Source organism: Urocitellus parryii, chromosome 15 (assembly GCF_045843805.1).
Source record: "Urocitellus parryii isolate mUroPar1 chromosome 15, mUroPar1.hap1, whole genome shotgun sequence".
Taxonomy (NCBI): Eukaryota; Metazoa; Chordata; class Mammalia; order Rodentia; family Sciuridae; genus Urocitellus; species Urocitellus parryii.
This window is the reverse complement of record NC_135545.1, coordinates 21,262,714-21,334,187: the sequence shown is the minus strand read 5'-3', so window position 1 is coordinate 21,334,187 and position 71,474 is coordinate 21,262,714. Positions and strand designations below refer to the sequence as shown.

Below are 71,474 nucleotides of genomic sequence, written 5' to 3'. Positions count from 1 at the left end.
TAAAAATGTAGTATCCAACATTAAAATAAAATTAAGAAATTTTGTTCATTAAAACTCTCTTGCCAGACATGGTGGCACATACCTGTAATCTCATCAGCTCCGGAGGCTGAGACAGGAGGATTTCATGTTCAAGAATAGCGTTAGCAATTTAGTAAGGCCCTAAAGCAATTTAGCAAGCCCCTGTCTCAAAATAAAAAAAATCAAAAGGGCTGGGGGTGTGTCTCCGTGGTTAAGCACTCCTGGGTTCAACCCTTGGTGCCAAAAAAAATACAATAAAACAAAAAACCAAAAGGGTTGGTGAGGTGGTTCCGTGGTAACCTGTCCCTGGGTTCAATCCCCACTACAAAAGGAAAAAAAAAAACACTGCCTTATGGGGCACAGTGGCCTGCCTTTAATTCTAGGTGCTCAGAAAGCTGAGGCAAGAGGATCATGTCTCTGAAGTCAGCCTGCTCAACTTAGCAAGACCCTGACTCTTAGGAAAAAGCCACAATCGAACAAACAAAAATCTCACACTGCCTTAAATGAGAAAAAGACAAGCCACAGAGTAGATATTATATATGCATATATGCAACAATAAAATCATACCCATAGTATTTTTTTAAATTCTCACAAATAAATAAGGAAAAGCAGTTAAGACAATAGAAAAAATGGGCAAAATATCCAGATAGCCAATAAGCATATAAAGAAGAGCTCAACTTTATTTGTCTTTGAAGAAACTCTAATTAAAACCATCATACATTATTAGTATAAACCTTCAAAAAATGGCTAAAATGTAAAGAGAAAATAATGTCAAGGTCTAGGAAGAATTTGGAGGAACTGTAACCCTCCTGTGCCCTATTTGGGTATTCAAATTGGACAAACACTTTGGAAAACCATATGGCCATCTCTATAGAGAAGCAGAAAAACACATCTTCTCTGGTCCAGCAATTCCACTCTCGGATAGTTACCCATAAGAAACGTACCCATATGTTCCCCCAAATACAAGTATGAGAACGTTCATAGAGAACTATTACCAATGTCCCAAACTGTAAACCAGAGGTTCAGCCAGGACAAATGGACAAATGAAGGGTAGAATATTCATATGATGGAAATCTACATAGAAATGAGAAGGAATGAACTATTGCTCACTCAACGTAGTTAACTCTCACAAACAACACTGAGAGAAAGAAGACAGGAAAAGACACAGTATCTGGTTCCTTTGATATAAATCAAAATACAGGCAGAGCCAGGCCTGGCTCATTGGTGAGATGGTTGTGGGGACGGTGTGGGGACCCTCTAGGCTTGCTGAGAGGTTCTGCTCCTTAATCTGATGTGTAAATCTATTCACTTTTTAAAAATAAAAAATCAATACACCTGGGCATGGTGGCGCACACCTGTGATCCTAGATACTCAGGAGGCTGAGGCAGGAGGATCTGGAGTTCAGGGCCAGCCTGGGCAACTCAGTAAGTCTCTGTATCAAAAGAAAATCATAAAAAGGGCTGGGGATTAGCTGAGTGGAAGAGTGCTAACCTGGTAAGCCTAGGGGAGCGCACACTGGGAGAACACAGAGGAAAGAGCCCTGATTTTGGATTCAGAACTGGGAACCGCACTGTGGACCACCCCTGATAAACCTTAGGGAAGCATGTGGCTTTCAGTCTTTAAAGACTCACCTCAGGGAAGGCGCCGTGCCTGTGTCCTTTAGTCCTGTCATACTTGAATTTTCCCACCTCCCCTGCCATGGCACTTGGGTTGTTCCACAGTTCAGAGCTCTGCTCATTCTCACCCAGGCCCCCTCCAGGTTCTGTCCTCAACTGTCTCTTACTCCCCATGCAGCTAGTAGCTAGCTGTATGACCTTTACCCAGTGAGAAACTGAAGGGATCTGGATCCTTCCAGAACATTCTCCCTGCTCCTTGCAGAGTCCCGAGGGAAAGAAAAGCCCAACAGATGATAAGAAAAGCTTGTACCTCCTTCTTGTTTGCTGCAATCATGCCCCAGACTCCAGAGCAGAGAAATCTGTCAAACTAGTCCTCGAGAAGACAATGCTGATGCTCATCTGGTGTGCACGAGTGTCTTCTGTGTTCTTTATCAGTTGTTGTTCAGGTTCTAGGGACCTATTGACTGAGAGGTGAGCAGCTCCCAGTCACACCCCCAACATACAAAGTGTCCACCCATACACATCCCATACACAGGCTAAGGCCTGCTCTGTGCACATGCACACACATATATGTACACAAATATCCTTCACAATATGTGCATAAGCTCACAGACACCTATGGAAGCATACACACACACACACACACACACACACACATACACACACAGAGATGTATAATATGTATACAACACATGCCAGGAGCTCTTCTGAGTACTTTCCATGAATTAACTGATTTACTCCTTACAACTGTGTAATGAGGTTGAGTTATGGAGCTATCATTAGATAAGAAAATTGAGGCCCACAGAGGTTACATCACTTGCCCAAGATAGTGTTGGAACCTGAACCCTGTCATCTTGGCCTCTGTGTTCAGAAAACAAAGTGTCTGTTTTTCCTCTGCCCCTTGCACTGCAATCAACACAGAGGACTTCTGGCACCAGATGTGTGGGGATTTCTCTCCACCAGCAAGTAGGTAATCAGTTCATCAGTTTTGCATGGACACCAGCTGGGTATCCTCAATCTAATTTAATTTAATTCTGATACTAACCACCTGGAGATAGGGTCAGATCCCACAGGTTGGAGGCTCAGTCCCAAGGTCAACCTCCCCACTTTAGATCCCAGTCTCAAACCCATGCTAGCTGTGTGTGTGTATGTATGTGTGAGTGCGAGCGCGTGTGTATGTGTGTTGGTGGGATTTTAGAGTTTGTGCACTTCGATGCTACCGTCCATTCACAAACAAAGTCACTTGTCTCCTTGGCACCAGTGCTGTCTTCCTCGTGCCCTGCAACAGAAAGGGAATTCCTGGCTATTATATGACTCTGTTGTCCAGTCTGATCCCCCCATCACCTTGGGAGACAAATAGAACCAAACCTCTTTGTTCAGTTGGGAAAACAAGCTCAGAGACAAAAACAGTGGCCCAGAGTTGACCTGGGCTTATTAGGCAGGGCAGGGCTGTGGGTGCCCAGGCTCCTGGATCCTAGCTGGATTCTCCTAGGAATCAGAATGTACCCTTGCAGGGCACAAAGAGGCACTGGCACAGCCAGGAGAGGCACACAGGACCTTCCATGTGTGGCACTAAGGTTTCTGTAGCAACCCTGGGCAGATAGGGAACTTATCGCCCCATTCTGAAGGGTCTGTCACAGCCCAGAGCAGTCATGCTAAAACTGGGAGTAAGGGCTGAAGGATGACATTGCTTAACAAAAGCCAGGCATCCTGCCCTGCTGCATTCCTCACTCTAGGCGCTCAGAGGGTCTGGCCCTGCAGGATGGCTTTCATTTAATGTCAACCCAACCCAAGTGGCAACCAGAACTGTGATTCTCAGCTTCCTCTCCTGACTCCTGGCTTCTCCCTCACCCTTTGTGTGGATGCAGGTTTTATGGAAAGGCAAAAAATTAAAAAATAAAATTTAAAACAAAAAAATAAATTACTGGGGAATTTGTTTTTAATTAAGCAATAAGGCTCGATGGGGCCTGGCTGCCGCCTCATAAAGCCACTCCCGGGGTGCAGGGAGGCATTTGGTCCAGATGAGTGCCTCAAATCAGCCTGGAATGTGATTAGATGATTACTCCCTGGAGTTAATGCAAGATGAGCCTCCCAGAGTTGTCTTATTGCTGGTATAAAAAGTCTGTGGGCAGGAGGGGAGAGTTGCTGCTTTGCTGCTTGGAGAAGATGAAAATGCTGATTCTGGCTGTCAGAGCCTGAGCCGCCCCTACCTCCCTCCACCACACCTGCTCAGTGGTGGAACCCATGGGTGGCCCACCACGCTGAATAGGGGCTAACGTCTTTAAAAATGAATGGGACCCTGTGCACAGGGAACAGGATGTTTTAGCAAAGATACAAGAGGGACGCATACCAGGAAATCTTGCTTTGAACTATTTCCTCCCTTCCTGCCAGGAGCAAGAGACCACGCTTGCTCCAAGGGAGGCTCAATTCATCTCACTAATGCTACAGAGACTCAAAGTATTCATGTCTAAGAATTTTCAACCCCTCTTCACCCCCTGGTTTCCAGGAAAAAGGATTTTTGCTTTCTGGGTCATATGCTGGCCTGTCCTGGGTTGGGATAATAGATGAAGGACAAAATGAAACTCAAGACACCAGTGGGGTAAAACTGATCTACATAATCAAACTGCTGAGATGGAAAAATATGAGGAAGAAAAGAAATAGGAAATCTGCAAGGGGGAAAGGAGTCCTGCACAGCTTCTGCCAAGAGGACTCGGCAGTGGTGGAGAGAGGGAGTTGGAAAGTTTGCTAAGCCTTATGAATGTTTTGCACTTGTGTCATTTCCTTAAAAGACTGAGTAGAGATTTAACAAGTAAGGCTGTTTAAACTGTTTCAGGATGTATTTCTGTCTTTGACCACAGTACCCATAGACTGAGCTACTGACACCCCAGGCATATTTGGGTTAAATTAACAGAGAGGAAAGCAGAATTAGGGAAGATTTAGGGAATGGAAGAGGGCTGGGCATAAGAGTCCCTACGAAGCAGGGCGTGGCGGCACACGCCTGTCATCCCAGTAGCTTGGGAGGCTGAGGCAAGAGGATTGAGAGTTCAAACCAGCCTCAGCAAAAGCAGGCATTAAGCAACTTGATGAGACCCTGTCTTTAAATAACATACAAAATAGGGCTGGGAATGTGGCTCAGTGATCAAGTGCCCCAAGTTCAATCTCCAGTAGCCCCCCTCCCCCTAAAGAAAGAGACCCTATGAAGGGGCCTTGGATTGGCATCCATGCAAAGACAGAACAGGAATGACAGTACAGGAACTTGCCAGAATGAAGCAGATACAGACCCAGTTAAGACCAAGACTCCTTAGTGCAAGGACTAGCCAAGAGCTGGGTAACTTGGGAAAGTCCTTCAACTCTCTGAGCCTCACTTTTCTCGTATATGAAATGAGATTGATCATGGGATTAATCATAGAACTGAATTAACTGGGATGTTGTGAGGCTTGAGTGACCTATCTGTAAAAGCACTCAGTGCACTGGGGAGTGTATAGTAAATGCCTAATAAGCAATCGCCAGTATTGCTACTCTTAATTTAAAGCCATAGATGCTTTGAGATGATCAGACTCAAATGCCATGTTTAAAGGACCCAAAACTCTGCAGGTACAGAGTCAAGTTTATGTGAAATCAGAGCCCACAGATCTGTTCTAGGAAGAGTTTTCTCTCTTTGGCTCTGTGTTCTGTAAAACCAGAAACTGGGAGTGGTAACGAAGATGTTGGCTTTTAGGTGAGAAACTCACTGTATCTTTTTGTAGTAGGAGAAAAAAATTCAAAACGAAATACTGGGGAAATATTGCACAGGTCATTCTTGTGTGATTAAACATTATTCAGCAGGCTGGGGGTGTGGCTCAGCGGTAGAGCGCTCATCTCACACATGGGACCTTGGGTTCGATCCTCAGCACAACGTAAAAAATAAAATGAGTGAAATAAAGGTCCTGTTTCCAACTATAAAATAAATATTTAAAAAAAAAAAGATTATTCAGCAAGCTGAGTACAGTATGCAGGCTACTTGGGAGGCTGAGGCAAGAGGATCCCAAATTGAAGTTCATTAGGGGGAACTTAGCGAGACTCTTTCTCAAAATAAAATTTTAAAAGGGTTGTGGATATAGCTCAGTGGTGGAGCACCTGCCTAGCATGGGCAAGGCTCCCCTGGGTTCAATTCCAGCACCATATTGCAAAAAAAAAAAAAATAGATAAATAAAATTATTAATTTTTCATCAAGCAGTAACAATTGGGGTGACAAATGTAATGATCTTAACACATGAAAATATAGTTGAAGGTAAATGCATTTAAAAATGTTTCATTTTGATAAAATAAACAACACAATAAAAAATAGACCAGTCAACAGTTGAAGAGATCAACTAGATTAATGACATGATAGGTGTTTCAAAAAAGAATGATTTGAATCTCAATGAGTTAAGAAAATTGATCAAATGATTACATGTTTTTGCAAAACTGACTCATGATCATGGAGCAAGAATCAAATGTGAGGAAGAGAAGAAAATAGGAATCAAATGTAAAGAGAAGGAAGTCATATCAAGCAATCACACCTTTTGTCTGAATTTCTTTGCCCTTCTCCATATTAATATGATTCAATCCTTGTTCATTTGAAGAGTTTTCGGTAATTGCAAATATAATCTAGGTTTTTAAGATAAAACAAATCTTTTCATAACTTCATTTCATTTTGGAGATCAAGCCATTTTTTATTTTCATTCTTGATATGTCTCCATCTCAACCTTAGTTTTGTTTTCTCTGATAGTGGTTATCCTGTTAATGAGGACCCTCTGCATGTGCAGTGAAGGGAGGCACGCATGTATCCTATCGTTCAGTTTCACTCTCCAACAGAAAACTTCAAAGGGAAAGAGACATAATCACAGACAGATGCGAGCCCTTTCTGAGGCATTTGTGATGCCAGCGGTCAAGAGCCATTTCTCTTAAATAGAAAACAGCTTATGAGATTAACAAGTGTGGCTGAAACTTCAGGCAGAATCCAACCCTCTTAGTATCAGAACGTCCTCTCATTTCCCAACTCTTGCCTTTTCTCCTAAAGAGACTCAACTGGAGTCAACAAAACACAATATTGAGTAACTACTGTGGGTGGGCACCATGGGGACTGAGCCCAAGTTCATGTTCTCCAGCCTCATAGTCTCCAGGGAGGCAGAATGAGAGAGAAAAATCATCATGCCCAGCCGTGGAGGAGTAGCAACAGCCTTGGATATTTGGGGAGGGAGTCAAGTACACACAACTGGGGAGTGACAAGCCATAACTTGGAGATAAGGGCTGTCTATCTGCCCCCTCTCACCTAAGCTGAGTGTTCTGTGCGTTGACCTTGAAAAGAAGACTTCCCTCTGGGCTTGAAACTGGGTCATGGCCCCAACCCAAAGAAAATAAGTTCATTCTGGGTTTTAATTTGATGCAATACTGCCCATTGAGAGATATTCCGTTCTGTTCATTGCATGACAAATTCTAGAAAAATGTACGTTGAGTAAGGAGATTTGGACTCCAGGTATTCAAACAGGTTTTGGCAACGTGAACATTGTCTTTGATGGACACTGACTATCGCCACTGTTTTCATGATGGTCAAGAAGGGGTGGGAGGAGGAGAAATTTACGACCATTTTAACACCAAAGAAATGAAAACCGGAAGGATCCTGCTTCTTAAACGGGAAATCAAGATTCCAAAATCACTCCCTGGTCATAGTGCAGGAAGCAGTAATAAGAGTATGTTTTAGTCAGCTTTTTTGCCGCTGTGTTCAAGGGATCCGACCAGAACAACTATAGAGGAGGAGAGGTTTATTTAGGGGCTCACAGTTTCAGAGGTCTCAATTCATAGACAGCAGGCTCCATTCCTCCAAGCTTGGGGTCAGGCAGGACATTATGGCAGAAGAGGGTCGCAGAGGGAATCAGCTCACGTGATGATCAGAAAGCAGAGGTAGAGGTCTCCACTTGCCAGAGAGAAATATATCCCCAAAGCCACGCCCCAAGTCCCACCTCCTCCAGCCACACCCCACCACTTCAGCTACCACTCAGTTAATCCCTCTTGGGGGATCAATTCACTGATTGGGTTAAGACTCTCACAATCCCCAATCATCTCTCCTGTGAACCTTCTTGCATCGTCTCACACGTGAGTATTTTGGGGGACACCTCACATCCAAATCATAACAGAGTAGCTAGAACCTATGCACCGACAGCCCTGTGCTTGCTTTGCCTTTGATCTTCCCATCATCGACACAGTTGGGCCAGCCTCTCCCTTGAAGAAGCTGGGGATTCAGTCCTCAGCCCCCTGGGCCTCAGGGAGCTGAGAAAGCCCCAGTCCTGCCTGACACTGACCACAGGTTTTTAAAACCTTATCCGCTGGGACAAAATAGCTGAGATTTAAATAGCCACTTCAAGAAAGCAGAGGAGAGGTGAGGGCAGGATGTCAAGAGGAGACTTTGAGTACTGTTTTGCTTTTTTTGGCTTTTCTGGGTTTTTTTGTTTTTAAACTGCACTTTCACTTTGATGAAACGTTTTTTTTTTCTTGCTGTTTTGTCTGTCATTTGTTTAGAGTAAATATTTTAAAGTTCATAGAAGTAGAATGAAAAACTATCACCGTAGTGCAACTAGATTTTTTTTTTATTTTTCCTGGAATTGGATTCTGAATCTGGCTTTGAGGGCAGACTGCACCTTCATTTCAGAGACACATGCACTTCAAAGAATGTTTGGGTAATTCCAAGACCAGTCTTGACACTGGCTAGCTGAAGCTTCCTGTGTAATTTCTTCTGTTGACACGAGACTTTGGGGGGTAAGCCCTGAAAGCCATCTGGACTTGCTGCAGTTTGAATAAGTGTTAAGATTAGGTCCCCAGCCCATGGTGATATTGGGTTGGAACATTTGGGAGGTGGGGCCTAGTTGAAGTGAAACTGAGCTCCCTTTAAAATGAAAAAAGCAAACTTCCTGATAACTGCTTTTCTCATCTGGAGTTTCTTCCTGCTGAGAATGGAAACTGAGAAATGGCTTCCAAAACCCAGGCAGTGCCAGCAAAAGCTTTTGTTTCTATAAATCAAATAACTTCTATAGGACCACTAGAGACAGACTAGCTGCTTCTCCTCAGTTTTGGCCAAAACTACAAGTGAATTAATTTTTTTTAAATTTAGTTTATCTGTTACGAGGATAGGAGACTGAATCCAGCAACGAAGACCTAGGCAGCTTTGCTGACTTGGCTGCTGGGAGCAGAAGGTGTGCCCTTTTAAAAGAGATACTGAGACCCCTACCCTTCCTGTCTTGCTCTTTTACTTCCTAGGCACCACAAAGTGAGCAGGCATCCTCTGCCACATGTTCCTACCATGATATCTTATGCCTCCACAGGCCCAAAGCAACAGGGCCAAGCCACCAAAGACTGAAAACTCTGAAATAGTGAGCCAAAAATAAACCTTTATTTCCTTTAAGTTAATTATCTCAGGTATTTCATAGTAACAGAAAACTTACTAACAACAAATCCTGGTGGCAGGAGATGAAAGGAGAGTTGGCATCATCCATTCACTTAGATTTGTTGCCTCTCCTACTACAGGGGTTGGGCAATAGCGTTTAGGTGACACTCCTGGGCACACTGCAGTGCCTACTTCATATCACAATATTTCTGGGAAGATCAGGAGGCCCATCATCAACAGGTGGGCAGGAAGGCCCTTGGTACTCACTTTGAAATGAGAACAGCTTTTGCCTCTGGATCCTAGATCTTCTTCACCACAGTCAATGGGAATCAGTCTTATGCAGCCGAGGTAGAGAGACGTTCTGACTTGTTTTCAGGCCAGACAGCAGTCATCTATCTTCTAAATGCCTGTATATGGCTGGAGAAAATTAGAGCAACTGGCCACATGATTGTGCTCTGTGCCCTCTAGCTGAGCTCTCCAGCCAGAAAACACCAAAACAATGGGTTTTCCTACCTCCAGAGAGAGCCTGGAGATGGTCGGGGTGTGGAAGACATTTCTGTATCTGTTCTCAAAATCACTGATAACCGTCTATTCTCCTATCTTTCCGATAATTAGAAGATATTCCCCGGTGCTGTCTTCTGGATCTTTCTTCTCCTTTACAGTCTAGGGGGTTGAGGGTGAGGGAGGGGACAGGCAGCGTTGAGAACCCAGGCGTATTTCTGCAATCTTGTTTCTTTAACTCCAGTTGCACCTTTTTGAAAGATTTTTGGCAGTATTTTGGCCCTCACATTTAGAAATTACCCCTCTGTTGTGTAATTTTCCTCCTCTAGTTTTATTTCTTTTGTTATGTGAGATTTGGGGGGATTTATAGTTTTGTTAAGGTTTGGGGGAGGGAAGCTGTGGGATTGAGCTTCCTCCCTGGGTCCTCTCAGCCAGGAAATTCCCTTGTGTGGGCTTTGGAAAGAAGGGGAAGTCATGACGCCTGGCATCTTAGAAAATAGCGGAAGAATCCCTAGGAAGATGTAAGGAGGAACTTTACCTAGAGTATGTTAGGGCGGAGTTTCAAACAATGGAAAATTGTGCTTTTTTCCCCCCCTCCCTCCTCTAGAAACAATGAGGTAGTTTGAAAGTTTTCCAAACCTTCTTTAAGACCTATGCAGCCATCAAACTCTGACTCTTGGATTTCAGTATTTCTTTTAAAATTCTAACACAATTACAATTTTCTAACACACACACACACACACAAATCCCAATTTATAGGCAACAATGTAAAAAGGAATATACAAAATATCGTATTGAGAAACTGATGTGACTCCATTTTTGAAAACAGCTTCTACCTCAAGGCCTGTCCAGAGGGAGGGGGCATGCATGACCCTTGTCCTTGGAAAAACCCACAGAGCACTCCTAGACACATTCCCACCCTGCTGAGTTGTTTGTCTGCAAATAACAGGAGAGATCTGTGGCGCCAAGTGTTCCTGACTCAGTTAGGCTAGGTGACCCATAGCAACCCCCCTAGCAACCACCAATCGGCATGAGACAGGGAGGATGCCAGATGACCCCCCAGTAGTCTAAGTGATTGATAATATGTTAGGAAACCATGTAGTTTAGCACGTACACCCCTCACGGATGAAACCAATCCCTTCAAACGAATTCTCTTCTTGTACTAACCAATCACCCCTACCCAACTTGTTCCCGCCAGTGAATGTGCTAATCAATGTTTCGAGTTGTTGTTTGATTTTCCCGCGGTATGAAATGATTTGCTGTGTGATTTGTGACACATAGAGTACCCCCAAAAACCTATAAAATCTCACTGAACAAAGAACTGGGGCTCACTCCTCTGGTCCGCTGAGTTGGGAACGGTTGTGAGTCCAGGCTCGAGCTTGCAATAAAGACTCTAGCGTGATCGCATCGGATTCAGCTCCTGGACGTCTACTGGGGTCCCGTGAATCTGGCATTACAATATAAGCTATGAAATTTTTAATTACAAAAAGTACATTTTAGCCAGGAGCGGTAGCTCATGCCTGTAATCCCAGTGACATGGGAGACTAAGACAAGAGGATCACAAGTTTGAGATGAGCCTCCACAACATAGTGAGACTTGTCTCAAAACAAAAAATAAAAAAAAGCTTGGAAATGTAGTTCAGTGGGTAGAATACCCCTGGCTTCAATCCCCAGTACCAGAAATAAAAATAGACATTTTATTAGTGTTTGTTTTATTTTTTAATTTGAAATAAATCATATTCTTTTAAAGTGTAGTTCTATGTGTTTTGGCAAACACGTGGAGTACTGTAACCGCTACCACAAACAAAATACAAAAGTTTTGTGGAAGAGTAAAATATCCCACTCCAAATATGTTTCTGTGGCACATTTCAAACCGGTTATTCAGAGAAATCACAGACCTCTGCAGATATGAGAATGACTCTGAAAAGCTGTCCTTTGGTAAAAAAGAAATCCAAATCTATTTATATTAATAAATAGCAAATGCAGACGGAGGCTTTTCTCTCTGACATCTGCCCCAGCCCTTTCTGACAAGGAAAGATCTTTCTACAGAAGAAGAGATTGAGGGCCTGAGTGTCTGCCAACTGACACAGATTGCTAAAAGTGGCTCTTATCTGGGAGACTTCATCTGCATAACAAGACAACCCTTACTTGTGGTGCACAAGCCCTCTCCTGTAGACCGGGCCATGTCCCTTGGCCCCAGAAGCCCTTCCAGCTCTCTACATGGGTCAGCTATCTTATCCCTCTTTGCCTTAGGCATGTAATAAATTTTGTGTGTCCTTTTCCCCATCATCTCTCTATCCTCAGTTTACATCACAGACTGAAAGTATCAAACCTTGAAAGAAAAGAATAAATTTTAAATGGCTACAGTTTCCATCATTCTCCAAACTCGCCCTGTGTTGCCCTCTGTAGCTTCCCTTTCCTAACCAGAGGCAACCTCAGGACTGTCCTCCATCTTTGCATGAAGAATGACATTTAAACATAAACATATCGTATGCAGCCCTTGGGGTCTGGTGTCTTTCTTTAAGCATGATGTACGAGATTGATCCTTGTTGCTGGGTCATCCAATAATTTGTTCCTTGCTCTCGCCGAGGTCTTTTTTATTTCATTGTATGGATAGAGTCTATTTTGTCCATCCATTCGCCACGTACAGGACATTTGGATCATTTCCAATTTCTCGATTTTATGAATAAATCCATGCTGAGTTTCACAAAGATTTCCTCCAGTAAATTTCATAGTTCAATGTCTTAGATTTAAGTCAATAATCTTTTTTTGTTTCTTTTTCTTTTAATGTTGGGGATTGAAACGAGTGCCTCATGCACTTGAGGCAAATATTCTACCACTGAGCTATATCACTTTATGATCCATTTAGAGCTAATAATTTTTGTTTTGTTTTGTTTTGTTTTTGGTACTGGGGATTGAACTCATGAGCACTCACCCACTGAGCCACATCCCCAGCCCTGCTTTTTATTTATTTAGAGACAGGGTCTCACTGAGTTGCTCAGTGCCTTGCTTTTGCTGGAACTGACTTGGACTCACAATTCTCCTGCCTCCTTCTCCTGAGCTGCTAGAGTTCCAGGCATGCACTATGCACCCGGCCATTTAGAGTTAATTTTTGTATAAGGTATGACATAATAGGTCAAGGTTCACTTCTTTGCATCTGCACATGCAGTTAATTATTACAAAACCATTTGTTAAAAATACTGTCCTTCCTCCATTAATAGTGTGTGCGCCCTTGTTAAAGTTAATTGATCATATTCATGTGTCTTTGGTCTCTGTCCTGTTCTATTGAAAGATGTGTGTATGTTTTTGGCAATACCACTCTGTTTCTGTGACTACGACTCTACAGCAAAAGTAGTATGAGTGCTCTACCTTTGTTCTTCTTTGACATGTTTTAATGATTCTACTTCCTTTGTCTTTTTGTGTTAATTTTAGAATTAACTGGTTGATAATATTTAGGAAAATATTTTCTGGAACTTTGATTGTTAAATTTTATTGAATATACAGATGAAGTTGGAGAGCATATAAATTTTAGCAATATCGAGTCTTCTAATCCATAAATGTATTATAGCTCTTCATCTATTTAGCTCTTCTTTGATATCTTTTATCAATGTTTTGTAGTTTTCAGCATACAAACCCAGAGTGTGTTTTGTTAGGCATATCAAAGCATTTCATCTTTTGATACTATTGTAAATTGTACTGTTTTAAAATTTTTGATTCCCAGTTTTTCATTGCTGGTATATCGAAATATAACTGATGTTTGCATATGGATCTTAATCCTGTGAGCTCTGGGAGATGTAGATACTTTGAGATTTTTCTATGCAGACTCTCACGTCATAAGAGAACAGAGAAAGATTTGTTTTTCTTTTCAATTTGTATGCCTTTTGTTTATTTTTCTTGCTTCTTATACTAGCTAGGATTTCTAGAAAATGTTTATTCTATCAATACAATGAATTACATTGATTGATTATTTTAATGTTGAATCTGCTTTGAATTCCTGGGATGAGTCCTACTTGGTCTTAATGTGTTGTTATTTTTTAAAAAATATATTGCAGAATATTGGATGCTAATATTCTGTTGAGTGTTTCATATCTATATTGACGAGGGATATTTTTCTGTAGTTCTCTTATACCATCCTTTTTTATTTATGGTATTAGAATATTCTGGTCTTATAAAATTTTCTGAAAGAAATTTTGTGGGATTGGTATTATTTTTCCTTTTTGTATTTTTGCATTTGGTGACTGACATCATTACCGTCGCTATCTGGCATTATGGAATTTTCTCTATTGGAAAGTTATTGACTACAAAGTAAAAAATTTTTTTAACAGTTGTAATAGTTTTCAGGTTATATTTGTGTGTGTGTGTGTGTGTGTGTGTGTGTGTACGCGCAAGTGTGTGTCCTGAGGGTTGAACACAGGGCCTTGTGCATGCTAAGCAAGTGCTCTTCCACTGAGCTTCACCCCTAGCCATTATTTATTTATGTATTTAATTTTAAGACAGGGTCTAAGTTGCTGAAGCCAGCCTTGACCTTGCAATCTTCTTGCCTCAGCCTCCCTGTAGCTAGGACTACAGGCATGTGCCACAGTTCCTGGTCCTTTTCTTAAGTAAATTTTAGTTTGTGTTTTTCAAGAAATTGGTCTTTATCATCTACATTGGCAGTTTTATGAGCATAGATAAGATTCCCTTATTATCTTATTAATGTCTATAGGTCTGTAGTGATATTCCCTCTTGCATTCTGATATTGGTCATTTATGTATCCTCCCCATAGAAGCATATCAAGTTTATTGACCTGTTCAAGAAAACTCACTTTGGATTTGTCCAATTTTTTGAAATTTGTCAATTTTACTCATTTTGTTCTTGTTTTATTATTATTATTATTATTATTATTATTTCCTATCTTTTGATTGATTTGGGCTTCATTTGCTCTTGTTTTTCATTTCTTAAGGTAGAAGATGAGATTTGAGGACTTTCCATTCATTTCTGGTGTTTTTCTTTTACCCTATGAAAAATGGCAAAAAAAAAAAAAAAAAAAAAATATATATATATATATATATATATATATATATATATATATATAGTTGCTGAAAAGTGCTTGGTGATTCCAACATTTGGGTCATCTTGGGGTTGGCATTGGTTGATTGTCTTTTCCTTACGAATTAGTCACATTTTCCTGGGTCCTTATATGTTCAGTAACTTTGGACTGTGACCTGGATATTTTGAATATTGTGTTCCATATTCAATTCTGAGCCTTGTAGTTTTCAAAGTCCTTGGATGGTTACTTTTTAATTTTTTTGGCCAAGAGTTTTAGTTGTAATCATGAAACATATAGGTATATTTCAGGAGGTTTACTTCACTTTAGCCAGCACCCAAAATCTCCTTTTTACCACTCCTATTACAATTTCCCAAAACACAGTAAGCTGTCAAACTTTCAAAGTGAGATTGTGCACCCCCACAAACCCCAACTTCTCTGGCTATAAAGCTGATGTTCTTTTTCTTTTATTTCTTTTTTTTTTTTTTTTTAGTTGTAGGTGGACACAATATCTTTGTTTTATTTATTTATTTATTTTAAAATATTTATTTTTTAGTTGTAGTTGGATGCAATACCTTTATTTTATTTACTTATTTTTATGTGATACTGAAGCTCAAACCCAGTGCCTCACACATGCAAGGCAAATGCTCAACCACTAAGCTACAACCCTGATTCCATGATATTCTTTTTTTTTTTTTAAGGGACAGTCTGACCTCAGATTCTAGTATTCATTTTTAAATAATATTCATTTTCTAAATTTTAAATACAACAAGGAGATGATTGTTTTCCTCTCTGGAAAAATTTCCCTTATATGTGAAGCAATGGTGAATTAAAGCTCTTCCGTCACCTCAGCTGGAGAAAGGGAGAGAAATGAGGGTTTGGGAGACAGGAAGCAAAGGGAGGGAAGAGCAGAGGTAGAGTATATAGAGAGTTGAAGGTGTCTAAAGATTGAGATCTTGAGAGGTGGGAGAAGGTACTTCTGTGTCCTGGGTGGGTCACCCAAGAAGCAGACAGGATCAGACATGCAGAAGATTTATGGAGGGACACTCTTGAGGGGCAAAGTAGCCAGAAAATATATCTGGATATTAAGAGTATACATAGTACACTCATGCCTTGCCAGTCTGAAATCTGGAAAGAGAGGAAGAAAGAAGAATTCTGTAGGAAAAGTCTCAAGCTGCAGTGCAATTCTAAGAATGTATTATCCAGGCCAATGGTTGTTCATAGATGCCAGTGCACCAGAATTAGCTCCCTGCCATGCTCAGACTCTGACTGGGAGCAGCCTGCAAAAAGTAGGGCCTTGGCATGAACTTGGGCATGGATTCAGAAAGGCAGTCATCCATGCTTCCATAGCTGGGCGAGGGGCTGAATTTTCACACCTGCTGCCAGTCAGGGGACTGGGCACAGTGTAGGGGAGAAAATCCCAGTAATGGTATATGCCCTTCTCTGACCCTAGCCCAGACTCCAGGGATTCTTAGGGGAAAACACACAGGCCCCAGTTCAGGGGAAAAGAGGAAACATCATACAGGGTACCTCCTTCAGGAAATGGAAACTACCTTCAGAGACCCCAGGCCAGGCAGTCAAGGGGTGTGACAATTGGGGACAGAGGGAACCATGAGGAGATGGGTGAGTGTGCCCTTTAATAGCACTCAAGCTCAGATTTGGTGGGGGGGTACTTTTATTTTATTGAGGTATAACATACAGTACACAAATCTTAAGTGTACTGTTTTATATACTTTTACTAAGCATACACACATGAAATCATCACCAAAATCAAGAAGTAAAAAAAATAAAAGCATTTTAGCCCCCTATAGCGCTCCTCCTTTCCCAATCAATACACCCCACTTCTGAGGAAACTGCTATTCTGATATCTATCGCCAAGATTAGTTTTGCAGTTTTGTATTTCAATTAGTCCAGCAAGTACTCTACATCTGGCTTCTTTTGTTCAACATTCAGTCAGTGAGATTCATTCATGTTCTTTTGTGTAACAGTACTCTTTTGACTTAGAAAGGGCATGTGCTTTTTGAATACACGGCTATTTAGTTACCCATTATATTACTGGTGAACATTTGAGTTGGGTTTAATTTAGATATTGTAAATAAAGTTTTATGGGCATTCTTGCACATGTATTGTGCTGAACTTGTGACCTTTTTCTCGTGGATTACTACTCTTAGGAGCAGAATTTATGGGCCATAAGATAGTGTGTGTTTAGCTTTAGTGGACACTACCAAATGGGTTTCCAGTACAATTGTCAATTTATATGTTCTCCAGCAATGTATTGGAGTTGCTCTGTGTCAACGCTTGGTATCACCAATATTTACAATTTCAGCAATTCTGATGAGTGTCAAGTTCAGTTTTGAAAATCCACTAGGCTGGCCAAACAAAAAGGGGTCTATGGGCCTGCAAGCAGCTAGTTTAAAATTGTGCCTAAGGCCTTTGGGAGACCTGTACAGGTGCCCTCCAACCCACAGATCTGGAAGTCACTTCCCCATTTCTTTTCCTACTTAGGTGGAATCCCTCCTTAGCTAAACCAGGGATCATTGCTCCTGCAGTGAGTCCCATCTCTTCACCCCACATCTACCCAGATGTAATATTCTCAAATTTCAACCACTCAAAGTCATAATATGTATCAGATTAATATTGTAATTATGAACAATAGCAGCATTATTTAAATATGTACAAATGCAAAAGGGGTGTGACAATGGGGGACAGAGAGACCATGAGGAAATAGAAAGAGATGTATTAGTATCTGTTGATGCCTAACAAATTACCTTAAAATTTAGTGACATGGAATAATAAGCATTTGTAATAGCACATGATTTCTGTGGATCAGAAACTTGGGAGAGGCATAGCTGGATGGCTCTACCACAGGGTATCTCATGAGGTCGTAGTTAAGATGTTGGCTTGGGTGGCAGTCACCAGGCCTTTCTGGGGCTGGATGATCTTCTAAGGCGGTCCACTCACATAGCTGACAACTTGGCACTGGCCGTTGGCAGGAGACCTGAGTTTCTCCCATGTGGGCCTCTCTTTAGGGCTGCTGGTCCATTCTCATGACCAAGCCACAGGCTCCCCTCAGAGCCAGGAGAACAAGGCAGAAGCACAAAGTCTTTCATGACCTAGCCTTAAAAGTTTCACCCCGTCATTTTCATAACAGCCTATTGATTACCCGGATGAATCCTATTTTGTGTGATAAGCTAGGTCACAAAAATCACAGAGGTATACAGTGAAATGTGAATCTCCTACTCATAGCCCAGGTCACTCCTTTTCCGTTTCAGAGAAAGAACTATTACCCACTTCTTGAGAATTCTGCCAGCAATATTTTATTGGCAGAAACACACACACACACACACACACACACACACATACACACACACAATCACATACAGTAATGTAGCTTATAGTTTTATTCAGTATCTTAGAAATTCTTTCACATCAGGAATAAAGACTCCTTTCTTTAGTTAACGATGGTAAACCATTTCCCTGTATAGATGTGCCACAATTTATTTAACCATCTCCCATTAATGGTTATTTGGGTTGTCTCTCTCCTGTAAGCAATGCTCTGTAATAAATGAATGTAGATAGGTTTAAGAGTACATTCCTAGAAGTGGACTAGCTGGACAGAAGGGTCTGTGTATTTATTTATTTATGGTGCTGGGGATCAAACCCAGGGCCTTGTGCATGCAAGGCAAGCAGCCTACCAGCTGAGCTATAGACCCAGCCTTGGGTCTGTGCATATAATGTAATATGTATTGCCATGTTGTCCTCCAAAGAAGAAATAGTTTATGCTCTCAACAGCAAGGGAACAGATTCATGAAATCTTTGGGTTAATATCCCAAATGCTAGGCATTTCCTAAGAAATTCAGCAAGGAACTTAAAATAAAATATCACTCATCCTTGTCCTTTGAAGCCTTTTGACAGCCAACCCAGCACCATTCCTCGACTAGAGAGCTTCCCCTGGCCCTCACGCCCACTGTGTGCTGAGCCTTTTTCTCTCCTGAACTTGCTTGTGCCTGGCCCCTACAATCCTTGTTCTTTCTTTAAAGATAGCAGGTTAGGAGTTCTTTGCCAGTCAGGTACCCCTGATTGTCTCTCCAATGCTGGCGTGATTCTCTAAGATGTATTATCCAACCAGGACAGATCTCTTCTGAGAGGATCCCTGCCCTCTACTCAGAACAAGCTCTTTGTTAGTCACTTTTCCATGGATATCATCAAAGTACCTGACAAAAACAACTTAGTGGAGGAAAAATTTATTTTGAGCTCATGATTTCAGAGGTTCGGTCCATGGTGGGCCAACTCCATTGCTTCTGGACCCAAGATGAGACAGAACAGCATGGTGGACATCATAGCCAGGCATGCTCACCTCGTGGTAGCCAGGAAGCAGACAGACAGCACAGGAACCAGGGACAAAATATATAATCCCCAAGGCATATAAACCCCTAGTGATCCACTTCCTCTAGCCATGCCCACCTGCCTACAGTCACCACCTAGCAATTCACTCAAATCATTAATCCCATCAAATAAACTAATCACTGATTAGAATAGAATTTTCACAAAGTAATCATTTTACCTCCTGCATTAACACGGGAGCATTGGGGGGACACTTAACATCCAAACTGTAATAGTGCTGTCGATTCTTAAGGGTAAATATGTGTTCATGGGTTTGCCCCTATTCAACTGTGAATTTCCTACCCAAGGACAGAGATGGCCTCATTCATCTATTATTTAGGCAGAGGCACCAAAGGCACAGTGACCATTTGTTGAATGAATGAATAAGCCAGGTGGAATTTGGTCAAACCAGTGCTGTCAAAGATCCCTCTATTTAAGAAATTAGATGTGTCTAATACACTCTGAAGGTCATATTTTCCTGCAATGTTTATTTCATCCATCTGGGGCATTTTTCAAAAAGCGTTCTTTTCTGTTTTCTTGTTCCCCCTTTGACCTGGTTAGAGTCTCAAGGGGGAAATTCATGATGGGAAATGGCCACAAACATGAAAAGGATGTGCAGACAGTTGCAATGATAAACACAGGACAAGCACACACACAGAAAGGAATAAATGTTGACATTGCAAGAAGACAGGGTGGGTGGGGGAGGGGAAGTCTGCAGTTTCAAGGTCTTGGGAGAGGGTAGTTGCAATCTGGCTTTCAAATGAATACAGTGTACCCCTCTAGCAATTCCTTGCTCAAGATTTTCTTTTGAAATCCCAGTTTTCCCATCTGTTTTGCAGTTTTCTCAGGATTTCCTCCTTTAAAGCTCATCTTCTTAACCATTTCAACAGAAATTTTCCCAAATCCCACATTTTCATGGCTTTGAGACTCAGGGTCTCAATCTATGATTGATCAAGAAGGCAGCAGAGAGTAGTCTGGGAATCAAACATATTTAGAGTCAACTTCAAGATCTGCTTGTTATAAACAGTGGGACCTCTGTTAACTCCCCCACCCAACCAACTTTTTGTTTTGAAATTTTTCAAGCCAACTGAAAAGTTGCAAGGAATGAACAGCCAGAGATGAGGGTTTGGCAAGCATCAGTCTGAGGCCTGTTTTTTTGTGTAACCCGTGAGTGGTTTTTGCATTTGTAAGTAGATGGAAAAAAATTTTTAAAAAAGGAAAAATGTTTCATAACACATGAACTTTATAGGAAATTCAAGTATCAGGGTCCCTCAATAAAAGTTACCCACTTGTTGATGCACTGCTTTTTCTCTGTAATAAGAATTGAGTAGTTGTCAGAGACCCTGGTTTTCTAAGCCCAAAATACTTTTCTGGCCCTTCGTAAAATACGTTTGCCAACGCCTGACCTAGACTTACCAATTGTTAATATTTTGTCCCATTCGTTTTTTTTTCTCTCTTGCTGAAACATTTGTCTTAGTTTTGAAACTTCACCCCCCAAATACTTTTGTGTTTGTTTCTTAAACTTAAAGCTGGGTGAACAGGTTGAATGTGAGGAGAGACACAATGCTATAAAGTGTTCAGCACACAGTGCTTGGCACATAGACAGAACCTAATAAACAATGCAATAAAAATTCCTGGCATTTCTCACAGATGGGGTTGCCAAAACTCCCAAGCTGAGAATCCTGAGCCTCGTAAAGTGCTTCAGTTGCCACAGCTTGGAGGCCAGCTTTTCCTCTGAAAGAGCTTCTTACTGGAGGAGTAAAAAAAAAAGCTCCAGGAAATCTCATTTTTTCCATAGCTTGTGGCTTGGCTGACTCAACTTCTGCCTTTCCCTGAGTCACAAGTTTTTCCTCTTATTTGAAGGAGCAAGGCTCTCCACCCAGGTCTCCCCACCCATAGCCAGTCCCCGTTGGGAAGAGGGTGGACAGCTGCAGGATCTGTTTATGCTGCCTCCAGGGGATTTCCCAGAACTCCACTCAGATCCACAGAATGTCAGTTGGAAAGGAGGATAGATGAGGAGTCTGAGGCCCCAGTGGGCCCTGAACCACTAATGAGGGGTCTCCTGACTCCAGGACCAACAGGTATGCACCTTCCCTCTAGTTTTCAGAATCATGAAAAGCTTGCCTTTTCTAGACACTCCCTCTGTGGCAGGCACAGTGTTAGATGCCACATACCATTAGAAACAAGGTAGCCCTGTCTTCACAAGGGACCAACTCCCTCTATTCTCATGGCCACCTCCACCCCAGGCACCTTCACCTCTCCCTAAGGACACCCTTCCCTTGCAAGGGAGGTGGGGAATCTGAGCACCGAGGCAGCCCTCAAGCATGGCCTTGAAGGCTAGCCTGAAGTCCCCTCCACACAAGCAGTGTGTACATTTGGGACAGCACATCCTCGTGTTTCAATGTCCCAGCTACCCTCCTGGTTATAACCCAGGCTGAAGGGTTTCAGACATTGTCTCTTTCTCCTCTGCATGATGGACAGGTCCAGCTACATCACTAGGACTCATGAATTCAAATGCTTATTCACAGGGAGTACATGAGTGGGTAGAGCAGGCTGAGGGGGAAACCACAGAGGTTGGTAGGACTGTTGTGGATGGGGGAACACAAACCCCATCTGGGGACAGCTTGCTATGGAGATGACAACCAGCATTTTTAAACCCTCTCATTTTAGAGAAGATGGAAATCCTAATTTTTATGTGAACTCTACCAATATGAAATGGCAATGAATGTTTAAATGTTTAAATATTTTGCAGGACAGAAAGAAAGGTGATTGGATCACGATCATCCCATGGTCTACCTACAACACTATGGCTTCTTTTGGATGCTCAGTACAGGCTGTACTTGCTGATGAAGGTAATGGCAAGGGTGGAGGGCAGGGGATCAATGAGGGAGCTCTCCAAGGCCACAGCTGGTGGCTTTCTCACTTGCTTATCACCTCCTTTCCTCCTCTTTCTCTTGACCTCCTCCCTCTTCCTCCCCTCCCCACTTTCCCTTCTCTGGGCAGCACTGAGCCTCCCTCACAGCCTCACCCAGATCTCCAGGGAGAGCTGGGCACCTTGCTCCTGCCTGCTAGCTGCCCTCAAGGATGGAGGCCCAGCTGAGAAGAGAGTCTGGCCACGGCACCAAGGTCCTGGAGCCAGATCAGCTCTTCCTCCAACTGTCACCTCTTGCTCTTCTTCCAGGTGCCCAGGCTCTGTCTTATTTGACAACACAAACTAGAGGGAAAGAACAGACATTGAGCCTTCCAACTAAGGGCTGAATCTCAGCCCCGGAGAGAGGAGTGAGCAAGGTGTCCCTGGGGCTCATAGCCAGGTAGGGAAGACAGTCCACAAACATGTAAACAAGTGACCCCCAAACATGACTTCAGGTTGGGGAAAACAACAACAACAACAACAAAATAAACAAACACAGACAACTACCTGAGGTAGTGGAGGGTAATGGGTGAAGCAAGGAACTGCGCTAGGAGCCAGGGAAGCTTCTCTGAGGAGGTGCCAGTAAGACCTGATAGAGGCAGAGGAAGCGCAAAGGGCCTTGGAGGTGGGAGAACCCTGAGGCTCTGAGGAACTGGAAGAAGCCAATAGGAGGGGTGAGTTGGGAGGAGGCCACCAGCAGGCTGAGAGACGTGCCTCCTGAGGACTTGTCATTTCATTTTGAGTGTCTGCAGAGGCCAGGAAGCGGGATAAACAAGGAGTGGCCTAACTTGCTAACGTTCAGCTGCGTGTGATGGGTACACGGAGACCACCATTCCTTCCTTCGGTGTTTGAAATTTCCCACTATAAAAAAGTTGAGTTTTTAAAAATGCTGCTGGTTTTTAATATTATGATCATCTCTCAGGGTTACTGGGGAAAGACGACTATATACAAGCTTCGAAGCGCAGAGAACGACCAGCGGCATCATGATATTGCCCAAACGAGCTTCTCACTCATTCGTGCCACCAGTGTCCCATCCCTCATTACCCAGCGATGAGGGCCCCTCTACATCCGGGCGGGGAGCCCTGGACTGAGTCTTCAGCAGGGTGCCATCTGTCCGAGTGTGGAGTGAGGCGACACGAAGAAAGGGAAACTGGTGAAGTGGGGGTGCAAACGGGGAAGCCGGCCCCCAGGACCTGCCTGCCGCGAGCGCTGACCGCAGACCAAGTTGCACACATTTCTCGGAGACTCGCGCTGGCTCCGCCCTCGTCTGTGCTCCGTGGCTCCGATAGGTCGAGCTGCCCGCGGGAGGGCGTGTCAAGGGAGTTGGAACGCCGAGGCATGGGCAGCGAGGCAATTGGCCGGAGCTGGCCAGCCCAACCCAGCGGCAGAGAGGGGACTGGCGGGCCGGGCTGCTGGGCCATCTCGCTGCAGGGCGCGGGGCGTGGGGCGCGCGGAGCCCCGGGCCGAGGAGGTAAGCCTTCACCCAAACCCCGGCCCGGTTATGGCTTGCGGAGTAGGTGGGCTTTCCTCCAGTCGCCTTCATGCTGTTTGATTCCCGGGGCTTAGGCGGGCGGGGCACGGCGCGCATCCAGGGCTCCTCGGACTCTGGCCCGGAGCAGAGGCTCACTGTGGCTTGCAGGGCAGGGCAGGGCAGGGCTTGTGGCCTCTCCACAGTTGAGGGTGAGGGCAGGTAGGGTACGGGTGGGGGGGAGGCGGCGTTGCGGGAGGCATGAGAGTTGGGGCGTCCCAGCGCACCCTGGTACTGCAGGAAATCTCGGTCTGGTCATGTTTTGCCAAGTTATGTCCTCATGCCGCCTTTGCGGCCGCACTTCTTGACCTCGATCTGAGGGTTCAGGAGACGTGGCTGGGACTGCTACAGGGGTGGACTTCGGGGTGGGATGGGAGGAGAGCAGAGTGACAGTGCTTTCCAGCCTGTCCGGGTCCTCGCTGGCCTCATATTTAGGAGACAGCTGGCCCCTGACGGGTTTGGGTTTGTGACTCTTGGTGGGAATTGTCAAAGGAAGTTATTGAGGCAGACCCACAGAGGCAGAAATGGCCTGGGGAGTCTGCTTTCCTTTCTGTAGAACACGTGAAGGATAGGGGAGATGTGTCACCAGCCCTCTTTGCAGGTGGGAAAACTGAAATTTGGAGTCACCCTGAAACTTTTTCTCCACTGCCGGAGGGAAAGGCTTTTGGAATTTGAACAAAGCTGTTATCTCACCAGCCGGAGGGTGGAGGTCAGGATGGTGGAAGGATTAGTACTGGGGTCAGCCTCTGCTTGGCAGGTAATTCCCACTGACGTTTGTGTCAGCTGAGATGGCTGACTTCAGCCTGCATCCGGCCTATCCTACCAGGGCTGCCAAGACAGGGACAAGGCAGCACAGCAGAGCAAAGGGACCTCTGCAAACCGACCTGTCCCAAGGAAGGAAGGGGGTTTTGCCAGTGCGAGCTGGAGGGTAGGACAACCCAACCAAGCTGATGAACCTTTTCAGGTGTGTGTGTGTGTGTGTGTGTGTGTGTGTGTGTGTGTGTGTTGAGAATGGAAAAGTCAGGCATCTGGAGAGGAGCCCCAATCTCTGGACTTCAGGATTTCTGATTCTGTCTTGATTGAAAGCACCCTTCAGCAGTTCAGGGCTGTTTTGGCCAATTTTAATTTGGGCTCCCTGGCCACTCACAAGGACTTTGGGCAGTGATGGTAGTACCAGTGGGTGGTACTTCTCTGACTGGCCTTTTGTGAGGATTAAATAAGATAATACATGTAATGTACTTGTGCTTGGCAAGCTGTAGGCACTGCGTAAACGGCACCTTCAGTTCATTTTCCTTATTACTAGTCTTTTCCTGGAGAACTTTCTAGAAAGCACAGGGCTGGACAAAGCTGAGGGGCAGCCCCTCTGGAAGGAGAGGAAACTTGGATCTTGGGCCTCCCCTCATGCCCTTGGAGAAAAATCAAATCCTCACCTTGATCTGTAGGCCTGCAGGATGACCCCTGCTGGCCCCTGCCACCTTACATTTCACCCTGGCCCCATTGCTTCTTCCTCTGTGGCTCTCTTACTCTCCACCTTGAGCTGTTTCCTATAACTAGAAAACTTCTCAGATCTTTGACTTTGACTGGCTTCTTCCTTATATTCAGGTTGCAGTGAGGTAACTTCCTCACAGATCTTTCCTAATCCCCACCTGCCCCAGTCCCTCTGCAGAACCTTTTCTGCATAGCACTTAGCACTGGCTCTCAGAAAACACCTTGTGGAGTCACTTCTAGTCTGGCTTCCCCACCAGGAAGTACATTATTGAAGGGCCTGGTCTCTAACTCCCTGCTATAAGGGATGCCTAGTATAGTGCATGGCACTTGTAAGATATCAGGACACATCACAAAGTAATGTCAGGTGGGGTGGGCCTGACTGGGGCTGAGGTCCCTGGAGGGAAAGTGGGGCCCCAGTCAGGAAGCCCAGAGAAAGACCAAAAGGCTATTACTTTCCAAGGTTTCGGGCCCTCAGACATCTCTCAGTAATCTCAAAAACTATATCCCAAGTGGGCAATAGGAGAAGATGGGTTCCATCAGGACAGAACCCAGTGTGGTTTATCGGGTAGATCCTTGGAGTAGGTATGTTATGCATTTTATAGTATGTGGTGGTATAAATTAGAGAGAAGCAAACCTTTTCCATAAAGGTCCAGACAGTAAATATTTTTAGGTTTTGCAAGCCATGCAGTGTGTTGCACATGGCCGTGTTCTAAAACAACTGTATTTGGAAAAGCTGCCAGAGGACCAGATTTGGTATGGATTTTCAGTTCCCCATTTTAGATTTCTCATCACTCTTCAACTATCATGCACAGAGCGCTAGCCACACAGAATCCACAGCCATCCTGTGACTCTCAGGATGTGGCTCCCAAGCCTAGCACTCACTGTGAGCACCTTCAGCCCTTGTTAAAGTGGTGGGATCACAGAGCCCAGAGCCCCCACCCTTCTGAACCTCCAGGGACGATGTGGGTCTGCTCATTGCCCTGTCTACCAGACTCCCTGACCCTGCAGCAGTGTCAGTCCCTCTGTCAGTGGCCTGGGTGCCAAGCTGGGGTTGGCACAAGTATTTTCCAAGGCCCAGATGCTGCCAGAAGGGTCCGTTTTCATTGTCTTCCTGAGGCCGACTTGTCCTAAGTGAATGGGACAGGACTCAGCTCTCTCCTCCTCTATCCTGAGGGTGGTTTACTTCTCTGGCAAGAACAATATAAAAGAGGATTTCCCATCTGACTCAGGGCTGCCTATTTACCAAGAAAAGCCTTCAGGTCACATCTAACCAGTGCACGAAGCTACGGTTGCATTAGGAGTGTGGGCAAATGTTGGGGAGCCACCAGGGAGGACATAGTCTGCCTGGTCCCCTGCCCAGCCTCAGACCCTCTGTAGGCTCACAGAGGAGAGGGGCATGAGACCCCTCTGGCTGCTGTGTTCAGTGTGTGGGGACAGGACAACTTGGGCCCAGGCCCCTTTCATCCAGCACCAGATAATCCTGCCCTTCATGGCCCACATTTTGCTGCCAGCAGCTAGACACCTCTGCCCACAGCTCTGCCCTCCCCGAGTACTGCTCTTCACTTCCTCTGTGGGCTGTGTCTGTGGGAGGTGGACCTGGGCAAGCCAGCCTCTGGAGTGCACCAATCCCCACAGGGCTGGGTAAGAGCCTCCTGTCCTCCAAGCTCAGAGCCACTCTGACTCCACGCTGAATGTGCTAGGCTTTGTTCTAGAGCGGTGGCAGGGTTCTGCTGGCACCAGGCTTCTTGACACACCAGGGTACTGGGGGAAAACGTGGTCTTCCTTCTTCAGGGCTCCTGGCATCTCCCACAGATGCCTAGGTCCCCATGCTGTGCCATCTCCTTGCCAGACTCAGCCTAGTGTCCCGTTGAGAGGCCTGCCTGGCTCCACTCACTGTCTCCAGCCTGTAGAGCCCAGAACTTGATCCAGATGTTGTCCTATCATTTTATTCTTTTGAAGGACTTTAAAATTAAAATGAAAAAAAAAAAGAAATGTTTTTACTTTCTGGAATTGATGGGTATTGGATTTCATCACATTTGTTGCTGCCTTTTTCTAACAAAATAAATAAAACACAGATAAAGGTGAAATCCTATGTGAGGACACCCCCACCCCATTCCTGGTCACATCTAGATCCCCTTCCCCAAGGTCACTTTCTCCTGGCCTTGGTTTCATTTTACCATCTTAATCATTTTTAAATGTGTGGTTCTGTACTGTTAAATATTTCCACTGTTGTGAAAAAAATGAACTTTTTCATCTTTTAAAATTGAAACTCTGGCCCATTAGAAACTCCCACAATGCCCATGACCCCTGGCAACCGTTTTCTGTCTATCAATCTGACCACTTTAGATACTTCATCTAAGTGGAATCCTGCAATATTTGCTATCTTATCACTATCTTATTTCACTTCATATCTTCCAGATTCATTCATGCAGTAGCATGCATTAGAATTCCCTTCCTTTTTAAAGCCAAATAATATTCCATTATATGTATGGACCACGTTATGTTTACCCATTCATCTGCTGAGGGCACTTGGGTTGCTTCCACTTCTTGGTTATTGTGAATGATGGTGTTGAGTATGGGAGTGAGATATTTCTTCAAGTCTCTGCTCTCAGTCCTTTTGGATAGAAACCCAGAAGTAGGATTCCTGGATCAGATGGTAATTCTATTTTTAATTTCTAGAGGAACCTCCATATTGTTTTCCACAGACGCCACACCAGTCTGTATTCCCACCACAGTGCACAGGATTTCCAATTTCTCCACATCCTCACCACCACTTGTTATTATTTTTTTTAAATAGTAGCCATCCTAATGAGGCTCCCTACCATCTGTTTTTATTCTCATGCATTTTTTAAAAACTTTTTAGATGTTAAAGAAAACATTCAGCATTTGGTTTTTTGGGATTGGTTAAATAGTGGGATAGGAAGAAGAAGCATGGGAGGAACAGATGAACTCTAGATAGGGCAGAGGGGTTGGAGGGGTAGGGAGGGGGCATGGGGTTATTAATGATGGTGGAATGTGATGATCATTATTATCCAAAGTACAGGTATAAAGACACAAATTGGTGTGGATATACTTTGTATGCAACCAGAGATATGAAAAATCGTGCTCTATATGTGTAATAAGAATTGTAATGCATTCCTCTGTCATATATAAGTAAAAAAATAAATTAAAAAATTTTTAAAAAGTAACTTATGCATGTCTGGCAAAAAAACAGTCAAACAACTTTTTAGATGTTATGCAGCTTCTGCACACCTGGCGTCCCATGACATACACTGTTCTGAGGTTCCCTTTTTTCACTCTTTATGTGTTGCCATTAGCTCATTTTGATCTGCGTATTCATTGTTTGGATAGACCTTGCTCGTAAGGGCCTTCAGTTGTCTCTGCCACACAGTAGTCACTGTCCTTTTTGAGTCTCCCTCCTCTGCTCTATTCTGACTCATTTATGTAGAGAAATTATCCAAACATCCCAGGGCTCCCAGCCCACAGCCTGGTGGAACTTGGAGGTGGCACTCTGGAATGTTAAGAGATATGGTTCTTGTTTTTGCAAAATTGTCCATCAGCCAGGGATCTGGTGCTCAGTCATGGCAGGATGGCTCAGAGTGTCACTGATAATCCTCTAGGTTTGCAAACTAAAAATAGCAGTTCTTATATAAGGTGGTGTGGGCAGCACTTTTCAGGGCATCTTGTGACCTGAAGAGGCAAGTAAAACATGGCTCAAGGGACCCAGCATTTCTTCTTGCACAATGCCTCCAGCCCCCATATTGAGGCCCTGCTCTGGATTCCCACAGGTGGTCTGACTTATAGAATTGCAGCTTGGTGACTCAGAAATAGTATGTTTGTGATCAGCAAGGCCAAGGACATGCATATGAGGTTAGCTCTCATCTGCTTCCCCTGCAGTTGAATCACATGTAGTGGTCTTCAGGAGCTTTAGAAAGGTTGAGTCATTTGCCACTCACTTATGAAGTACTTACTGTGTGCAAGGACACACTTTCAAGAATTGGTGACACAACAGTAAACAAGAAAAGTCTTCTTATGGAGCTAAAAATTAAGTGGGAGACACAGAAAATACATAAGCAAATAATGAATAGACAAGAAAAGACCAGGTCCTGATGTGGAGACAAAATAATAATAGTAATGATGATAATGGCATCAGTGAACTTTTTCTGTAAAAGGCCAGACGGTAAATATTTTAGGCTTTGTAACCATATGGTCTCTATCACCACTACTCAACTCAGTCATTGCAGCATGAGAGCTGCCATAGACCATGGCGGATAAATGAGCATGGCTGTGTTCCAATAAAATTTTATTTATAAAAACAGGCTGTGAACCAAATTTAACCCTCAGACCACAGTCTTCCATTCCCTGTCCTTGGCTGGAGGAGAGGCTATCTGAAGTGGGGTTCAGGGAGAACCTTTCTGAAAGGGGTTTAGGAACTAAGAGCTGGTCACAGGAAGAAGCTGATATGGTACGGTCTGTTCCAGACAATAGCATCTTGCTGTCAACACAGTGGTAGCATTGTGTGCTGACTTGGCCAGATTTGCAAGATGAAGATGATGAGGATCACTCGTGGGTTGAATGTTCATGGTACAAAGGAAATTAAAGACTGAGTTCTAGATTTGGATTTTGAAACACAGGTGAATGGTGATTCCAACTATGAAGAAAAGCTGAGAGCAACAGGCTTTGGGGGAAAACTGAGCTGAATTTGAGGAACTTATTAGATGGACAGGAGGAAATCCATGTTTATAGCTCAGTCAAGAGGCCAGGACCAAAGGCTTGGCCTAGAGAGTGACAGCATTCAGCTGGTCTTCAGAGCTATAAGTCTGGTGGGCTCAGAGGGAAGGTGTGTGAATGGAGCTGTGATGAGCTCCCAGGCCACCAACACTTAGTGTTTGGTGCATGAGCACAGGGGCTCGGGTGGTCTTTACACCCCATGGTGGAAGGCTGGGTGTGGTGCCAGATATGTGGCCCCCCACTTACTAGCAATCTGTTTCCCTCCTATAAAGGTAAAGGTAACCTACCTTCTAGGGTTTGTATAAGAACTGAGATAAAGTCATGCTTGGCACAGAGGGAGCACTCAGCACCTGGTACCTGTGATAATGGTGGTAACCACTGAACACCCTGAATCAATGAGGCAGTTGCAGGTCTGTGATTGGTTGGGATCCCAAACACCATGTGCCTGGGATGCATTGTTCCAGTATGTGTATCTGCATCCTTCCAGCTGAGAGGCAGCCCCAGATGCCCTGGGAACAGCAGACAGGAGTTGGGTTCACTCTCCCAGGTTCTTAGTCTTTTGTCCCTGGGTGGACCCTATTGAAGCATGTTCACCCTATCTTCTAAGATCCCCCAGTAGGCACTGATCCTCCATTGCCCACAGCAATAGCCTGCTTAGTAGCCCATTCATTGCTGCCTTCCATCCCTGACTGGCCTTTATAGTCCTCTTATTGGGGAATTCCCCTTCACCTCTGGATAATTTCTTTTCTTTCTTTCCCCCCCCCCTCCCTCTTTTTTTGGTACCAGGAATTGAATCCAGGAGTGCTTAACCACTGAGCTACATCCTCAGCCCTCTTTTTACTTTTTATTTTGAGGTAGGGTCTTGCTAAGTTGCTTAGAAACTTGCTAAGTTGCTGAGACTGGCTTTGAACTTGTAATCCTCCTGCCTCAGCCTCTACTCCTCAGCTGGGATTACAGGCATGAGCCATCATATGCAGCTACCTCTGCATAATTTCTTATACTCCTCATATCAGGGCTGGCTTCTGGGGTGGTGAGTTTCTATGGTTGGGTGGCTAGACAGGCGGGCTTGCTGGGGCCCAGTAGGACACTAAGTTGTCTGGTTTGATGAGTTGAAGGTGAGCAGTGTGGTTCTGATCCTCAGTACCCAAATATAGCTATGCCTGGGGATGCTGATGCCTCCTTGTCTGTCTCCTACAGCTGAGCCACTGGAGAAGATGGTGGACCACTTGGCCAACACAGAGATCAACAGCCAGCGGATCGCAGCAGTGGAGAGCTGCTTTGGGACATCAGGGCAGCCACTGGCCCTGCCAGGCCGGGTGCTGCTAGGTGAGGGCGTGCTGACCAAGGAGTGCCGCAAGAAGGCCAAACCACGCATCTTCTTCCTCTTCAATGACATCCTGGTGTATGGCAGCATCGTGCTCAACAAGCGCAAGTACCGCAGCCAGCATATTATTCCACTGGAGGAGGTGACGTTGGAGCCACTGCCAGAGACCCTGCAGGCCAAGAACCGCTGGATGATCAAGACAGCCAAGAAGTCCTTTGTGGTGTCAGCTGCCTCCACTACAGAGCGCCAGGAGTGGATCAGTCACATTGAGGAGTGTGTGCGGCGGCAGCTGCTGGCCACAGGCCGCCAGCCCACCACAGAGCATGCAGCACCCTGGATCCCTGACAAGGCCACGGACATCTGCATGCGCTGCACACAGACACGCTTCTCGGCCCTAACCCGGCGCCACCACTGCCGCAAGTGTGGCTTCGTGGTCTGTGCTGAGTGCTCCCGAGAGCGCTTCCTGCTACCACGCCTCTCACCTAAGCCGCTTCGGGTCTGCAGCCTCTGCTACCGAGAGCTGGCTGCCCAGAAGCGGAAGGAAGAAGAGGCAGAACAGGACAGGGGCTCCCCAGGACAGCTGGCCCACCTGGGTGGGGCTTTCTGTGGAGCATCCAGTGGAGATGACGATGACTCCGATGAGGACAGGGAGGGCAGTAGGGATGGTGACTGGCCCAGCCACGTGGAGTTCTACACTTCAGGTGTCTCCTGGTCAGCCTTCCACAGCTGACCCTGGCCTGCAGAACTTTTGCATCCAAGCCAGCTCCATTGCTCAGACCCCTAAGAGGTCAGTTCCTGAGCTGCCTGGCACCCTGGGCCCTTGCCCCATGGTGGGCAGAGGTAGGGATGGCTCTTTCCCTCGGGATTCCCAGTGCCTTTTTGCTGGACATTGGCATTCCCTTAGGCCCACTCAGTTCTACTTTCCATTTAACAAGCCCCAGAACACTTAGACCTCTTAGGAATAAATGCCATTTTCAACTCTACGTGCTACAGCTGCAGCTTCGGACAATCCCTTGAATTTATATCACCTGGAGTGCCCCAGACATTTAGGGACCAGAGAGGGATAAAGAACACAAAGGGAAAACAGGATGATAGTGAGGGTCCACTGCACTAAGGCCTGAGCTGCAGAACCTCACCCTAACACCCTTGGACAAGCCTACCCCAAGGAAGAGCATGAATCTAAGGAATGCCTTCAGGAAACCAAGGCCTGCCCACCAGCATGCTGGTGCCCACCTGGCCCTGCCAGTCCAGGTGTGGGTACTCACCTAAGCCAGGCAAGAGAACTGCTGCCTAGGGCAGCCTGATAAGGACTCTGCCTGTCTTCCTTCCTTCCAGTTCTTTATATCCTGTCCCCATCTCTCCCTGCAGCCAATGAAATTAGTGTTTTCTGTTAGAATTCTTCCATTGCAATGACGGAAACCCTTTCCAGACTGACTTACTAATAAAAAGGTTTACTGACTTACGTGATTGCAAAGGCCTTGTTTCAGACATGGCTCAATTGGGGGCTAAAACAATGCTGGGGGTGGGTGGCAAAAATCAACAACTGTCTACCTCGCTGGGCACCCTGGGAATGCTTGCAGCCCTGTAGAGACAGACATTCACACTACACTTTGCCCCGGTGAGTTCTCCAAGGACACAGACCCATCTGGGTGCTGTGACCGTGGCCCGGTGCCCATAGCTCTGTAAACTTTGGTGTAGATTATCTCAATGGTTGGACTAAAGGAAACAAGGAGCCATTTGTCTGGCTCTACCTCTCTCCCATGCATTCTCCTCTCTGGCCACTGGAGGTGGTGCCATCTAATGAGGAAACTGAGCCCCGAGTGCAGCTACTAGCCTTGCTCAGAGTGAAGTGAGCCTGAAAATTTAATGCCAACCTCCTGATACCTGATCCAGACACTGGCAGGAGCTGCAGGGCCTTTAAGACAGACTCCTGCAGATTCCTGTGTGTCAGTCTTTCCCCAGTGCCTCTTTGACTTCTCTTAGAGTGGGGTCCCTGTCAGCTACAAGTGGTGACTTTGGGGTTGGAAAAAGCTACTCCCAGCCCACCAAGCTTGCTGTTGAAACCCCACCATCTGTTTCCCCAATGCAGTGTGTCCTCTCTGGGCCGGTTCTCACATATCACATGCAAACAGAGCCTCAAAGGTCAAGTTGGTGCAGATTCTGATTCAGCAGCTCAGGCCCAGCTCCCATGGACCATATTGGGACAGTAAGGCCTGCTGTTGACATGCAATCACACTTTGGGGTGGGGTTCACCCAGCACTTGCCTGTGACCCTCCCTATATTGGCAGAGTGACCAGGTTTGGGGGAGGCTCAGAGGAGCTTCCAAGAAGGTCTTGTTTATTTGCAGGCCCTTTCCCTCTGTGGCCTCTCTCAACCACACAGACTGGTTCAGGCTGTTCTGCCTAAGCAGACGGCACGAGGCCAGACAGGTCACAGGGTAAGAGGCAGCTTCCTGAAGACACATCTGGTGCTCTTAGAAATCTAGGTCAGGCAGCCCCACCCCTTCCCCCTGGACTGGTGGCAGGGTAGGGGGTATCAGCTCTAGTACTGGCCTCTGGTTCACAGCCCCACTCCCCTGGAACCTCTCTTGTCTGGAAACCCTCAGGATCTAAAGGGCAGGAAAGGGGATGGCCCACAGCTGATCTCAAGCACCACCAGCCTCCTCCACTTGCCTGCCAAAGTGGTCACAGTGTCAGGACCCTGGGCAGGCAGGACAAGCTGGCTGAGTGCCATGTGGCACTACAGGGTCTGGAGTTGGAAAGTGCTGGCTGGGCCCTCAGCCCAGGATTCAGGCCTGTTTCCTTCTCCCAATGGACAGGGTAGAGCTGCTGCTTCCCTGAGCTCCAAGGCATTGGGGTCTTTAAGGACACAAGGACTCAGGATGGCCAACAACCTTTGGAGAGCTCTCATTCATGGTGACTTGCTTATTGATGTTTGCTGTAGGCCCTACCAGGTGGTAAGGACACAGCTATGAGTGAGATGGATGAGGTCCTGCCTCTCAAGGCTCTTTGGGCATAGAGAGGAGTCAGGCACAACACTCAGGACAGTGTAAGTACCGGGTGCAGGGAGGAGGGGCAGTACTCTGAAGAGCTGAGGTCACAATGACTAGGAAGAAAGGGGTGATATCATTTGGAGAGATGTTGTTAAAGGCAGACGGAATAGCAAGTGTGAGGGCTCTGAGGACGGAGCCCTGTATTCTGGAGCAGTGTGGCTGGAGTTGGGGCCAGAGAGTGGTAGGGCCAGCTTGGGGGAAGCTTTTGAGAGTCTGCCCTAATACTGTGTGCAGATGGACGGGGAGGAGAGAGTGGAGATGGGCACTCATGGGGACCCTGTGGCCTTGAACTTTCCCTGGAATTACCAAAGGGGGAGACCACACTCCATCAAGGCCACCTCTGCAGCTGTTTCTGCCTGTGGCAGTGGACAGAAGGCCTTAACTGTCCTCCCTTCTGTCCTCAACTCCTCCTAAAGGGTTGGCCCCTGTTCAGTTATGCTGAGATGTTAAAAAAAAATATATCTAGCCTCTTGGGTGACAAAAGAGGGAGTGCTAGAAAGCAAAATGACTATTAGGGCTGGATGTTTGCTCCGGGCCAGTGTGAAGTGGAGTGATGATCAGTGGCCCCAGCCTGTGAAGCAGAGAGGGGACCATACTAGCAGGAAATCGGCTCCTCTTGAAATATAAGCTGTGGACCCACCATATGAGCCTGGGAAAAAAGGCACTGCCTGAGACTGTCTCCAAGTCCTAACAGGTTTGTTTTCCTAGAGATAACTTCCTCAGCCAGCCTATGTCAAGGGTCAGGCCAGCCTCTCCCTGTTTCCAGAGAGGGGTGTACCTCTGGGAGCAGATGCAAACAGCTTGCTTTGGCCAGACAGTACAGGTGCTGGGCCTATCTTGCTGGTGGGTGTCATTGTCAGTAGCATTCTCAGGTGGGGAAGGTCATGTGAGGTGCTGGGAGTTGTCCTTAGTCAAGGCCACACAGCTGACTTTTCTTCTTGGCCACCACCCTGCCCGTAGGCCAAGGGGGATCAGGGGTGCTCAGGATGGACTTCAGTACCTCTGCTCATTACAGATGTTCACTTTCCCTAGAATGGAGCTCTATGACTGGCAGGAGCACTGGGCCTGCTGGGCAGGATCCAGGTCTGTCTCTGCTGCCTGGAGGCTTTCCTGCAAGGCCTGGCGAGGACACAGGAACCAACTGTCCTGCCAGCTAAGTTGTCGCACCCACCACTCTCAAATCTGTCCTTCCAACTGTGCACGGATCTATGTCTCTGCCAGAAGTCGATCCTTCTTGCAGGCAGCATCAGATCCCTGGAAGAGGCCTGCTTTGCCCCGTCTCTTGTAAGAGGCAGAGGGACAGGGGAGAGGGTCTGAGGGCCAGGCCCAGGTATCTGAGGGGCATTGGAGCCCCTCTGCCACCACCTGCTTGACCATTACCTGAACTGCCCTTGCAGGAAGAACCAGCCCAGATGGGAGGAGCAGCTCCAAGTGGAAAATGAAGTGGCAGCTGTGGCCCCAGGACATTTGGGGACAGGTGGCAGACAGGCCTCCCTTTAGAGTTCAGCAGGGGAGCAATGTTTCTGCAATACTCAAAGGGAGGGGGCTGGGGATGTGGCTCAAGCGGTAGCATGCTCGCCTGGCATGCGTGCGGCCCGGGTTCGATCCTCAGCACCACATACCAACAAAGATGTTGTGTCCGCCGAGAACTAAAAAATAAATATTAAAAATTATCTCTCTCTCTCCTCTCTCACTCTCTCTTTAAAAAAAAAATACTCAAAGGGAGGCCTTTACAAGGGTTTAATCAAGTGGCTCCAACCTGTGAGTGTTGACTGTTGGGATTTTCAGAAATCAAGTTTTCTTAACCTTCCAGAGGACAGGGAGGCAGGACCCCAAGAACCTTGTCCCTCCGTGATGATGGTGCTGGCTCCTGGTGGTGTTAACTGCCATTACTGCCACTGTGGGCTGGGTCCAGGAAAGCAGAGCCAGGTCACACAAGGCCCTCCTAAGGCCAAAGGAGGAACCACCTGAGCCCTGAGAGAGGGAAAGGCGGAGCAGAGGAAGGATTTCCTACAACAGCCTGGAGGGCTTCCTGGTGAGGTGGGATTTGGTTGCACCTCAAGGGTAAAGGGCTTTATCAGAGAAGCATGGTCTCCAAGAACCCTGGGGCTCACGCTCTTTTTTTTGTTTGTTTGCTAATATAAGACCCCAAAGGATAAAATTTCAAGATGAAAACATAGGGGGAACACTTCAGAACATTAGTATAGGTGATAATTTTTTTGTATATTATCCCAAAAGCACATCCAACAAAAAACAAGACAGGCAAATGGAATTCCATCAACCTAAAACGCTTCTGCACAGCAAAGGAAATAATCCACAGTGAAGTGACAAACTATGGAATGGCAGAGAATATTTGCCAACTATCCATCTGACAGAGGGTTAATGTCTAGAATAGGTAAGGAACTTGAAAACCAACAACAATTTTAAAAAAAACCCTAAATAATCCAATTAAAAATGGACAAATGATCTGAATAGATACTTCTCCAAAAAACGAACTACAAATGTACAAGAAAAATGTTCAATATCAGTAGCTATCAGGGAAAAGCTAATCAAAATTATAATGAGATGGTATCTCACCCCTTTTAGAAGAGCTACTGTAAAAAAATTCTGGTGAAAATATGGAGAAAAAGAAACTCTCTGAGAGTTTAGTACGACCATTTAGAGAGAGCAATGGGAAGTTCTTCACAAAATTAAAAACAGATCTACTATATGACCGAGCAATTCCACATCCACGTATACATCTAAAGGGAATGAAGTCAACATCCCCAAAAGACAGTTGCACACCCATGATTATACACAACAGGTAAGACATGAAATCAACCTAGATGCCCATCAACCATTGAATGGGACACTAGGATTTTTGTTAACCATCCTATCCTGTCCCTGACACTAAACATTTGTGAATGAATAAATCAAGTAAGAAATGGGGCTGGGAACACTGAGGCAGAGGGGTAGTAATGAATCAGCCACTGAGCTCTACCCCTGGAACCTCCTCTGTTGAGGCTCCTTGGATGTTCTCTTCAGGAACAGGGCCAGTGGGAAGGCTGTGCCCAGGGTGGGGGACAGACACTGACTATGAGTTGTCATTTAGTTAGGGGCAGGAAGTGCCCATCCCAACTCCCACCAGGCAGCGGGTGTCTGGCCTGTTCAAGGGCTTCCTTAGGGATGTCAACCAGATTGACATCAGAGGAACTGCTGGCCTGGCCTCTCCCCTGCTTCAGTCTGTGCTGGAACACAACCACAAAGAGGTGGTAGGAGGAAGTCCGAGCCACTTAGCCTCAACCACGGTGACAGAGAACTTAAGGGGCCAGTCAGGGTGGAGTGACTGAAAGGCCGACCCAGTTCTCAGCCAGGATCTGAAGTCTCCAGGCCACAAGTGCAAACCAAGGTGGCCACTTCCGCTAGGCTTAGCTTTGACCTGGGCCTACAGGAAGTGACCTCCCCTGTGGGCTGTGAGCAGGGGAGAGAGAGGCCTCCTCTGAATGTGGAGCTCTTCACACCTAGCCTCAGCAGGCTCTGTGTTGCCCCTAAGCTGCCTCCTTAGCCCTTGCCTCTCTCTGCATCCAGCTCCCCATCTGGGAGGGGCCCACACCCTCCATGTGTCCTCTGCCTCAACCCTAAGCAGACCCAGCGAGACCATGCCCAGGAGTGGAACCCGAGAGCAGGGGCAAGGAAGGGGGTCTGCCTTTCCAAACCTAGAGATCCAAGCTGTGGCTTCTCTGGGCTGCTCCATGCCCACATTCCCCTGGCTCTGACCTTCACTATAGAACCCAACACAGATGCTACGTCCCCTCTGCATACTTCCTGGACTGCCACAGGATGGTAGGCTTGTCTCTTGCTCCCAGAGACTTTAAACACCCTTCTCCAGCTCTTCCTTCCTCTACCTTCCATGAAGTGCCTCAGTTGGGCGATCCTCTGTTATCTGGCCTTGGAGTCTGGGCTCCTGGGAGAAGGGGTACTTTTCATTTATCTGCAGCCTCCCTGACTGCCCAGCCCAGAACCCTGCACCACTGGCCATTTTACAGATGCTACCTATGAAAGTGGCATTGTGACCTCCCCTAGCTTCTTCTGGATGTTGAGAAGATGTCATAGGGACCGCAAGTCCACATGTCCAAAACTGATATAGTCACTGTCTCCATCAACACAGCACCCAGGCATTCCAGCCAGACCCTAGGATGTCTCCCTGACCCTCTGTTGTTTCTGCCCCCTCCCACACTCTTCGAGGTGACCCAGGCTGAGAATTGAGCCTGGGGTGTCCAGGCACCTGAGGAGCTTCCTTATGGCCATGGGGAAATGGAAGCAATGCCCCAGAGGTGAGCATGGTGGAGGCTATGCTGGACCTGCTAGGGAGAGGCCTTGTCCCCTGGAGGATGAGCCAGGGTGCACACCACACTCCTCCAGCCCCACCCTTCCAGAGACCCAGGCTCACCTGTCTGTGTCTCCTTTCCTCCTCCCAGACTCCCCGTTGTAAAACCTCTATTCCTTTTAGTTAGTGTAAAAAGGAAGAATAGCCAGGGAGCTCCCACTCAGAAAAGGGGAATGCAAACTTGAAGGTGTGGGGCTGGGGCTGGGCCTGGGGCTTAGCAGCCAGGCACTTTCCTGGCATATGTGAGGCACTGGGTTCGATTCTCAGCACCGCATATAAATAAATACATACATAAATAAAATATTAAAAAAAAAGAAAAGAAAACTTGAAGAGGATGCCAGGCCTGCTCCCCATCTTTTCTTCATTGTTTGGGCTGGGAAACTGAGACCGCAGTGTACCCACCCTGACGTGCAGGATCAGGACAGGATGAGAAGTTCTGACCATGGCATTCTCCTCTGTCCTCCTGAAGTCCCTCCCCAGTATCCTATCTCCTGGTGGCTGCCCTCACCATGAGAGTGTAGCTCTGACTAGAATGTCCCAATGTTCAAAACAGATAGGCAGGGAGGGAAGGAAAGGGGTGTTGGGGGAGTGCCCAGATAGAGCCAGACATTTCTGGACAAAACAAGGGAACATTTCAATCCTTGAAGTATCGCTTGGGGGTCCTGCCAGACATTCTGCCCCAGAGAGTAGGCTTTACAGCAAGCAGTGCCTGCCCACTCTGCCTGGGAGTGACTGGAGGCTTGTGCCAGGAAAAGTGTTCCTTGGCACCCAGAAGGCTACCCGGGGGCTGCCCTCCACTCTTACTCAGCACAGCCACTCTAAAATGACTCCTCTAGCTGCCCCCAGCCACACAGGACTGTAGAAACCCAGGGATCCAGGACTCTGGCACATGTACACACGAGGAAACTTCATGTAGTTTGCAGATTACCAATACCCTTAATTTCCCCCATGTTCTTTTTCCTATTCCAAACAGCCACCAAACCTCCTGGGGGTCTGTGCCCCCTTCACCCACCCAAGAAGTTAAGCCTTGGAACCTTCCCAGTCCAGCCCAGAGCCATGTTAGCCACTTGCTGGCATAAGCCAATTCCTGAGCATTTCCTCCCCCAAGGCCTGAGCTGGAGCTGGTCCAGAGAGTTAGGGTTGAAGCAGATCCATTCAGCCAGAGCAGGGAGGGCCCTGCGGGAACGGCCCTGTGGGAACTACAGGGAAAGCAGAGTGTCAGGCCGCCCAGTCCTGTGTGGGGGCCTAGGCTTCTGACACGACCCCTCTGGGGTACTGTTAAGTCCCAGGCTCCCTGAGCTCCCTCTCTTTAGTAATTTTGCTGTTTTCTTATTGAAACACCAGCATGCTCATAGTTGCTGGAAGTGAGTTCATGGTACGGTGGGTACTTGTGACCCCTCTCCCCATGCATTATCATTCCTCCTTCAGGTGGTCACATTCTAGGGACCTTCCTCTTCCCCACCTTCAGCCTCATTTTGTACGTCAGACCCCTGTAGAAATGGGTACAGCACAGGGATCTGGACAACCAGCATAGGCTATCCCCTGACCTTGGTCTGGAGAGTCAATAGCATCTTCTACCCATGCAGATGGAGACATGGTCCCTGAGGTTACATCAGGTGAGTCACAGTCCAGCTCTCAAGAAATGCCAAGGAAGGGAATCAGGCAAGGGATTGGGGTCTTTGCACCCCAATAATGAGGCTGTTCATAAGCAGGGGAGATTTCAATTCAATTAGGGAGAAATCCACCCACAATGAGCAGCTCCAAGATATGAAAACAGAACAGTTAGAAGCACAATGGCCACAGTGATTGTTCCCTCTATTCAAGTCAAAAACAATGCCACATCTCAGTCAGCTGCCTCCCAAGTTGATTATCACGAGTCAAAACGCCTAGAAAGGAACATAATTCAGACACAAACCTGATTTGGGGAAACAAAGCCCGCCCAGTCCTCAACAGAGGGAACAATGATTCAAGAAGGCTGAGAGCCTTCCAGGGTTTACTTTGTTAAAGCACCAGAGTCCTCCCCCATCAGGCCCAGGAAGTTTCTGCATATTGATCTCCTCTCCAAAGGTCAAGGAGAAAGTGATTAGGAAAATCAATGTCTCCAAAGAAATTAGCATGGGGTGGAACACACAGTTCAGAAGAGAGGGCAGTCAGTCAACTGTCTGGTTATCTTCTACTTGGGACTCCGTATTTCTTTCTTTTCAAATTTAGGTATAATCTACCTCCCATTAAGAGCACAAATCTTAAGTATACAGTTCAATGAGATTTTTTTCACACATAAACTCAAGTATATAAACACCACCTAGATCTCCAGCACCCCTGTAGGCTCCCTCTAGCTCTTCCCACCAGTGGTCTCCAAAGGTTAAGTGGATGGCATTCTAATTTTTTTTTTCTGTTTTTAAAATTTAACTTCATATAAATTGAATCACCCACCTTGTGTATCTTTTTGTTCTGATTTCTTTTGCTCAACCATGTCTGTAAGATTCCTCCATATTGTTTTGGGTATTCGTAATTTGTTTTTTTTTTCTTCATTGTGTTATGCTCAAATTCGGGACCCCCAAAAGACCACCAGAGACCCAAGATTGATGTAAGCAGCAAAGAGGTGTTTATTGCGAGCTAGCTCGGTCCTCCGCACGCACACACAGCAACTGGTGATGCTGAGAGGCCCCGAGCCCAGGGTTTGCAGCAGTTTTATACATTCTTTGGAGAAGGCAGGGACCCCCACATACATCATAGCATCTCTTAGCAAATCATCACACACCGCGGGAAAATCAAATAACAACTCTAAAACATGATTTGCACATTCACTGGCGGGAACAAGTTGGGTAGGGGTGATTGGTCAGTACAAAAGGGGTATTCATTTGAACTGATTGGTTTAAGCCAAGAGGGGTGTACGTGCTGAACTACATGGTTTCCCAACAAGTTATCAACCACCATAAACTACTGGGAGAGTCTTCTGGCATCCCAGGTATTTCCCTGTCTCATGCTGATTGGTGGCTGCTAGGGGGTTGCTATGGGTCCCCACCTAGCCTGACTGAGTCAGGGACACCTGGCGCAGCAGATCTCTCCTGTTATTTGTAGATAAACAACTTAGCAGGGTGGGAATGTGCCTTGGAGTGCTCTGTGGGTTTTTCCAAGGACAAAGGTGATGTCCCTTCCTTGGACAGGCTTTGCTCTGAGGTAGAGGCTGGTTTTTCAATTGTGGTAGAGGATCCCACTTTATGACCCCTCCACAATTTCTTGTTTATTCTCATATTTCCAGTTTTGAGTTATTATGAATAAGGCTGCTATAAACATCTCTGTAGCTGTCTTTTGGTGGACATAAACACTCTTTTATGTTAGGAACAGGATAAGAAGGGGAACTGCTGGACCATGGATATATGAATATCTTGCTTTAGTAGAAGTTGTCAGTCTCCTGCAGTAGTTATATCAATTTATGCTCCCACCAGCAGTGCCTGAGAGTGCCGTGGCTTACCAAGCCTTGGTATTATCAGTCCTTTACACTGGTGGGACATTTGGAATTCGGGTCTGAGACACTGTCCTGCGATGGAGGTGGGTGGCCTGTTGGGTTCATCAGGATGCAGCTATTTCTCGGGTACTTGGGCAGAGTGGGTGTCTGAGACTGAGATCCAGCTGGGGTCAGGCCTGTTTCCAAAGAGGCTGTCAGCATGTCCGTGGGATGCATGGGTCAGCATTGATGACACAATGAAAGGGAAGAAAACTGCCTGCCAGCTTTTTAATCTTTTATTTATTCATTTAACGAGTGTTTATTGAATACCTTCAAGCACTGGGGATATAGCTGTGAACACAACAGATAGAAAAATCTTTCTCCTCCTGAAGCTCACTCTAGTGTACAGAAATGGATAATCAATATAATTTAAAAATATGTTGCTGAAGTAACCCATAGAGTGTGGATAAAAATATGTTGCTGAAGGATCCGTAGAGTGCCCAAATGTGGCACCCTGGTATGCTGGTTATTTTAAAACTCAAGTCCCAGGTGCCGGATGAGAGTTTACTTTGATATTTCCTTATTGGTCTAAAGACTTTGGTCCCTTCCCTGAATTTTCATTAACTAAACTCATATCTGCAGGAAGGAAGATTAAAGAATGTCACCACTACTGGACAGATTTTGTCATAAGCTTTTATCCAGCTCCTAGGCCCATTCCCAAGGAGAATTTTCCACTATTATCTGAGCATCAGGCCCATTCATTCACCTAAAATCATTTGCTACCCATCAAAATTGTCATTTTTCTCTCCCCTGTGAAGAAGGGTGTATGAAAACTTGGTCTACACTGAGCTACTGGGAAGTCACATTCCTGTGATTGTCCCCTGTGCACATCAAATAAATTTGTGTAACTTTTTCTCCTCTTAATCTATTGTCAGTTCATTCCAGGGAATATTTGAAGAGGGTAAGGAAGGCTTTCCTTCACCCATTATACTCTCTCCTATCTCTGACATCTTTTCCAGCACTAGGAAGAGTATCAACAAAGAGGGACTATGCTATTTGGAAATATTCAGGTCTTCCCCGTATTATTAGTTCAGCTCTGTTGGTGTGCTTTTTCATTTGTCTTTCCAAACAGACTATCTAAACCCTCTTTGCCTTAATATAGATTTTCTCATTTGGGAACAAAGGATATAATGGAGTATATCACAGGTGATAAGTGCTGTGGATAAATAACAAAGCAGGCGAGGGAGACAGTGAGGGCTGAGTGGCTCTAATTTCAGAGAGTGGCTGCGCAAGATGTCACTGCAAAGATGAATTGAGTCAGGGCATGAAAGAAAAGAGGCAGAGAGCTAAGCAGATATTTGGGGAAAGAGCATCCAAGGCAGAGGAAGCAACAAGTGCAAATGCTGTGGGGTGGGAATGTTCTGGCATGGCTGGGAATGTTCTGGCATGGCTGGGAGCAGGGAGGAGCCTGTGTGCCTGCAGCAGGGAGTGAGGAGAACATGGCACAGGTGACGTCAGTCAGGAGGTGCAGGTGAAGGGAGATGTCATAGGGCCCCGGAAGCCCTGTAAGGACTTTGGCTTTTCCTTGGAAAGAGGAGACAAAGGAAGGTTTTCAGCAGAGGGGTGGTGTGGTCTGACTCACCTTGGAGCAGGATCACTGGTTTTGAAGAGTTGAGGGCAACTGGGAGACCTCTGAGGAGCTGAGAGAGGACAGAGACCTGGACCACCAGAGGTTTTGGGAGGAGATTCAGTTATGGACATCTCTGAAGGTAGAGGCAGCAGAATTTCTAGTAGATCAGATATGGAATATAGGGGAAAGAGAAGTCACAGCAACTGGAAACACAAAGTTCCTGGTTTCTGAGATAGAGAAGCTATTTCTGCCCCTATCACTCCTGCTGCTGCTGTTTCTGCTTCGGTGGGTTTGCAGAGGAGGGGAGATGGGTGTCAGGAATTTGTTTTTTTTTAATATCAAGCTAGAGGTGCCTATCAGACACAGAGAGATTGAGTGGGCTGGAGAAACGTCTGGGCTGACAAGTACTTTGGGGAGTGACTGATGAGTAAGCAAGCCAGGCGCTGGATGACAGCCCCAGGAGTGGGCAGAGACAGAGGGGAGGCAGGGTCCAGGAAAGGAGCCTAGAGCACTCCAGCATTCACGGGTCAGAGAGAGGAGGTGGAAGAAGCAGAAGGGAAGGAGGGCGACCTGGAGAGCACGAGGCTACAGAGGACCAGTGAGGAGGAAGCAGTCACTTGTGCCAAATGCAACCAAAGGCTCAGTAAAATGAGGTACGGGAACCAAATCCCAGGTTTTAGTAACGTGGAGGTCAGTGGTGACCTTGGGGTGGTCGAAGGTAGAAGCAGATGCCTGCCAGAAAGGACTGAGAGGACAGGAGGAGGCAGACTGGGGAGAGTGAGCCCATTACACTGTCCCCTGAGGCATTCCATCACAAAGGGAAGGAGAAAAATGGATGAAGGGGAAAGTAGGGCCCAGGCAAGCGTTTGTTGTTTAAATGGACTTACTGAGATATGATTTCCTTCCCATAAAATCCACCCCTACTTTAAAACATCCAATTCAGAGGTTTTTATTATAGTCACAAGACTGCAACCTTCACCACTATCTAATTGAGAACATTTTCAGAAAAGAGAGAGAGAGAGAGAGAGAGAGAGAGAGAGAGAGAAAGTACATTTTTATCACTACAAACTGAAACTCCACAACTCTGAGCAGTCACCTCCCTCAGCCCAGCCCCTGGCAACCACTGATCTACTTTCTGTCTCTATAGATTTGTCTTCATATTTCATTTCAATGGAAGTATACAACACATAGTAGTTTCTTTCACTTACTATAATATTTTCAAGGTTCGTCCATGTAGTAGCATGCATGAGTACTTAGTTCCCTCTTAGGATTGAATAATATTTCATTGTATGGTATAGACCACATTACATCTCTGTTCATCAGTTGATGGACATTTAGGTTTTACACTCATGGACTAGTGTGAATAATGGTGCTAAAGAACATTTGTGTGCAAGTTTTTGTGTGGCTGTATACTTTCAATTCTCTTGGGTACTTACCAAGGTGTGGAATTGGTAAATCACACAGTAACTCCGTGTTTAACATTTTGAGGAGTGGTCAAACTGTTTTCCAAAGCAGCCATACCCCTTTACATTCATACCAAAAAAGTAGGAAGATTCCAGTTTCTTCCCAAACACACTAACAGTTACTATTACCTTTATTTGGTCCATCCTAGTAGGAAATAAGTGTATTTTAATGTGGTTTTGATGACTGATAGTCTTGAGCTTTTCATGTGCTTATTGCCTGGTTTTAAGTTGTCTTTTATTATTGTTGTGGGAGTTCTTTAAATATTCTAGATACTAGTCTTCTATCCGATACAGGACTTGTAACTATTTCCTTCCTTTCCAGCCTTTTAATGTTATTGATAGTATTGAGGCACAAAAGTTATAAATTCAGTGAAGTTCCATTTACCTATTTTTTTCTTTTGTCACTTGTGTTTTTGTGTTCCTCATCTTCCACGGTCATAAAGCATTATTCCTATATTCTCATCTACGAGTTACAGTTTTAGTTCTTTCATTTAGGTCTATGATCTATTTTGACTTACTTTTTATATAGGTCAAGGGGTCTAACTTCATTGTTTTTGCAGGTAGTTAGACAGTTGTCCCAGCACTATTTGTTGAAAAGACTATCATTTCTCCACCGAACTGTCCTAATATCCTTGTTGAAATTTTTTTTTGTTTGTTTTTTTAAATATGGGAGAACTAAAGCGCACGCTGATGGGATAGAAATGTAGAGAGGAGGAAATGGTGACAAAGGAGGAAAAGGGGAATAGCAAGAAAAGTGTCCTCAGGTGGGCCAGGGAATGGGATCCTGTGCCCAGTGGCAGGGACAACGTTAATAAAAAATAAGGTCAGATTATAGTACCAGGAGGAAAGGCGGATGTCATATGGGTACAGATTAAGCAGTGGGCATTCTCTTCTGATTACTTCCATGTTCTTGGTGAAAGAGGAAGCAGGATTATCACCAGAGGGAAAGGACACAGGAGGAAAGTCTAGGAGTCTGAGGAGAAAAGAGGTCAGGGGAAAGGAAATTTCCTGGGAAAAATCTGGGTAATTGCCAACAACACAGCAGTCGCTTCTGATCTTGGTGAGGATGAACCCAACGTGGTTCATCCTCAGATGATTGACCAGGTGTTTTTCTGTAGCCATGTCCAGCTGGGCAGGTATAGATGGGCAGATGGCAGAGATGGGGCTGTTGTGCTCCAAAGCCTGTATGGCAGGGCTATCTGTAGCTGGGGCAGAAGGATAAGGCTGGTTCTCAGTGACTGCAGCCAGCAACCCACTCCCTGGGGATGTTCAGGTTCCCACGTGCCAGGTTTACCTGACATCTCAAAGCAGGAGGAAAATGTCTCCTTCCTTTAATCTGGCCAGAGGACGTGGAACAGGGAAGCCACCAGTAAACACTCAACTCTCCTACTTTTCAACCTGTCTTGTCAGCTCAGGCTGTCATAATAAAATGCCACACACTAAGTGACTTACACGACAGAAATTAATTTCTCAGTTTAGGAGGCTGGGTTATGCGTGAGGGCTCCCTTCCTGCTTCACTGATGGGGAGAGGGTGAGGCCCCATCTCCAAATATCATCACATTGGGGACAAGGACTTCTACATATGAATGAAAAGAGTCCACAGCACATCCTCATCTGCTCCCAATCTCTAACAGCGACTTCAAAGAAGCCCAGATGCTGAACTTCAGAATAAAATAGAGACAAAAGACATCCTGAACTTTCAGAGCATGTTTATATCATGTAACACCAGTACAAAAGGATGAGAACATTCTTATTTTTATATTTCTATTATGTATCATATAGATAACAATACGGTAACCACTGGCCATATGTAACCTGACACATAGCTAGTCAGACTTGAGATGTGTTGTTATGTGTAAAATGTACAGCATTTTGAAGACTTAGTAGGGGAAAAAAATTGAAAATACAGTATCTTAATTATCTTTTATATTGATTACATGTGGAAATGACAGTATATTGGTAGAGTGGGTTAAATAAAGTATATTATGAATTTAATCTATTCTTTAAAAACGTGTGGTTACTAGAAATTTTTAAATTATATATATGGTTCACGTTTTTCACTCGTTTTACGTTTCTCCTGGACAGTGCTGACACAGAGAAGACCCTATATCCAAACAGTTCTCAGTCTGGCTGCCCTCCTGCCTTGGTCAACGTGCACAAGCACATCAGATAAGACTCTCATGGGGCAAATAGCGTGAGGCTGTGCTTTGGAACTTGACATTGTATGGACCACACCTCAGGGGAAGGTGATGTCCACAGTGGGCTTGTGAGGACGCTGCCTCAAGTCAAGATGGCCTTGAACAATTCCCAGGAGGCAGCCCCAGGGAGCTGGGGACCCATGACGGGCTCTTCACAGATTTGACTGGTTCTTGTTTGGTACAGAGACACATAGATCAGATCATTTTAAACACTAGAACCCCCTCAGGCACAAATGCCCATACCTTGAAACTCATGCCTACCCATTCTGTACCCTCTAAGTCATACATCAGATGGAAAGCCCACAAGGAACCCCAGAACCATTTTCAATTCCTCTTTTTCTTTTTTATTCCCTCCAAGCACACAAGTATAGATTTTACATAAGGTATATAATGTAGATGGGAAATTCCACTGAATTTCATATACCCATCCCCATTTATTATTTTTTAAAATTAGCTATTAATACCGTATTATATTACATACATAAATAGTTTTAACTATTTCCCTGTTTTTCAACGTTGGAATTATTTCCCTTTTTCCTGCTATTATAAATAGCAGTGCTATGCATACTTTTTTCCATTTGAATTGTTTTATTGAATATTTGAATATTTTCCCTGAAGTGAAATTGGTTAGCTAGAAGGTATATGCAATTTTTATGCTTCCTGTGACTTTTTCTTCAAATCACTCTCTCAAGTGACTATCACCATGCATCGCCACCTGTGTGTACTGTACATATGCATGGTTTCCACACAGCTCTGCCAAATCTGGGTTGGATCATTTGTATTTATTTTTACTAATTAATTGGGATACAGATAATGCCTAGATATTATACTCACATTTATTTAATTGCTAATAAGGATGAGCAAAAAGCAGAAAAATAAGATAAATAGCAACCACATCGATGGTTTTGATTCCCTCCATCTGCCAGGATTCAAGGGTTTTCATGGCTGACCCCAAGGCTGGGATTCAGCTGGCCAGGCCCAAGTTCAGCTTCCTGATCTGCCATTATCATAATGGTCCAAGAGGGCTCTTCCAACTAACAAAGCCATTTATCTCCTCCCAGCAAACTGAAAACACATCAGACAGTCCCTTTCCCTGCGTGGTTTAGATGGATCCTGGCATTTCTTAATTGCCATATGTTGATTGTTCAGGATTGAGAGACATTCTGTTTTATGTGAAAAAAAATGTTGCAGGAGACAGGGCTGATGTTCTGCTCAGGAAGACCTCAGCCCCTCCCCGTAGGGAACTCCCCAAGCAGCACCCTTCTCGAGCTGCACCCTGGGGCCTGGCGGGGGCCCTTGACCAGGAGCAGGCACTGTGGGCCCCCTGCAGCAGGGAAAGGAGCAGGACATGCCTGGCTTTCCCACTAGATGGCACCTCTCAATAACTAATGGGCAGGACTGCTGCTTTCCAAGCTGGGGCCTCTCCTCCCCAGCCTCCCTCACTGCAATACCCCCAGCCATGCTTATTTCAAGCCAGACAGCTCAAAACACAGAAATATAAAAAAGTTAATTCTAGCTAAAAATACACCATCTGCCTGTGAAAAAAATCTCGCTCAGTGCTGTCATGTCAATATCCAATGCAGGTTAATAACCAGCCTTGCGCAGATGGTTTCTTGTTATAAGCACTGGGTCTCCACACCTTTGGCCTCGGTGGCCTCCTTCTCCTGCCGGCAGCCAGAGGCCCCTACCTGGGTGATGCAGCCACAAGTGGGGTCAGCTGCGGCCCTGCAAGGACTCTCTCTCACCCTCAGCTATATCTCAGCCACAGGGTCACTGGGGGCTCTTGGCAGCCTGGCAGGGGGTCACCCCCAGCCATCTATCACAGGTAACAGGAGAATAGCAGCCAAATCAATTGGCCCCACTTGCATTAAAAGAAAAATGAATCAAACCAAGCCATCAGCAGTTACCCTTCAAATTAACAAAGGCTTAAGGCACTACCATTAGATTTCTCGATGAGGATTCAATGAAATGTGCATATCCCAAACATCATTGGATAAATATATTAATTACGCTTTTTGAAAGAATTTTGACTGAATATAACAACCATCTTTACATCTATTACATACTTTATAACTCAGAAATGTCACTTTGAGTCTTTCTGTCATAATCCAAAGATTATCAAAACCCAAATATAAAGAGATCAGTAATCCAAATATGTTCACTGAAGCAATATAATAGTAAAAATCTGCATAAAGAAAACACTACCAGGGAAATTGTTTAGTACAGTGGAGTACTATACAGCCATTATAAAGTCCTACAAAGAGCCTGGTGCACTGGTGCTCACTTATAATCCAGGCTACTTGGGAGATTGAGGCAGAAAGATCACAAATTTGAGGCCAGCTTGGACAACATAGTGAGAACTGTCTCCAAATAAAAAATAAAAATAGGGCTGAGGGTGTAACTCAGTAGTAGAATGCTTGGCTAGCATGTACAAGGCTCTGGGATCAATTTCCAGTACCACAAATAAAAAATAAATATTTATAAGGAATTTGAAATTACATCAAAAATATTCTTAAAGTTAATTGATAGGGCTGGGTGTGTAGCTCAGTGGTAGAGCATCTGCTAAGCATGCTCAAGGCCTTGAGTTTGATCCCCAGCACTACAAAAGCAAAAGATAAATTAATTAAAGTTAACTGATGAAGTGTTTGAAGAAGTATATATAGTGCAAGTGCAAATATGTTAGAAATATACAAACATAGCTTTAAGAGGTTTGCAGGAAATAAAACAAATTTGTTAATAGGTTTTTGGGTGTTAGAACTTGTAGTTGTTTTTATTTCATTATACTTTTCTGGATTTTTCTGTCTTCAGCAATACATATTGACAAATAAAAGGAAATATACTGCTTCCAAAGTCTTTTTAAGAGCAGAGTTAGAGGAATGCACAAGCAATGGGGAACAGTGGCTCCCCCTGGGGACGGGACAAGGGCCACAAATCAACACTTGCACCCTAACACTAACTGCTCACCATGGCTGCCTCTGGAGTCACGGGGAGGGACACCTTTGTACTCTCTGGTACCTGTTAAGTTTTGTAGCAAGCAATCACCTATGTTAAAGCAAATTTTTACAAAGAAGATAACAGAAATATAAATACTCAAATTACAGGAGCTGAGAGCCTGACGAGAAGAAATCCCTGCGGAAATCTAGGAAAATGCTTTCAGCTCCTGGGAGATAGAGAACTTGAGGTTTGAATGTCCTCCTGGACCCCAAAACCACAGTCACAGCAGGACTGGCTAGTCAAGGATGTCTTCATCATCAGGTCCTGCTCCATCAGACCCGACCTGGTCAGAAGCTGGGACCATCACCTCCCTGGTTTTTGACCCAGGGACAGAGGCAGGCAGGTGAGGGGAGGAGCTCCAGTGGACCTTGGGCATCTGAGCTGGGACCACCTGTGTGCCCTGGGCCTGGCACAGAGTGGGACCCCATACAGGAGTATAAATTGGCAGGGCCCAATCACCCAACAAAGGAAAGTCTATTACAGTCCTGATTTTTCCAGGAGGACCAGGGACAAGCAATTGCAGAATCTGGCATATTGTTTAAAATGGGAAAAGCAAACTTGAACTCTGAAACAATGGACCAAAAAAAATCTTTATTCTGGTTTCATTCTCTTATATCTGTAAATCAATGTTTATACCTTTACACCAAAAAGAGGGCAACTTTAGAGCCCTCTGAAGCTACAAAAATAAATGAGGGGTTGAGGATTCCCTGTTTTATATTTTTAGTCCAAGGGACCATATGAGGGACTTATTTGTCAGGAGAAGAGAAATGGTTAGGTCAACAAGAAGGGCCACACTGAGTTTTTACAGGCAAAAAACTAACTCCTGTCTTGTTCCCTTATCAACTCCACTCAAGCCGGATACAAAGGATCAAAGTGACTTCATTAGCTCCAGGAGTATGGCCTGTGCCTGGACGCTTGGTTTGTGCTGGGCCAGCTGAAGAGCAATTTCTCTGAGATAAAGGCTCCATCCTTCCTTAATCACCCTGGGTTATCATTCACCCTGAAGTTTTCTTTATACACACGAAGGTGCTGGGACACCAAACTCTCCTCTAAGCTTGCCCTCAGCAGAAGTGCCTTTCTCTGCATCCCAGAGAGCTTGTGCTGCAGCGCATGGAGAGAGCCCTAATGCCATCCCTGCCCTACCCCATGGCCTGGGCACAGAGGCACATTCTGGAGTTGCCAGAGGAGGCTGGGGATGGTGCATGTGCACTGGCAGCACATGCTGGGCCAAAGCTGGCCTGGGAAGGCCTGCCTCAGGCATCGAAACTGGGGGAGCTTTCTTTCATTCCTCAAAGCTGCAAATCTGAAACCTTCACTTCTGTTCCATGTGTAACCTTTGAAATGCTAGTGATGCTATAAAGCATCAAAATACAAAGGAAAATGACTTTTCAGAAAAAAAAATTTATTGTAATTTGTCAAGAATTCCAGAAGGCAAAGTAAATGTGATATTGGGGGATCTTTAGGTTGGGAACTTTTCTTACAGATGGGTTAGGATTCCCCTATGTAAGAGCAATACTTTGTACTGAAAATATTTCATTTAAAATGTCTAACTCAAGAATTACCATGAGTTTTCATGTGGGGAAACAAGGTCCTAGGAAGAGGAGAACAAGGTGGGCAGCTAGTGGGAGATGGGCCCAGCCTGCTTGGTATTTGCAGCTTCACTCAACAGGCTAACCACTCTCCGTGAGGGCACTGAGAAATCACTGGGCGGAGAGGGGCACACTCATGACTGTGGCATAGACTGGTTCTGAGTGAGATCCTGGATCCTGGGGGGTCCAGTCCTGCAACAGGTGTCTGGAAGAGAAGCCATCTTCACAAGATGAGGAGAAGGAAGTACACTTAGCAAATCAGCTGAACACGATAACCTTCTTCCAGACTCATAAAAGCCAAGGCCTGCAACATTCAGCCTTTGCTCTCTCCAGTTTCACAGTCAAGAAGTGCTGCCAGTGTACCTCAGCCCACACAAGCGAGCAAGAAACACGACTTCTTCATAAATAACTGCTGGCCATGTCCAGTACAGTGGTAGCCATGCAGCAGGACCTTCTACTCCAGTGTAAGGTAATTCACTGACGATGTGCAGATTTCTCAAGGGGATTCACTGGGGCTTCCCCCTAACTCCCCGTTACCCTTGGAAAATCAAAGAATTATTGAAGCGAAACCCCCACTTCTCAGAGGATCAGCCTAGTCACCGTACTGAATTTCAGCCTGCAGTTCCTTAGTGATATAGTTCACCAGCATTGCCATTAACTGATGCTTCAGGGCCTCACTGCCCATAACCAGAGTAGTCAGCTGCACAGCGTCTGTCCAATCCAAGTGTCTGATGATGGCAGTGACTTCATTAAAGAGCTTCTGCTGCTCAGCGGGAGGCAGCTCCATTAAGATCTGTGGAACTGGCTTAAGCTGTCCACTCGTCATCCAGGCACCTAATAGACCTCCTACGGCCCCCCCTAGAAAACAAGGAAGGGTTCCATTAGTTGGGCCCTATTCATCAACGATGGCCTTAGGTCCTTGCTGAGAGCATGTCTATGGTGATGATGGGTGGCGCATTCCTGAGTGGTCAGAACGAGCAGGGCTTCACGCCAGCTCTACCAGGCAGTGGGGAGGGCAGAGGTTTATGTGATCTTTGGTCCATTTTGCCCAGATAATTGACACACAAACATGCCCTTTCCTAAGCGCCACACTCAGATATAGAATGAAGCATAACCATTTCTCCCAGAACTGTGCTAACTAAAAGCTTCCTCATGAGCTGAAGAAGCACCCCTCTACCATGCTTCCATAAACACTTCTCCCCCATCACAAAGGAGATGGCTGAAGAGTGAATGCATTTTTAGAGTAAAACCATCTCCGTGGAGAGGCCAAGTTTCCTTCAGTAGGTGGCTGTTACACTTCCTGCCCTTGAACTCAGGAAATTTCCAGAGAACTTAGGTGGCTAAAGGAACCTGGGGACAGACAGTTTCTCTTATCTTAAAGCAAGGTTTTTTATACCACACCTACAAGTTATAAAATGACAAATAACAAATTGAATTTAGTTTACTATTTCTCTTTCTTCTACCAAACAAGGGCAGGAACACTATTCTCATCGTTGTTGTTGTTGTTATTGCTGCTTTGTGGTGCTGAGGATCAAACTCGGGGCCTTGAGCATGCTAGGCAAGCACTTTACAACACTGAGCCACATCCCCAGCCCAAATATTATTCTTTTTTAAAAAAATATTTATTTCTTAGTTTTTTTTAGGTGGACACAATATCTTTATTTTACATTTATGTGGTGCTGAGGATCGAACCCAGTGCCTCATGCATGCTAGGCAAGCACTCTACCACTGAGCCACGATCCCAGCCCTAAATATTATTCTTAAATGGAAATTTATTCTCAAATTTAAGGCATGCTATTTTGGGATTTGATGGCCTTGGATAATGGAAAGTTCCATAGGCCATGTAAAGGAGGGTGCAGGGTGAGGAAAGGTGCCCTATATCAGAAGCTTCAAACTCAAGTACCTTCAAGGGTCAGGTAGGTGATCAAAAGGAGTGAAATGGGCAGAGTGGGCCTGTGGTGACCTGGGAGCTGGGTCCCTGTCTCAAGGAACAGCTGCTACCCTATGCCAGCCAACTTCTGTCATGTGGAATACCAGATTTATGCCTTTAAAACATCTCACTATTTTTAAATATCAGCAATCAGATATTTAAAGATGCAGCCTGGCTGGACTTAGTGACTCACTCCTGAAGAATAGAGAAAGAAAAACAGAAATTTTACAGTGGAAAACCCCAGCATATGTGACCTTAACCAAATAATCAAGGTCAACATCACCAGAGATGTCATGTACTCCCTGAAGTGATGCAAGAGAAGGAAACTTGGGCTGGGGATGTGGCTCAAGCGGTAGCGCACTCGCCTGGCTTGCATGCTGCCCGGGTTCGATCCTCAGCACCACATACAAAGATGTTGTGTCTGCCGAGAACTAAAAAATAAATATTAAAAAAAAAAAAAGAAAAGGAAACTTCACCTCTGAGTTATTCTTTCCAAAGACCCATAACTCCAGTCTTCATAAAAAATACATCAGAGGAACCTAAACTAACAAACCTAAATACCTGCTTGATATCCTTCAAAACAAACAAGGTCATGAAAAACAAGGAAAGTAAGAAATTGTCACAGAACAGAAGAGACCAAGGAAAACAGGGCCACTAAATGCAACGTGGCATCCTAGACTGGTTCCTAGAGCAAAACAAAGCCATTACTATAAGAAATATAAATCAAATTTTGAGGACAGTTAACAATAATGGATCAGTGTGGTTTCCATAGTTTTGACAAAATGTATCATCACACATGTTAACACTGGGGAAACAGAAACAGGGTGAAGAATGTATGGGAATTCTCTGCATAACCCTTGCAACTTCTCTGTAACTCTAATATCATTCCAAAATGAAATGTTCGGGGATAAAAACCCAAAAAATAAAAAATTTTTAAAAACCTGGGCCAGAGACAACCTGTTCCCAGGCTGGGTTGAGAAGACAGGTAGTAAAACCGGTGTTTCCTGAAGCCAAGCAGGGAGGTACCTGGAGCTGATGCCTCCTCTTATATGGGGACTAGAGCCAGCCTCATATTCTGGAAGCTGAATACTGGCCCTGGTCAGGTTCACTTCTGCTTCAAAAAAAAAAAAAAAAAAAAAAAGGAACATCCTGGAGAGGGGAGAACCAGCTAATTTACAAGTTTTACTGAACTTTTCCCCATGACACCAGTGAAATGCTTAGAGCCGACAAGAGTTGCACTCATCTGCACTAAACCTTTATGAGAACATCAATATTTGATTTACAGCAGCACTTAATGCAAAAAGTCGCCAGGAATATCGACCAGCAAATTACTAGCTCTTTGGAGAAGAAAAAATTCCTTTGTTTTCTGGGTAAAATGATGCTTCCACCCCTGACCAGGGACTGGAAGTAGTGAATCCCTGGGGTTCTCTATACAGACATCCTGTTCTCTACCAGCTTTTACTCAATCTGAATAAAATATGTGTTCCCAAAATGGCAACGGGGCACAGCTATATGATAAAATTATCTCAGTCAGTCCTGCCTTGAGCACTTAGATGGGGGTAGGGACAAAGATTTAGAATATCACTGAGGAAGAAGGAAGTGGCCTTGTCTCTTCCCTTGGTTTTCTTCCTGGACAGCAAGAGCTGAAGTCAGGACTTGCAAATTCACAGAGCTGAAAGTGTAATATATACTGGGAAGGTCTAGGGCCACCCACATGCTTATTTTTCTCCCCAGTGTGGCCATAGCTTAATGAAATGTCCTTGAAGGTCCATCCTACTACCGAAGGAAAAAAAGAGGACAGGAAGCCTTGCAGTGAGCTGGGAAACAGAAGCCAACCTCAGCATAAAAGTGGCCTCTCTCCGGCCTACATGCACTAGAAGACTGCAATCCTGTACAAGGATTTCCACTGGGCTGTGAACTCTCTGAGGCCCCTGACTCCCCAGTAAGGCTGCCCAGCACCGAGCAGTCTTTCCATAAATATCTCCTGAAGCCCAATCCAGCAGGTGCCAAGCTGTCATGAGAACACCATTGAAACTATGCTTCAGGGTCCATTAGAGGCCACCTTGAGGGAGGCCTTATCTGGCTCTTCTCAATTCATCTGGATGGTGGCCAGCTCTCTGCCTCCCTCCTAGCCTATGGTTTGGGCCACAACCCTGAGCCAGATAGAACTTCCGTGGCCTGGAACACAGGAATTCTTCTTGTCCAGTTATGATTTGGATATGAGGTATCCTCCAAAAGCTCCTGCATATATAATGTAGGAATATTAAAAGGTGAAAGGATTAGATTATGAGAACTGTAACTTAATCGGTCATTCCTAGTTTAAATGGACTATTGGGAGGTAATTGTAGGCAGGTGGGACATGACTGGAGGAGGGAGTGCCTGGGGATATGCCTTGGAAGGGTGCATATTCCCTGTGCTACCCCCACCAGACCTCCCCCCACCTCCAGTTGCTTGGCTGCTATGAGTGGAACAGCATTTCTCCACCTTTCCCTTCAGCCATGATGTTCTGCCTCACCTAGGGCCCACAGCAACGGAGTCCATCCACCATGAACTGAACCTTTGAAACTATGAGCCAAAATAAATTTTTCCTTCTCTAAGTTGTTCTTGCCAGGTGTTTTGGTCATGGCAATGAAAAGCTAACTAATACATTCCCTTAATCCAAAAGAACTAACTTTATCTTGTTTCCAAAGAACAATGGGAAGATTTGCCAAACTTTCATTCATTGCTAGAAACTGGTTCCCAAATTGAAGCAGTTTGCTTCAATTGCTCTCTGGCTTTTGCTCCATGAACTTTTTGCTTTCAGAAGGGTGAAGGTCTCTTGAACAAATTGGCACTTGAAAGATGGCCATACAGCTTCCGTTCATAGTAGGTACTCAGCAAATCCCAGCTACCTCCCTGGACCCCTTCTGAAGTGACATGATGATGATGATGATGATGTGGGGAAGGGACATCCAAGGGACCCAGGCACCCTGATATCTTTGGACTAGGATACATTCCTGGGGTCAGCAGACGGCACTGGGGCCATGGTTCCTCCAGGTCTTAAGGACACAGAAGCCACTGCCGAGAATACCTGCATTCCTGAGAAATCCACACACAAGCTTCTGTTTCTAACAAGACAAATCAGATACATGAAGGTCATTTCACAGACAACCTTAACTCCATGAACTCCTTGTACAGGCCATTGGTGTCACTTTTAAGAGGTTCATTCCCCCCGCTGTGGTTCCAAAGACTCATGACATGAGTCTGGCTGTACCTGCCAGAACCTACACTTACCAACAGCTAGTCCTGGTGGGCCACCCATCAAACCACCAACGAAGGCCACAGCCCCTGTGACCAGGGCACCCCTCCCAGAGTGCTTGACAGCTGCCTTCATCTTGCTTTCCTGGGAGACGGAGCACAGCAGCTTCATGATGTCCGACACTACGATGGGCATCCTGGGAGACTCTGCAGGGGAATCAAAGGGAGAGTTTCAATGGGTATAAGACTATTTCCACCCAAATGTTACTCTTCCAAAATTCTTAAAGAAATCTCCCCATTCTCTGAGAGAAAATGTAGGTTTTTTGTGTGTGCAACAGACTGAATCCCATCACGTGAAAAGGACTTTGTCACAGAGAAGCAGGGCAGCAGTTAGTTAATAAGCAAACAGAAGCAGAAGAGGAGATGAAAGGTCTTCTTTGCCCTCTGATTAACTTCTGATTTATGAGGGATTAAGGAGCCACCCCAGCCACATGGTCCACCAGTTTATCACAAGGGAGGCACGTCTGACCTCTCTTGCATCAGCGGCCTTTCAGTTGGCTCAGGCAATCCTCAACACACAAAGCCTGGCAGAGACCAGAAAGTCCCAGCCTCATGTTCTCTTTATGTGACAGGGCCTCTGAGTGAGCGCCAAGCCAGAGAAGGGGAAAGGACAGGACTCTGGGACCACACTGGCATTTGCCTGCTGTGTGACCTGCAGCTGAGTATCGGATAACCTCACTTTAAGATGGAGATAAGCCACATACATGCTGGGCTCTTGTAAGGCAAAGTAAGATGGATACAGAATAACCAGTCTGAGAATGGGACGTTGCAGGCTCTCAGTGTGATGGCACCAAATGTCTTACCGATACACAACACTGGCTTCTTTAATCAGCTAGTCTTCAAAAGCCTACAGTTCTCCACATGGGACATTAAAAACAAGGACAAGATGAAGCTATACGATAAAGTAACCGAGAGAATAAAATAAATCAAATAATTCCAGGGGGTTGCAATGTAAGTGAGAAAAAGGACAGATGGACCTTTACAATAATTCTCTGGGGTCTGGAAACTTGTCATGCTGGCCCAGAAATGATCGGCAGAGTGCAGCCAAGGGCAGGGTGGGCTCTGTCAATCCAGAGAAGGGCAGGAATGAAGAGCCCCACACACCAGGTCTCCTGGCAGGGCCAGAAGGAAAATCAGAGCAGCAGAGGGTGGTGCTTCTCCCTGGAGATTCAGCTGATCCCAAGACTCTACCAGCACTTTCCTTTCTTGACACACTTCCCTTTTCACGCTGAAATACTGAAACAGTTGCTAAAAGGAAGTTGACCAAGAAATCCTGGGGCAAAGTCTATGCCTCAGCAGCTGTCACCTACGTGAGCTCTTTCTGACCCAGAGGCAATCCAGAACCAGAAGTCTCCCATAAATTGTCCTCTTGAATCTGGAAGAGAATTTTCAGCCCTTGGAATGAACCCATGGACCTACCATCTTACTACAAAGACAGGTTTTCAGAACTTCTCTGCCTTCCTGGAGGGACAAGAAGTATGTTGTGCTCTAGCCACCAGAAAATTTTCTTCTTTTTCCTTTTGATATATTTTAGGTGATGACTCTCCCACAAGTGCACAGGGAGCACTTAAGATCTTGTTAAATACAAGCACAGGGGGACTTTGGACCTTACTTGGGGCAACAGGACGCTGGGATGTTACAACACGACCCAGGATGTTACTCAGTCCTTGAATTCAGAAGTTGCCAACAAGTTGTCCCCCAGATGTGTCTTTTTGGTCTGAGATGCAGAGGAGAACTCATGCATGCCTGTTGCGGCTCTAGCTTCTCTGTGTCCTCCTGGCTTCCAGGCCCTGCCCCAGCCCCTGTGTTCCATACAGAATGAATGTCCCCTCCTCCTGCTCCCTATAAGAGAACTCCTCCTGCTCTTCTAGTGGTCAGGACTTGTCCTCACATAAATGCCATAACAATAAAACCACATTATCACAGGGAAGGAACTAAACATGGCAGAAGCCTCACAGAAATTGGGAGACAGAGGTCATAACCTAACTTACCCAGTGGCCAAGGTCCTAAAAAGCAATGCAGTTCAACAAAATGAGTTTTACTTCAGATGCATATGAAGATAACCAAAGAAATCAATTTTATGGTAAAACCTTTCAAAAGGCTAAAAAGCCTACTGTAAAATATCTAATCACCTTCTAGCTTAGCTCTGGTTTATAACTAGGTTTTTAATCTGTCAATTATACTGGGAAAAGGGAGGCATAGCCCAGGTCTCAGGAAAGCCCCCTGAAGACTGTGGGGAACTTCCATTCCCGAAAGCCTGAGGCCTCTGGGCCCTGCCATTCTTGGTCTGCAAGGCTGCCATCCACACCAGTGCCCGGGTACCATTCTTAATACAGGTTTTCTGCAGAATTATGGACCTACTCCCTCAAAACAGTTTCTATACAATAAGAAAATGTTTAAAAAATATAGAAATCAGTATGTATATATATAGTAGTTCGCCCTTATCCATGAGAGGTACATTCTAACACACCCAGTGGATGCCTGAAAGTATGGCTTCCACCACACTTCTGTTTGATTTATCCTATATGCTAACTGGAGTTAATCTATCCTTTTTGTTTTATGCTCTGATGCCTACTTTGCATCACTATTCTTGAGCTCTGGGATTATTATTAAGGAAAATAAATATTACTTGAATACAAGCACTGTGGTTCCATGATACAATAGCTACTAAGTGCTTAATGGGTGGGTAGCTTATACAGTGTGGATATGCTGGACATAGGGATGAATTTACATCCCAGGCAAGATGGAATGAGATTTTATCAAATTACTCAGAATGGTACATGATTAAAAACTTATGAACTTTTTAAAGTTCATGGGATTGTTTATTTCTGGAATTTTTCATTTAATATTTGACTGCAGGCAACTGGAACTGTAGAAAGTGAAATTGCAGATGAAGCAAGCCTATTACACTCACTCAATTGTGGGTTCAATTTAGACCTCCTCTGAATGACTCTAAGTCAAAACCCACAGGGCTAATGAGACATCATTTTGCAAATACTACTTCTAACCTCCACCAGGCCAGCACCAAGGTACAAGCCTAGGACTCTGCAGAAAGGGACAGCCAGCAGGCGCCATAGTGTTAAGACAGCTGGTAGAGGAAGGGGCCCCACTGCAGCTGAGTTTCAGTAGTTTCACACCACAGGCAGCAGTAGCTTTGAGGCTGCCCCAATCCAAGGGAAGGCTGATTTAAATTTATTGCAAGAATAATTTCAAGAGTTAGACCATCAACAGACTCTTGTTTGGAAGAAAGTTTTGTGACCTCATCTCCTGAACCTATACTAAAAATCAGTTTCCTGGCAGCTTCAGGCTTACCAGATTAAGAGAGAAGCCTGTCCTGCTACTCCCTCGGACACCTCAATGCTGCCTTTGTCTGCAATTGCAGGAAAAGAGGGGAGGGAGGAGGGAGGAGGAATACCTCACAGGAGTGAGCCTTTCCCTCATATCACACCTATTTCAGAATCTGATTTGTCCTTAAAATAGGCTGTGGTCATGGGAAGCCCATCTGTCAGCCACAGGAAAGACAAATGCCCACTGACTCCCTAGCTTCTTGCAAGTACCCAGACTGGTCTGCTGATTTCAGCAGGGTTCTGAAAGGAACAAAGAGATAGACATAAGCCCACTCCTTGGAGAGCAGTCTCTTTTTCTGAGTTCCACCAGATTGTGACAGACAAGGAAAAGAAGGCTTCAGAGGTAACCCAAACCTCCATATCCCCTGTTCTTTAAAAAATATTAGATAAGATGTGCAAGCCACTGGGTTTGATCCCCAACACACACACACACACACACACACACACTCACACACACACACACACACACAAATTAGTAAGGGCAGCCTTTTAAGAGTCAGAGTAATGACCTCGCTCATTCATTCTTCAGCACATTTTACTTCTCAAGGCATTTACAGAACTCCATACCCATTCACACCCTTGCACACTGGCTCTTGTACACTTTGTCTTTCCACCTTTCTATGCCCCAGTGCAAAGGTCACCAACAAACACTGGATTAGCCCACAGAGTTTTTAAATTTTAACTAATTATTTGTCAATACCTAAAAGTAAGGTTTCAGATATATCCCAGATTACTGTTTTCTCTTGAAAAATCAAAAGACCAGGCCACATTGGACCTGCCTTCCTGTGGAGTCCAAGGAGTGCAAGGTTGAGCAAGGACTGACACCCCCGTAGCCCACACACACATTCAGCAGGGTATTGGCCTCTCATAGCCCTTGCCAGAAGCACTAACCTTATCTTCCTACTTGGTGAGTAAACTGGTCACTTTATAATCTCTCAAAAGTATCTCTATTTCTTTTCTAAAAAGCTAACTCTTGCCAACAAAAACTAATCTTTCTTCCTAAACCACTGACACTCTTTTCTGATCGCCTCTAAACATCCATATCCTCTTCCCACAGGGCAAGGCCTGGTGTGCTGGTCTGCAACCCTCCGGGCTGAGATTCCAATCACCCATGCCCACAGCGCATACTCTGCCTACATCACACCCATCCGTACCCACATGCATACTGACATCACCACACCTATCCATATCCACGCACACATTCTGCCTATGTTACACGGACCCATACCCATGTGCACACTCCGTCTACAACACACCCATTCACACCCTTGCACAGGCTCTGACAACCAGGCCTACCCATACCCACTTGCACACTCAGCCTATGTCACATTCACCCACATCCACCCATACCCACGTGCACATTCTGCCTTGATCAGATCTATCCACACTTGTGTGCACGCTCTATCTGTGTCACACTCATCCATACCCACGCATCTCGGAGCTCCTGCGGGAGAGGGCGCGGGACCTGGAGCCAAGGCCCTGGGCTTAAGCTGTCAGGGCTTTAGTCCCAGCTGTGCTGCTTACTTTTATAACATGGCCTCTCGGTGCCTCCGTTTCTTTATATGGGGAGTGAACAGGCTAACAGTGTCCACTGACACAGTGAGGTTGGTCTTGCGCAGGTCAGGGCCCAGAGGCACTCCCAGACACGAGCACAGCTCGCCCAAGGCGCCCCCTGTCTCGCCTCTCCGCCCCGTGGCCCCCGGGCCGGCCCGCCCTGGGCGCACCTTTACCTGGCTGTAAGGCGGCCGTGCCGCGCGCGCCTCTGAGGTCGCTACGCGCCTGTGGGGGACTGACGCCGCAAGAGCGCAGGGCCACGGGGCCCACGTCGTCCGCCCGACCCGGCCTAGCCCAGCCCGGCCCCGCCCGGTCCCCGCCCGGGGCACCGCCCGCTCGGGATCCGGCTCGGCGCGCTACCCAGGGACTCCCACAGGCCGCGGTGACGGCGACGGCGACGGCCCCGGCGCGCAGGCCCCGCCCTCCCGCCTTCCGGCTCCGCGGGGCCTTCCGGGTAGACGCGGGCCCGGTCGCCGCGGGTCGGAGCTCCAGCGGGGGGGGGGGGGGGGGGTCTGGGGGCGGTGCCAGCGCGCGCGGCGGGAGGTCCACTCCCACCGTCCCCAACGACCCACACCGGCTGACCCAACCCGGAGAGGCCGCCTGGAGAGGAGTCCCCGGACCCGCCAGGGGGTGCCACTTGACACCCACCCCCTGTCCTTTCGCCCTAGCTGGCACACGTTTTGGATCGAGTGCCCTGGAAGGTTCTCCTGGGAGACCTTGGCTGCCTTTGACCCTTCGCTCAGGGTCTCAGACGCTCGGGGCTCTCTCCCCGCAGTCTGGGCGTGGGAGAGGGCACGGGGACACCTGGGGGATTAAAAGTGCTGAATTAGTATTTGGTGAATGTACACGACAGGGTCAGATACCAGCTGGGGGCCTCCAGGTCCGAAAAGAAGACGCCCTGGCTCTGCTCCTAGAGTTCCAGGGGTCGGGGCGGATCCCAGTTCTAGGGCAAAGCTGAGCTGGGAAACCTCCTGGGAGGAAGCAGAGGACGAGAAGGGGCGGGGTAACAGAGGGCGGAGGAATAACACTGAAGAGAGAAGTCCCCTGACTCTTTCCCCCAGATACCCGAGGGCTGGCGGTGAACCATCTCAAATCTTCTGAAGGTTTTCCAAGGACACCGCACTTAACCTTGAGGGCAACCCTGCCAAGAAGGCATAGTTATCCATGCCACATTATGATGGGGAGAAGCTGGGCAAGAGCGGTTGGGTCACCCAAGGCCCCAGTTAAGAGTGTCGGGGTGCAGATTCCAGCCTGAGTCCACTTAACACCAAACCCTTATTTATGACCAGCATTCTGCCCAGCTGTCCATGGTGCTGTGCGCGCCCAGAGAATAAACACTTTTCCCACTGCCAGGGTAATTTTTCTACTGGTGTTCTTTTCCGCCCCCATGTAAGAAAGAACCCAAAGCACTTAATATCAGACTACCCCTGGTTGGAGTGAAATAACCTCGTCTGTTTCTGAATAGGAGCTTTGCGTGGGTTTGGGTGACTTTCAAAAAGTGAACTGAGGTTAAGAATAGAACAATTTGCAGCAGCGTCTCCTGCTTGGGGCCTGGGTGAGGCGCTCCTGTTTCTCCGCCGGCAGCTCCCTCTGGCGGCAGATTAAAGAACTGGCCGAGCCTGTGACTCACCTGAGCTGAGGAGTACCTGGAGCCAGGAAAGAAGCAAGGAGGGAAGGAAACCTTAAAGTTGAAGAGACTGTAACTGTAAGAGGTTCATGCAAATCATCAATCCTTCGGTAAACTGGGACCTTCACTATGCCATGAGTGAAGTCATGAAGCGCAGCGATGTCACACACAGCACCACTTTCTCCTAATGGCAGGTGGGGCCTTTGAATTAGACACACAGTGGAATCTCCATTACAGCTATATAGCTAATGTCTTCATGATGCTTACAATGACTTTATCCCTGTGCCTCCATTTCCTCATTTGGGAAATAACAATAATAATAGTTCCCAACTCATGACGTTGTTCTGAAGATTAAAGAAGGCAATGTGTAGGAATCCAGGTTATTCTTGTTTGCATGCTGGGGTATGAAAATGAACAGCCTCTCCAACGTCCCAAATGAAACTTAATTTCACCCTGCCCTTGACAAAGCGCACTCTCCCCAATGGGACCAAGAATCTCCCAGGATGCTAGATGGTACACATAGAACCAGCAGAGGGAACTCAGGACCCCTCAAGCCAGGGCTCCACCCTGCACACTTTCCAGAGGCTGAGTGCACCAGCTCCTAACTTACATGGATTTTTCAGCATAAATCCACCATAACTAGTGCTGAGTGATCCAGCCACACCTACAAACTCTGCAGCTTCTTGCATGGCCTTGGTGTCATTTTGAAAGCTAAATTTTATAGGCAGTGTTCCTTTTATTTTAAATTACTTCAGAGGAGGCAGCATAGTCAATTTAGTGTTTCTGGATTGTCAGAAATCTTGATCCAGCCTCTTGGCCCTTTTCCCCAAGGTACCCGAGTACTGGATACACCCTCACATGCTGGGCCCAGGATACTGCTCCTAAGTCCTGGAGGGCTGGGGAGATCTCCCCTGCTCCTGTAGGTAGCTCCAGATGCACCCCATTCCTTTCATGTGTGAAATATTCAGTGTATTGATGGGCACACACCAAGCATATTAATTTGCTCAGGCTGCTAAAATAAAGTACCACAGCTTCGAGGCTTAAAACAATTTATTGTCTCACAGTTCTGGAGGCTGGAAATCTAAAATCAAGGTGTCAGCAGAGCCATGTACCCCACTATGGACTGAATGTTGGTGTCTCCTCAAAAACTTGGAAATCTCTTGGCTCCTTGATTTCCCAGCCTCCAGAACCATGAGAAATCAATTTATGTTGTTTGTATTTTGTTATAGCAGCCAGAATAGACTAAGACACTTCCTATGAAACCTATAAGGAAGATTTCTTTCCTGCCCCTTCCTATCTTTTGGTGGTGGCTGTCAATCTTTGGTATTCTCTCTCTGTATTGACACATGGTATTTTCCCTGGGTGTTTGGGTCTATGTCCAAATTCCCCTCTTATAAGGATATGAGTCATATCATATTAAGAGCCCACCCTAATAACCTCATTTTTACTTGATTAAATCTGCAATGACTATTTTCAAATAAGGCCACATTCACAGTGTCAGGGTTAGGACTTCATATCTTTTTTAGGTGATACAGTCAAACCCATAACACTAGAGAGTAAACAAGTGACAGATATTACTTTTATAATCTGAACCTGTGTATGGTACTACATGACTACCCTGTGGGACAATAATAATATCAGGCTAGGATATTATGTCAAGACCACTGTGTGCAGGGGAACCATCTGCCACCCTCCTTTACTCTTGGGAGAGCTTAATTCTGAAAGGATTGTTGGGGGACAAGGTGATTTGAGAACTGGTACTGATCTTGTCTCAGGCTTCATCACCATACTTCTAAATAATTAATTAATTTTCTTCCTTGATGTTTACATCCTTCAAATATTTGTAGACAGTTATCATGTCCCTCTAGTCACCACTTAGCACCACTTGACATATTTGCTGTAGTGTTGAGTGTGCGTTATCATCAGTGTCATTATTATTACTACTATCCTTATTTTTCTCCCAGCGCACTCCATTAGTCCCTCAGCCACCATTATCACTCTGTGAATTTCCTCCAGGTCCCCGTCCTATAAAGTGCCAAACTTACCCAGGATGGGACATTAAAAGTCAGTAGTGGTGACAAGTAATGACTTGCAGGTCTTCTGGCCCCTTACTTCTCTTTCATTCTCATCAGTTCTCCCAAACCCACATTAAAAAAAAAAAAATAGACACACTAAGTGGAAACAGTGTGCTTATAGTGCAAACACAGCTTCCAGACAAATCCCCAGCCTTGCTCCCAACCAAATAATCCTCAGTTTCTTTAATTGCTAAATGAGGATGAGAATCCTAGCTCTCAACAACCTGGGGTTATTGGGAAGACCACATGAAGAAAAGAGACAAGGGCTTTGCACACTACAGAGCAGGAGACTGGCAATATTCTGAATGTCTTCAACATACAAATGGGGCTCCTGAAAAACGATTCCAGAGTCAACTGTTCTAAAAAGCTAGGAATTCTAAGAACTTACAAATGAACTTGATAGAGCTGAGAGTCACACTAAAGTCTGCCTTTTGAAAGGATGTACGGAGATGCCCTACTTCAAAATCTACTTATAGACTTTAGTATCCAAATAAAGTACAGAACTCAATGCTGGCCAGGCCCTGGGAAACATGCTACCCATGGTCCTGAGGGGACACTGAAAGGTTACACTGCCATAAGTGATTTTTTTTTTTTAAATCCACCTTGTTTTCCATTTTGAACCTCGCTGAAGAGTTCTTCTGTACTCGGAAGACTTATTTTCAGTCTGAGAAGAATGAGTTTCAATGGTTCTGTTGAACATGCAATTCTCACGCAAGTATTTCTATAATTATCCTGTTTCAGTTATAATACAGTTTCTGGAACAATAGGGCTTTTATTGTATTGCCATATCTGTTATAATAGATGTTTTATTACAGAAAATTATGGTAGAGTCACTATTATGATTCTGAAGTTTTTATTTCAAATTGCTCATAGGATGGGATTCTTCTCCCTAAGTAGCTTTACTTTAATGCTGCTTTAGATTTTTTTTTTTAACATAGGTCTGAGATTTTGTCCAATGGCGGATTTTTTTTTTCCTCCAATAGACAACTGTGAAGTCACCCCTGGTATTTTTCACTTATTAGCTTGTGGTACACACAGCTTTTAAAAAAATTCACCTGGATTTTATGTATCTGCATAATTTTTAAAATTATTGCTGAAGAGATCCACACAGCCCTTGTATTAAATTAAGCTGAAAAATCATATTTTGAGAAGAAATAAATATTGTTAGTGATAGTGGCAAGAGAGAGGTTGAAAGCTCAAGGTCCATTCAGGTTAGGTGATATCCTGTTTCAGGCGGTAGCCCCAACTTGGAGAATAGTGGAGGCTAGGGCTTTCTTTGGTTAAATCACAGGCCTCCAACCCTGCAGCTAAACAAGGCCTACCTGAGATTGGGAAGTGTGTTTTCTAATTTGGATGGCAATAATTTTAGTATCCAAGAGGATAGTACCTCTGGGGAAGAGAGATCCTCACATCATGGATATCAGGCCCAGCTTTAGGCCCCATCAACCTTACCACAGAGGAAGGATGTGTGGTCTGAAAAAGTTCTGGAATATCTTCCCACTGTAATCCAGCATTCTCAGAATCTGCATGTGAGTTTAGCTATCATCTCCACATGTTCCTGTTAAAGCACACTCCCAGGCTTACGTTCAGGAACTGCTGACAGCAAGACAAGTCTTAGTTCCTGAGAAAAACAGAGGCTCTCCAGTCACAGAGTCCTGTTTTCAGATGATGTTAGGCTTTCCAGGAAATAAAAAGAGGAAGGGCTGTGCCAAAATCAGAACAAAACTCCAGGCCTCTTGACCTGGAAGCCTCTGTTCTTCCTAAAACACTACCTCTTGAGAAGAACTGGGAGGATGCTGCAGGGCATAGTGGGTGGGTGGATTTACCCTGAGTGTCTAGAAGGCAGGAAGGCTGAGAAGGGTAAACACACACACACACAAAAAAACAAACAAACAAACAAACAAACAAAAAACCTCACACACACAGTAAATATGGAGACGTTTTCACATCATCTTCCAGCATGGAAAAAATTCCCTTAAATTTGGAGCTTCCAGCTGGCCCTGGTAGTGCAGGTCTGTAATCCCCAGCTTCTCAGGAGGCTGGGACAGGAGGATCACAAATTTAAGGCTAGCCTCAGCAATTTAGCAAGAACCTGTCTCAAAATAAAAAATGAAAAGGGCTTATTATGCAGCACAGTGGTAAAAGCATCCTGGGTTCAATCCCTAGTACAAAAAAGAAAAAATTGTTTGGAGCTTCTAATAGAGAGACACCTTGGAATTTTCAAGTCCTTCTTTTGAGGTTCAGCCATATTGGGAAGTGGGATCTCAGGGATTGTACTTTACCCCATAGTCACCCTAAAGTCTGCTTTTTACTACAGAATTTCAACTCCCTTGGAGGCACACACTTCTAATTTCATTTATTCTCCAATCCCCATTCTGGGACCTCTTTTTGATATGAAAGCACAGAGCCCCCATCCTCTCCCCATTCCTGTTTATCCTGCTGGGGGACCTCGGGTACATCATGCTGAGTACACCTCCATGAACCGGCCCTGAAGGGGGTAACCTTGGGGTGATAGATCTCTTTGGCCATTTCTGTGGATGAAGAATTCAGGAATACCTAACAGGTATCCAGCCTCCCCAGCCGGTAATTCCTGGGTGAAACTCTGGCAGGTGCCAGGCCCTAAGCCCGCGCTCCTCGGTGGCATAAATCCCCACCACAGGATTTTCTTTGGCAGTTGCTGTCGTGTTTTGTTCGACGGACTGCGAGGGGGAGCAGCGCAGCTCCCCACGCAGGGCCCGCAGAGCGCCCGCCCGGAGCGGCGCGGGACCAGGCAGGAGGCGCTCGCGGGCTCGCGGGCTCCGCCGAGATTGGCTCCGGGGATCGGAGGCCCACGCTTTCGCGGCGGCTGTGCCGGTGCCAGCGGTTCGCAGGCAGCGATCTCAGTGAGCCAAGTGATTTCTCTCAAGTCAGCTCCTCAGAATATCTTCAGAAACCTCCGAGATTACAAGGCTCACACAATGGGAGCAAAGCGGCTTCCGATAATGCCGCAGACAATAGGGGGCCGGGGAGGCAGGGGAGCGCCGGCCGGGGACTCCAGGCGCGCCCGCCCGCACGCACGTGCTCGGAGCTTGGCAGCGCCCCGCTTCCCGCATCTAGTTTCTCCACCCCTAAAACAAAGGGCCTGGGCCTCGTCTGTGCCGGGGGGCGAGGGAGGGCGCCGCACTTGCTCCTCGCCGCGTGCAGAGCGAGAGAGACAAAGGGAGCCGTGGGAAACAATTAGGCGCGGAGGAAACACTGTTTGTGGATTGGAAACGAATGTGAATCGCGCCCCCAAACAATACCCGTGGTTTGCACCAAGCTGCTTTCTGCTAAATTTCGTCAAGTCATTTGCATTCCATTTCAATAAAATTAATGAATTATGGCCGAGTTTTTGTTTTATTGACCAAAAAAAAAAAAAAAAAAAAAAAAAACAGAGTCTCCCTATCCTTTATTATTGAGATAATTCACACCAGGCAGGATGCACGGTGGACGAGGAGCGCTGTCTTCCCAGCCAGACACAGGCTTCCTTTCTGCTGAACTGGAGAGCAGACTCCCCGGGAAACTCTTTTATTTGGGCAGTCCACTTGGACTCTGGCACTGAACCTGAACTTCAACCCCCTCACTTTCTCATGGCTGTTGTGTTGCAGCAGAAGCGCCAGAATTTCTACGTAGGAGGAACTCAAAGGCAACAATGTAGTTTGGAAGGGACTGGAGGGTAAGGGGCTTCTCTAAGTTGTATTTGCAAAGCAGGCACACTGTTACTAAAGTTTCATGTTGCAACTGTTTCAAAAGGTAATATTGGTTAAAAGTCTCTTTTATAAACTTTATATAAAACAGCAAATGACAATCGTTGATATTAAGGAACTAATACCATTAAGCATGTATTTCACTTTGTTGTATGTGTGTGTGTGTGTGCACCTGCGCAATATTTTATTGCTGCATAACAAATTACTTCGAAATTTTGTGCCTTAACCCCCTTCGTTATACAGAATACAGGTATGACCATGTGAGGGAGAAAAAAAAAAAAAAGAAGTGGGTCACATTAGATTAGGTAGAGAGAAGTGATGGGAGGGGAGGGGAGGGGGAGGGGAGAATGGAAGGACAGCAGAATAAAATAAACATTATTATTGCTGTGGGTGTACACGTGACTGTATGACCAATGTAATTCTGCAATCTGTACACCCAGAAAAAATGATAAATTATATCCCATCTGATTCAAATGTATGATATGTCAAGATCATTGTACTGTCATGTGTAACTAAAACAAATTTTAAAAATGGAAAAAAAAAAAAAAGAAAAAAAATTGTGCCTTAAGATGGCCAAACATTCACTGTCTCTCACAGTTCCATGGGTCAGGAATTGGAGAGTGCTTTAGCTGGGTGGTTCTAGCTTGGACTCTCTCCTGGGCTTTCAGTCATTGAAGAGTTGATTGGGGCTAGACTATGTGCTTTAAGATGGCTCACTGGGATGGCTGCAAGTGGATTCTAGCAATTGGCAGCGAGGCCTCAGTTCCTGGACTTTCGGGTCTCTCCACAGGGTTCCTAAACTCCTCATGATTAAGAAACACTACCTCCAGAGGAAATGATACAAGAAGCAAAGCAGAAACCACAGTATCTTTATGATCTAGCTTGGCAAGTTGCACAACATCGCTTCTTCAATATCCTTATGGTTACACAATCCAGCATTTGTCACTGTGGTATAAAACTAAATAAAGGCATAAATTCAAGCAGACATGGATCCTTAGGGGTCACGGGAGACTAGTTATCACCAATGATTATTATTAAGATTATTTAGCAATGTGTTTGTTTATTTGGTGCTAGGGATTGAACCCAGGGCCTTGCACAAGCTAAGCACACACTCTACCACTGGGCTATATCCCCGGCTCCCTGAAGCCATCATTTCTTATTTGAATGTCTAGTTAGCGCACACTAAAGTGGTCAGTTATGTTTAATGTTATCCCTGGCCAACAAACATGAACTCAGGGCCCTCTCAGTGCCAGCTCCCCTTCCAGACTTTCTTCCAAAAGAAATAAGGCCCCTTTGTGTCCTTGCTTTTACAGAGAAAGAAAATATAAGTGAGTAAACAAACATCCCACTAGAGTTATAATGCTGTAAAGTTGACTATGGGCGATGCTGTCACTGGAGAGTTAGGGAGGAGACTGGGCCCTGAATGCTATGGCTGGGGTTCCATATACTTGAGTCCCAGATAGAAATCTGAAATGACACAGGCATTTTAGATTTCCTGCATGCCCAATCTAGAATGGACTGGATACAAGGATTTTTTAAATATTATGACACCTTCATGGAGCCCCCTCATTTGCACACTCCCCTTCCCCAAAAGGCAAAATCCATAAGGAAGAAACTTGCGATGACTTATTTACTGCTGTATCTCTGGGACCTAGAAAGATGACTGGTATGTAATTGGTTATCACTGATTACTATTGTTAATAATAATAATTGTTTGATGGTTGCCAACCTTGTTGTCCCCAGGTCTCAGGTTTGATGGATGTCAACCCTAACATGAACTAATAAAAGTGATTCAGCCCTTCATTCACTTAGAGTAGAATGTTGGCCCAGAATCTAAAGATTACTGAGCGATCTAGCAAGAGCCTACTTTTCCTGGTCACTCTAGCTCCCTCACACTCCCTCCTCAGCTCCTGTAGTCTCTGCTCTGTTCAGTGTGCCTGGTCTGAATGGACAGGGCCTCCAGATCTTCCCAGGGAAAGGGTTGCTAACACAGGGTTGGTGCCACAGACTTTGAGAGACTTTGGTCTGTATTGAGAAGAGACGAGAGGTAACAGCATAAAGCTCAATTGGAGCAAGAGGGAATATTGAGACATCCTGGTTTTTGAAAGTTACCTGGGCCCAGGTAGGCTCTCAGCTTTTTGAGCTTCCTGCTAATCTCTTCTGGATGGACCAGCCTCCAACTTACTCCAATGATCCTACATTGTTTCTCCACAACTCTTCCTGGACTCCCCTTCCAATAACCAGTGAGAAGCTGT

At 45.7% G+C, this 71,474-nt stretch overlaps 2 protein-coding genes across 6 annotated transcripts; one reads left to right on the top strand and one right to left on the bottom strand.

Annotated features, from left to right (window-relative positions):
* The first annotated feature begins 23,170 nt into the window (after nucleotides 1-23,170).
* Plekhf1 (pleckstrin homology and FYVE domain containing 1) lies at nucleotides 23,171-32,386 on the top strand. Its single transcript, XM_026391204.2, has 2 exons — nucleotides 23,171-23,324; nucleotides 30,798-32,386. Exons 1-2 carry the CDS (start codon nucleotides 23,192-23,194, stop codon nucleotides 31,652-31,654), a joined length of 990 nt encoding a protein of 329 aa, XP_026246989.2. The 5' UTR covers nucleotides 23,171-23,191; the 3' UTR covers nucleotides 31,655-32,386.
* A 19,086-nt stretch (nucleotides 32,387-51,472) lies between these two features.
* C15H19orf12 (chromosome 15 C19orf12 homolog) lies at nucleotides 51,473-62,724 on the bottom strand. 5 transcript variants are annotated; one of them, XM_026391258.2, is made up of 3 exons: nucleotides 62,656-62,724; nucleotides 56,868-57,038; nucleotides 51,473-52,522 (listed from the first exon to the last, which is right to left on the bottom strand). In XM_026391258.2, exons 2-3 carry the CDS (start codon nucleotides 57,025-57,027, stop codon nucleotides 52,257-52,259), a joined length of 426 nt encoding a protein of 141 aa, XP_026247043.1. In that variant the 5' UTR covers nucleotides 57,028-57,038; nucleotides 62,656-62,724; the 3' UTR covers nucleotides 51,473-52,256. The 5 variants fall into 5 exon arrangements, with proteins under 5 accessions (XP_026247043.1, XP_077649079.1, XP_026247041.1 ...); XM_077792953.1 differs by lacking the exon at nucleotides 62,656-62,724 and adding an exon at nucleotides 61,963-62,205; XM_026391256.2 differs by lacking the exon at nucleotides 62,656-62,724 and adding an exon at nucleotides 61,763-62,204.
* Between the last annotated feature and the right edge of the window lie 8,750 nt (nucleotides 62,725-71,474).

Excerpts from the sequence above, each read along its gene's own strand:
- Plekhf1 (XM_026391204.2), top strand. The coding sequence starts at position 23,192 with ATGGGCAGCGAGGCAATTGGCCGGAGCTGGCCAGCCCAACCCAGCGGC. Across the intron at positions 23,325-30,797 it reads CGGAGCCCCGGGCCGAGGAG|CTGAGCCACTGGAGAAGATG; the intron begins GTAAGCCTTCAC and ends TGTCTCCTACAG.
- C15H19orf12 (XM_026391258.2), bottom strand. The coding sequence starts at position 57,027 with ATGCCCATCGTAGTGTCGGACATCATGAAGCTGCTGTGCTCCGTCTCC. Across the intron at positions 52,523-56,867 it reads CCCACCAGGACTAGCTGTTG|GGGGGGCCGTAGGAGGTCTA; the intron begins GTAAGTGTAGGT and ends CTTGTTTTCTAG.